The following is a 72,089-nucleotide window of genomic DNA, read 5'->3' as shown; positions in this document are numbered from 1 at the left end:
ACTATTGTGATACCTGCCATCTCCTCACCATAGAGATACATGCCATATCCTCACTATTGTGATACCTGCCATCTCCTCACCATAGAGATACATGCCATCTCCTCACTATTGTGATACCTGCCATCTTCCCACTATTGTGATACCTGCCATCTCCTCCCCATGGAGATACCTGCCATCTCCTCACCATTGTGATACCTGCCATCTCCTCACCATGGAGATACCTGCCATCTCCTCAACATAGAGATACCTGCCATCTCCTCACCTTAGAGATACCTTCCATCTCCTCACTATTGTGATACCTTCCATCTCCTCACTATTGTGACACCTGCCATCTTCTCACCAAAGAGATACCTGCCATCTCCTCACCATTGTGATACCTGCCATCTCCTCACCATTGTTATACCTGCCATCTCCTCACCATTGTTATACCTGCCATCTCCTCACCATTGTGATACCTGCCATCTCCTCACCATAGAGAAACCTGCCATCTCCTCACCATAGAGATACCTGCCATCTCCTCACTATTGTGACACCTGCCATCTTCTCACCATAGAGATACCTGCCATCTCCTCACCATTGTGATACCTGCCATCTCCTCACCATAGAGATACCTGCCATCTCCTCACTATTGTGATACCTGCCATCTCCTCACTATTGTGATACATGCCATATCCTCACTATTGTCATACCTGCCATCTCCTCCCCATTGTGATACCTGCCATCTCCTTACCATAGAGATACCTGCCATCTCCTTACTATTGTGATACCTGCCATCTCCTAACTATTGTGATACCTGCCATCTCCTCACTATTGTGATACCTGCCATCTCCTCACTATTGTGATACCTGCCATTTTCTCACTATTGTGATACCTGCCATCTCCTCCCCATAGAGATACCTGCCATCTCCTCCCCATAGAGATACCTGCCGTCTTCTCATTATTGGTATACCTGCCATGTCCTCACCATTGTGATACATGCCATCTTCTCACCATAGAGATACCTGCCATCTCCTCGCTATTGTGATACCTGCCATCTCCTCGCTATTGTGATACCTGCCATCTCCTCACTATTGTGATACCTGCCATCTCCTCACCATAGAGATACATGCCATCTCCTCACCATAGAGATACCTGCCATCTTCTCACTATTGTGATACCTGCCATCTCCTCACTATTGTAATACCTGCCATCTCCTCACCATGGAGATACCTGCCATCTCCTCACCATAGAGATACCTGCCATCTCCTCACTATTGTGATACCTGCCATCTCCTCACCTTAGAGATACCTTCCATCTCCTCACTATTGTGATACCTTCCATCTCCTCACTATTGTGACACCTGCCATCTTCTCACCAAAGAGATACCTGCCATCTCCTCACCATTGTGATACCTGCCATCTCCTCACCATTGTTATACCTGCCATCTCCTCACCATAGAGATACCTGCCATCTCCTCACCATTGTTATACCTGCCATCTCCTCACCATAGAGATACCTGCCATCTCCTCACCATTGTGATACCTGCCATCTTCTCACCATAGAGATACCTGCCATCTCCTCACTATTGTGACACCTGCCATCTTCTCACCATAGAGATACCTGCCATCTCCTCACTATTGTGATACCTGCCATCTCCTAACTATTGTGATACATGCCATCTCCTCCCCATTGTGACACCTGCCATCTCCTCACCATTGTGATACCTGTCATCTCCTCACCATAGAGATAAATGCCATCTCCTCACCATTGTTATACCTGCCATCTCCTCACCATAGAGATACCTGCCATCTCCTCACCATTGTGATACCTGCCATCTTCTCACCATAGAGATACCTGCCATCTCCTCACTATTGTGACACCTGCCATCTTCTCACCATAGAGATACCTGCCATCTCCTCACTATTGTGATACCTGCCATCTCCTCACTATTGTGATACCTGCCATCTCCTAACTATTGTGATACATGCCATCTCCTCCCCATTGTGACACCTGCCATCTCCTCACCATTGTGATACCTGTCATCTCCTCACCATAGAGATAAATGCCATCTTCTCACCAAAGAGATACCTGCCATCTCCTCACCATTGTGATACCTGCCATCTCCTCACCATTGTTATACCTGCCATCTCCTCACCATAGAGATACCTGCCATCTCCTCACCATTGTTATACCTGCCATCTCCTCACCATAGAGATACCTGCCATCTCCTCACCATTGTGATACCTGCCATCTTCTCACCATAGAGATACCTGCCATCTCCTCACTATTGTGACACCTGCCATCTTCTCACCATAGAGATACCTGCCATCTCCTCACTATTGTGATACCTGCCATCTCCTAACTATTGTGATACATGCCATCTCCTCCCCATTGTGACACCTGCCATCTCCTCACCATTGTGATACCTGTCATCTCCTCACCATAGAGATAAATGCCATCTCCTCACCATAGAGATACCTGCCATCTCCTCACCATAGAGATGCCTGCCATCATCTCACCATAGAGTTTCCTGCCATCTCCTTACCATAGAGATGCCTGCCATCTCCTTACCATAGAGATACCTGCCATCTCCTCACCATAGAGTTTCCTGCCATCTCCTCACCATAGAGATACCTGCATTCTCCTCCCCATTGTGATACCTGCCATCTCCTCACCATTGTGATACCTGCCATCTCCTCACCATAGAGATACCTGCCATCTCCTTACCATAGAGATACCTGCCATCTCCTCACTATTGTGATACCTGCCATCTCCTCACTATTGTGATTCCTGCCATCTCCTCACTATTGTGATACCTGCCATCTCCTCACTATTGTGATACCTGCCATCTTCTCACTATTGTGATACCTGCCATCTCCTCCCCATAGAGATACCTGCCATCTCCTCCCCATAGAGATACCTGCCGTCTTCTCATTATTGGTATACCTGCCATGTCCTCACCATTGTGATACATGCCATCTTCTGACTATTGTGATACCTGCCATCTTCTCACTATTGTGATACCTGCCATCTCCTCACCATAGAGATACATGCCATCTCCTCACTATTGTGATACCTGCCATCTTCTCACTATTGTGATACCTGCCATCTCCTCCCCATGGAGATACCTGCCATCTCCTCACCATTGTGATACCTGCCATCTCCTCACCATGGAGATACCTGCCATCTCCTCACCATAGAGATACCTGCCATCTCCTCACTATTGTGATACCTGCCATCTCCTCACCTTAGAGATACCTTCCATCTCCTCACTATTGTGATATCTTCCATCTCCTCACTATTGTGACACCTACCATCTTCTCACCAAATAGATACCTGCCATCTCCTCACCATTGTGATACCTGCCATCTCCTCACTATTGTTATACCTGCCATCTCCTCACCATAGATATACCTGCCATCCCCTCACCATTGTTATACCTGCCATCTCCTCACCATAGAGATATCTGCCATCTCCTCACCATAGAGATACCTGCCATCTCCTCACCATAGAGATACCTGCCATCTCCTCACTATTGTGACACCTGCCATCTTCTCACCATAGAGATACCTGCCATCTCCTCACCATTGTGATACCTGCCATCTCCTCACCATAGAGATACCTGCCATCTCCTCACTATTGTGATACCTGCCATCTCCTAACTATTGTGATACATGCCATCTCCTCCCCATTGTGACACCTGCCATCTCCTCACCATTGTGATACCTGCCATCTCCTTACCATAGAGATACCTGCCATCTCCTCACTATTGTGATACCTGCCATCTCCTCACTATTGTGATACCTGCCATCTCCTCACTATTGTGATACCTGCCATCTTCTCACTATTGTGATACCTGCCATCTCCTCCCCATAGAGATACCTGCCGTCTTCTCATTATTGGTATACCTGCCATGTCCTCACCATTGTGATACATGCCATCTTCTCACCATAGAGATACCTGCCATCTCCTCGCTTTGTGATACCTGCCATCTCCTCACTATTGTGATACCTGCCATCTCCTTACCATAGAGATACCTGCCATCTCCTCCCCATTGTGATACCTGCCATCTCCTCACCATTGTGATACCTGCCATCTCCTCACCATTGTGATACCTGCCATCTCCTCACCATTGTGATACCTGCCATCTCCTCCCCATTGTGATACCTGCCATCTCCTTACCATAGAGATACCTGCCATCTCCTCACTATTGTGATACCTGCCATCTCCTCACTATTGTGATACCTGCCATCTCCTCACTATTGTGATACCTGCCATCTCCTCACTATTGTGATACCTGCCATCTTCTCACTATTGTGATACCTGCCATCTCATCCCCATTGAGATACCTGCCATCTCCTCCCCATAGAGATACCTGCCGTCTTCTCATTATTGGTATACCTGCCATCTTCTCACCATAGAGATACCTGCCATCTCCTCGCTATTGTGATACCTGCCATCTCCTCGCTATTGTGATACCTGCCATCTCCTCACTATTGTGATACCTGCCATCTGCTCACCATAGAGATACATGCCATCTCCTCACTATTGTGATACCTGCCATCTCCTCACCATAGAGATACATGCCATCTCCTCACCATAGAGATACCTGCCATCTTCTCACTATTGTGATACCTGCCATCTCCTCACTATTGTGATACCCGCCATCTCCTCACCATAGAGATACCTGCCATCTCCTCCCCATTGTGATACCTGCCATCTCCTCACTATTGTGATACCTGCCATCTCCTCACCATAGAGATACATGCCATATCCTCACTATTGTGATACCTGCCATCTCCTCACCATAGAGATACATGCCATCTCCTCACTATTGTGATACCTGCCATCTTCCCACTATTGTGATACCTGCCATCTCCTCCCCATGGAGATACCTGCCATCTCCTCACCATTGTGATACCTGCCATCTCCTCACCATGGAGATACCTGCCATCTCCTCAACATAGAGATACCTGCCATCTCCTCACCTTAGAGATACCTTCCATCTCCTCACTATTGTGATACCTTCCATCTCCTCACTATTGTGACACCTGCCATCTTCTCACCAAAGAGATACCTGCCATCTCCTCACCATTGTGATACCTGCCATCTCCTCACCATTGTTATACCTGCCATCTCCTCACCATTGTTATACCTGCCATCTCCTCACCATTGTGATACCTGCCATCTCCTCACCATAGAGAAACCTGCCATCTCCTCACCATAGAGATACCTGCCATCTCCTCACTATTGTGACACCTGCCATCTTCTCACCATAGAGATACCTGCCATCTCCTCACCATTGTGATACCTGCCATCTCCTCACCATAGAGATACCTGCCATCTCCTCACTATTGTGATACCTGCCATCTCCTCACTATTGTGATACATGCCATATCCTCACTATTGTCATACCTGCCATCTCCTCCCCATTGTGATACCTGCCATCTCCTTACCATAGAGATACCTGCCATCTCCTTACTATTGTGATACCTGCCATCTCCTAACTATTGTGATACCTGCCATCTCCTCACTATTGTGATACCTGCCATCTCCTCACTATTGTGATACCTGCCATTTTCTCACTATTGTGATACCTGCCATCTCCTCCCCATAGAGATACCTGCCATCTCCTCCCCATAGAGATACCTGCCGTCTTCTCATTATTGGTATACCTGCCATGTCCTCACCATTGTGATACATGCCATCTTCTCACCATAGAGATACCTGCCATCTCCTCGCTATTGTGATACCTGCCATCTCCTCGCTATTGTGATACCTGCCATCTCCTCACTATTGTGATACCTGCCATCTCCTCACCATAGAGATACATGCCATCTCCTCACCATAGAGATACCTGCCATCTTCTCACTATTGTGATACCTGCCATCTCCTCACTATTGTAATACCTGCCATCTCCTCACCATGGAGATACCTGCCATCTCCTCACCATAGAGATACCTGCCATCTCCTCACTATTGTGATACCTGCCATCTCCTCACCTTAGAGATACCTTCCATCTCCTCACTATTGTGATACCTTCCATCTCCTCACTATTGTGACACCTGCCATCTTCTCACCAAAGAGATACCTGCCATCTCCTCACCATTGTGATACCTGCCATCTCCTCACCATTGTTATACCTGCCATCTCCTCACCATAGAGATACCTGCCATCTCCTCACCATTGTTATACCTGCCATCTCCTCACCATAGAGATACCTGCCATCTCCTCACCATTGTGATACCTGCCATCTTCTCACCATAGAGATACCTGCCATCTCCTCACTATTGTGACACCTGCCATCTTCTCACCATAGAGATACCTGCCATCTCCTCACTATTGTGATACCTGCCATCTCCTAACTATTGTGATACATGCCATCTCCTCCCCATTGTGACACCTGCCATCTCCTCACCATTGTGATACCTGTCATCTCCTCACCATAGAGATAAATGCCATCTCCTCACCATTGTTATACCTGCCATCTCCTCACCATAGAGATACCTGCCATCTCCTCACCATTGTGATACCTGCCATCTTCTCACCATAGAGATACCTGCCATCTCCTCACTATTGTGACACCTGCCATCTTCTCACCATAGAGATACCTGCCATCTCCTCACTATTGTGATACCTGCCATCTCCTAACTATTGTGATACATGCCATCTCCTCCCCATTGTGACACCTGCCATCTCCTCACCATTGTGATACCTGTCATCTCCTCACCATAGAGATAAATGCCATCTTCTCACCAAAGAGATACCTGCCATCTCCTCACCATTGTGATACCTGCCATCTCCTCACCATTGTTATACCTGCCATCTCCTCACCATAGAGATACCTGCCATCTCCTCACCATTGTTATACCTGCCATCTCCTCACCATAGAGATACCTGCCATCTCCTCACCATTGTGATACCTGCCATCTTCTCACCATAGAGATACCTGCCATCTCCTCACTATTGTGACACCTGCCATCTTCTCACCATAGAGATACCTGCCATCTCCTCACTATTGTGATACCTGCCATCTCCTAACTATTGTGATACATGCCATCTCCTCCCCATTGTGACACCTGCCATCTCCTCACCATTGTGATACCTGTCATCTCCTCACCATAGAGATAAATGCCATCTCCTCACCATAGAGATACCTGCCATCTCCTCACCATAGAGATGCCTGCCATCATCTCACCATAGAGTTTCCTGCCATCTCCTTACCATAGAGATGCCTGCCATCTCCTTACCATAGAGATACCTGCCATCTCCTCACCATAGAGTTTCCTGCCATCTCCTCACCATAGAGATACCTGCATTCTCCTCCCCATTGTGATACCTGCCATCTCCTCACCATTGTGATACCTGCCATCTCCTCACCATAGAGATACCTGCCATCTCCTTACCATAGAGATACCTGCCATCTCCTCACTATTGTGATACCTGCCATCTCCTCACTATTGTGATTCCTGCCATCTCCTCACTATTGTGATACCTGCCATCTCCTCACTATTGTGATACCTGCCATCTTCTCACTATTGTGATACCTGCCATCTCCTCCCCATAGAGATACCTGCCATCTCCTCCCCATAGAGATACCTGCCGTCTTCTCATTATTGGTATACCTGCCATGTCCTCACCATTGTGATACATGCCATCTTCTGACTATTGTGATACCTGCCATCTTCTCACTATTGTGATACCTGCCATCTCCTCACCATAGAGATACATGCCATCTCCTCACTATTGTGATACCTGCCATCTTCTCACTATTGTGATACCTGCCATCTCCTCCCCATGGAGATACCTGCCATCTCCTCACCATTGTGATACCTGCCATCTCCTCACCATGGAGATACCTGCCATCTCCTCACCATAGAGATACCTGCCATCTCCTCACTATTGTGATACCTGCCATCTCCTCACCTTAGAGATACCTTCCATCTCCTCACTATTGTGATATCTTCCATCTCCTCACTATTGTGACACCTACCATCTTCTCACCAAATAGATACCTGCCATCTCCTCACCATTGTGATACCTGCCATCTCCTCACTATTGTTATACCTGCCATCTCCTCACCATAGATATACCTGCCATCCCCTCACCATTGTTATACCTGCCATCTCCTCACCATAGAGATATCTGCCATCTCCTCACCATAGAGATACCTGCCATCTCCTCACCATAGAGATACCTGCCATCTCCTCACTATTGTGACACCTGCCATCTTCTCACCATAGAGATACCTGCCATCTCCTCACCATTGTGATACCTGCCATCTCCTCACCATAGAGATACCTGCCATCTCCTCACTATTGTGATACCTGCCATCTCCTAACTATTGTGATACATGCCATCTCCTCCCCATTGTGACACCTGCCATCTCCTCACCATTGTGATACCTGCCATCTCCTTACCATAGAGATACCTGCCATCTCCTCACTATTGTGATACCTGCCATCTCCTCACTATTGTGATACCTGCCATCTCCTCACTATTGTGATACCTGCCATCTTCTCACTATTGTGATACCTGCCATCTCCTCCCCATAGAGATACCTGCCGTCTTCTCATTATTGGTATACCTGCCATGTCCTCACCATTGTGATACATGCCATCTTCTCACCATAGAGATACCTGCCATCTCCTCGCTTTGTGATACCTGCCATCTCCTCACTATTGTGATACCTGCCATCTCCTTACCATAGAGATACATGCCATCTCCTCACTATTGTGATACCTGCCATCTCCTCACCATAGAGATACATGCCATCTCCTCACCATAGAGATACCTGCCATCTTCTCACTATTGTGATACCTGCCATCTCCTCACTATTGTAATACCTGCCATCTCCTCACCATAGAGATACATGCCATCTCCTCACTATTGTGATACCTGCCATCTTCTCACTATTGTGATACCTGCCATCTCCTCACCATTGTGATACCTGCCATCTCCTCACCATTGTGATACCTGCCATCTCCTCACCATGGAGATACCTGCCATCTCCTCACCATAGAGATACCTGCCATCTCCTCACTATTGTGATACCTGCCATCTCCTCACCTTAGAGATACCTTCCATCTCCTCACTATTGTGATACCTTCCATCTCCTCACTATTGTGACACCTACCATCTTCTCGCCAAATAGATACCTGCCATCTCCTCACCATTGTGATACCTGCCATCTCCTCACTATTGTTATACCTGCCATCTCCTCACCATAGATATACCTGCCATCCCCTCACCATTGTTATACCTGCCATCTCCTCACCATAGAGATATCTGCCATCTCCTCACCATAGAGATACCTGCCATCTCCTCACCATAGAGATACCTGCCATCTCCTCACTATTGTGACACCTGCCATCTTCTCACCATAGAGATACCTGCCATCTCCTCACCATTGTGATACCTGCCATCTCCTCACCATATAGATACCTGCCATCTCCTCACTATTGTGATACCTGCCATCTCCTAACTATTGTGATACATGCCATCTCCTCCCCATTGTGACACCTGCCATCTCCTCACCATTGTGATACCTGCCATCTCCTTACCATAGAGATACCTGCCATCTCCTCACTATTGTGATACCTGCCATCTCCTCACTATTGTGATACCTGCCATCTCCTCACTATTGTGATACCTGCCATCTTCTCACTATTGTGATACCTGCCATCTCCTCCCCATAGAGATACCTGCCGTCTTCTCATTATTGGTATACCTGCCATGTCCTCACCATTGTGATACATGCCATCTTCTCACCATAGAGATACCTGCCATCTCCTCGCTTTGTGATACCTGCCATCTCCTCACTATTGTGATACCTGCCATCTCCTTACCATAGAGATACATGCCATCTCCTCACTATTGTGATACCTGCCATCTCCTCACCATAGAGATACATGCCATCTCCTCACCATAGAGATACCTGCCATCTTCTCACTATTGTGATACCTGCCATCTCCTCACTATTGTAATACCTGCCATCTCCTCACCATAGAGATACATGCCATCTCCTCACTATTGTGATACCTGCCATCTTCTCACTATTGTGATACCTGCCATCTCCTCACCATTGTGATACCTGCCATCTCCTCACCATTGTGATACCTGCCATCTCCTCTGTAGCGGAGTGCAATATTAGAATCCACGATCTCCGCTGGTATAACAGGTAAATCCACAGTCAGCGCTGAACAGTACGGCAATATTCCCAATCCTCCCAATAACCGGACGAAACACAGTCTGGGAGTCAACTACTCGCTTTATTCACAAGCTTGTATATTTATACAGTTCCCCAGCCATTGTACACAAACTCCCCTCCCCTCTGTCTGTAACACAATACACAAAACCAAGTGAGCCTTGTCTGAGACGTAATCCACAAAATACAATTACCAAACGTAATGGACTAACTGGAACCCTGGCATACACAGATACAATGTAACCGAACACACAATAACATACATAGTCTGTAAGACAGCCTGAATGCAATCTGCTACCCAGTCTAACAGGGGCAGTAGTAGCAATATACAATACCACATTCCCAAATATTGCATTCAAACGTACGGACAACCTTCTTACATTATAGTCCAGAAGTGGCTAGGTTTGCCACAATGCTCCCCCAGAACCAAGCCGGCATACACAGTCTGATCCCAACGGATCGGCTTGGGGATGTCCGGGAGAGTACTCACAGATCACTTTTCCAGTTCCGTTTGTCTGGATAACCCATCGGCGTTACCGTTTTGTTTCCCTGGGCGGTAGTGGATGGTAAAGTCATACGGCTGCAGCGCCAGACTCCAGCGCAGCAGCCGGGCATTGTCTCCAGCCACACAGTTTAGCCACACCAACGGGTTGTGATCTGTGAGTAAGGAAAAAGGTTGTCCATATAAGTACGGCTGTAACTTTTTGAGGGCCCACACCACGGCCAGGCACTCCTTCTCAATGGCGGCATAGCTTACTTCTCGTGGCAATAACTTTCGGCTCAAGTAAGCTACGGGGTGTTCTCCGCCATCGGCTCCAACTTGGCTCAGCACCGCTCCCAATCCAAACATTGAAGCATCTGTGTGAACAAGAAATCTTTTAGTTGGATTAGGAGCAGCAAGTACGGGAGCATTAGTTAGAGCAGTCTTCAGTTGTTGGAATGCCTGCTCACACTCTGGGGCCCAGACAACCTGTCGAGGAAGATTCTTACGCATCAAGTCAGTCAGGGGTTTGGCCAGGGCGCTATAATTGGGCACAAATTTTCTATAGTACCCTGCGGTACCCAGAAACGCTAGCACTTGGGTTTTTGTCCTAGGAGTGGGCCATTTAGCTACAGCTTCCACTTTAGCTGGTTCCGGTTTCTGTTGCCCGCTCCCCACCCGGTGGCCCAAGTACTGCACTTCGGCCATCCCTATATGACACTTGCTGGGTTTCAGCGTTAATCCTGCCTCTCCAATACGATCTAGGATGGCCCCTATGTGTTGTAGGTGCTCTGCCCAGGTCTGGCTGAATATAGCGATGTCATCTAAGTAGGCACAGGCGTATTCCTGGAATCCGTCCAGTAACCGATCGACCATCCGCTGAAAAGTTGCCGGAGCGTTTTTCATCCCGAATGGCATGACCCGAAATTGATACAGGCCAAATGGGGTGACAAACGCCGACTTGGGGATGGCATCCTCGGCTAGTGGAATCTGCCAGTATCCCTTACATAGATCTATGGTAGTGAGATACTGGCCCCGTGCCATCTTATCCAGCAGCTCGTCTATCCGAGGCATCGGATAGGCATCAGACACCGTTTTGTCATTTAGCCTCCGGTAGTCGACACAGAAACGTGTCGTGCCGTCCTTCTTGGGTACCAGCACTACCGGCGATGCCCAGGGGCTATCGGAAGGTTCGATAACCCCCAGCTGCAACATCTCGTCAATTTCAGTTTTCATATGGGTTCTGACTGCTTCAGGGACGCGATATGGAGTCTGCCGCATAGGTAGCTGTCCCGGGGTTTCGACTCGGTGGGTGGCCAGCGGAGTGTACCCAGGCAAATTGGAGAAGGTAGCCCCTTTAGCTACAATCAGCTCTTGTACCTGGGCACGCTCCTGAGGGCTTAGCCGCTCCCCCAGCCGAACCCCCTTGGAGGGCTCTGTCTGTTCTTCCTGTTCTAATAGGTCAGGTAGGGGCAGATTCTCCTGATCCTCAGAGGCTGAGGCGCATATCGCCGCCACGTCCTCTATCCTCTCATGGTAGGGTTTGAGCATGTTTATATGGAGCATGCGTCTCTTCCCTACCCCTGAGCAGGGGCCAATCACATAGGTGGTGTCACATCTCTGTTCCACCACCTGGTACGGGCCTTGCCAGATGGCCTGCAGCTTGTCTGTGCGGACGGGTTTTAAAATCAAAACCTTCTGCCCCACTTGAAAGCTGCGGTCTCTGGCTCCCCTATCGTACCATCGGCGCTGGCGCTGCTGGGCCGCCCGGAGGTTGGTGCGCACAGTCTGAGTCAGCGCCTCCAGACGGTCCCGGAACTCCAGTACGTAAGATACGATAGGGGTTCCATCTGGGCTACTCTCACCCTCCCAATGCTCCCTAATTAGGTCTAACGGCCCTCGTACCCTCCTTCCAAACAGTAATTCAAAAGGAGAAAACCCTGTCGATTCTTGGGGTACCTCCCTGTATGCGAAGAGCAGGTGTGGTAAAAACCGTTCCCAGTCTTTGTGCGCTTCTCCAAATGTACGGAGCATTTGTTTCAGCGTACCATTAAATCTTTCGCATAGCCCATTGGACTGGGGGTGGTAGGCAGAATTTATTATTGGCTTAATGCCACATATCTTCCACAGTTGTTGGGTGACCTCGGCAGTGAATTGGGTGCCCCTATCGGATATTATTTCTTGGGGAAACCCTACCCGGGAAAATATCTTCATTAAAGCCTCGGCCACCGTTTCAGCATGGATATTAGTGAGGGCTACGGCCTCAGGGTATCGTGTGGCATAGTCCACTACTGTTAAGATAAACCTTTTCCCAGAGGGGCTGGGTTTGGGTAGGGGCCCTACTATGTCGACGGCCACCCTACTGAAAGGTTCTGCAATAATAGGGAGGGGACATAATTTAGCTTTGGGGCGGTCACCTCGCTTGCCTACTCGCTGGCATATATCACAGGATGTGCAGTACTGCCTCACATCTTTAGAAATCCCTGGCCAGAAAAATGCATGGGTTAACCTATATCGGGTACGGGTCATCCCTAGATGCCCAGACAAGGGAATATCGTGCGCAATCCTAAGTAGCTCTTGCCGATATTTCTGGGGAACCACTAACTGTTTGGTGGTCACTGTGACTGACCCCCCCACTCCTCTTTCAGCAATACGGTACAGTAGCCCCTTCTCCCACGTGTACCGCTCCCCCTCTAACCCAGCCTGGTCGGTGAGTACTCTGTCCCTATATATCTGTAGTGTGGGGTCTGACTTTACCTCTGCCTCAAATGTAGTTGGGGTATCCCAGGACATACGTATCGTGTGGGGGTCATGGTCTTTTACCTGAGCCTCAGAGTGTGCTAGTGGAGCCGTGATGCGAGCCTGCTGCCGTGTGGTCACTGGATGAGCTTCCTGGTGTGGAGCCTGGGGTACAAAAGCAGAGGTCATCTGGCCCAAGTCATTCCCCAGTACAACATCTGCTGGTAGATTTTGCATGATGCCCACTTCCACAACCCCCTCTCCCGCACCCCAATCCAAATGTACTTTAGCAGTGGGTAGTCGGTACACTGCTCCCCCTGCCACCCTTACGGCCACTGATCCGCCAGTGTGAGCGGAACCTGGAACCAGGTGAGGTGCGATCAAGGTTAGCGTGGCTCCGGAATCTCGGAGCCCTTGTACTTCCTTCCCTTCCAGGGTCACCAGCTGGCGATGGTGCTGCCTGTTGTCGGTGGCTCGAATGGACATCACCTCGTGTAATACCCCTAGAGGTTCCTCGGCTTGCACACTCCACATCTCTTGGGCAGCTGGCTCCCGCTGATAATGGTGGGCAGCAGCCCTTGGTGCCGGATTCGGTTGAGCTTGGTTCCAGACGGGTCTGCCTCGATTTTGGGTGCACTCACGGGCCATATGCCCCCACTGTTTGCAGGTGTGGCACTGGATATTGACACGTCCATTATACCTGGAGGGTGGTGGTAGGTTCCCTGGGGACGGGCGAAGAGGAGATGCAGTGGGAGCGTGGGGGGGTGGAATGCTGGGTGACCCCGCGGGTCGCGGGTAACTCTTGGGGAGGGTTACCTGGTGCCTTCTCGCATCAAAATGCTGATCGGCTAAGCGTGCCGCTTCTGTTAGGGTGAGAGGCTTCCTGTCCCGCACCCATTCTTGTGTCTCTGGAGACAAACCGTTGAAGAATTGCTCCAACAGCATTAACTGTCGCAATTCTTCCATAGTAGTGGCTTGGCTGGCTTGTATCCACCCTTGTGATGCTTGGTCCAGCTTGTGTGCCCACTCAGCATGAGAATCTTTCTCTGGTTTTCGCAGGTTTCTAAATTTTCGCCGGTATGCTTCTGGGGTAATGGCATACCTCTCTAATATCGCTCGCTTCACTTTTTCATAATCTCTGCTGTCCTCGCTGGGTACAGCGCGATATGCTTCTGCTGCCCGCCCTGCTAGCTTGCCTGCCAGCAAGGGGACCCATACTGCCCGTTCCAAGTCATGTAAATCACACAGCCTTTCAAAATCCTGTAAAAACCCATCAATCTCATCCTTCTCCTCGCAAAATACTTTAAAGGCATGATAGGGAATTTTGGGTTTTACCTGGCTGTAGAGTGACCCAGTCGTGGACTCCGCTCGGGACGGTGCATGCTGTGGGCTGTGTGCCATCACGTACTCCTGCACATTTGCCATTACCATTTGCATCATGGCCTCTGATATAGGCTGTGGCAGAAATTCCAGCCTGGTTCTCATTTCCCTCTGGTAGAGTGTCTCCTCCATGGCTGCTGGGGGTGTAGCGCTGCGGGCTCTGTCTCCCTCCATCAGCTCGGCAATTAGTACAGCCTTGGGTTTGTTGCTGGCTACTTTACCCCTGGCTTCCAATAGCTCTTTCAATGTCTGCCGTTTCAAAGCAGCAGAATCAATCTCCATTCACCTCGCTGTTCGTTTCTTTGTTCCATACGAATTGTCCTTCACTTTCCTTGTTCGGTAGTTTCAATTTACACGAACACCGCTTTTCGGCTGTAAGGTTGGATCCCGTCGCTTGCCACCAATTGTAGCGGAGTGCAATATTAGAATCCACGATCTCCGCTGGTATAACAGGTAAATCCACAGTCAGCGCTGAACAGTACGGCAATATTCCCAATCCTCCCAATAACCGGACGAAACACAGTCTGGGAGTCAACTAACCGCTTTATTCACAAGCTTGTATATTTATACAGTTCCCCAGCCATTGTACACAAACTCCCCTCCCCTCTGTCTGTAACACAATACACAGAACCACATGAGCCTTGTCTGAGACGTAATTACCCAACACAATAAGCATTGTCTGAGACGTAATCCACAAAATACAATTACCAAACGTAATTGACTAACTGGAACCCTGGCATACACAGATACAATGTAACCGAACACATAATAACATACATAATCTGTAAGACAGCCTGAATGCAATCTGCTACCCAGTCTAACAGGGGCAGTAGTAGCAATATACAATACCACATTCCCAAATATTGCATTCAAACGTACGGACAACCTTCTTACAATATAGTCCAGAAGTGGCTAGGTTTGCCACATCCTCACCATGGAGATACCTGCCATCTCCTCACCATAGAGATACCTGCCATCTCCTCACTATTGTGATACCTGCCATCTCCTCACCTTAGAGATACCTTCCATCTCCTCACTATTGTGATACCTTCCATCTCCTCACTATTGTGACACCTGCCATCTTCTCACCAAAGAGATACCTGCCATCTCCTCACCATTGTGATACCTGCCATCTCCTCACCATTGTTATACCTGCCATCTCCTCACCATAGAGATACCTGCCATCTCCTCACCATTGTTATACCTGCCATCTCCTCGCCATAGAGATATCTGCCATCTCCTCACCATAGAGATACCTGCCATCTCCTCACCATAGAGATACCTGCCATCTCCTCACTATTGTGACACCTGCCATCTTCTCACTATTGTGACACCTGCCATCTTCTCACCATAGAGATACCTGCCATCTCCTCACCATTGTGATACCTGCCATCTCCTCACCATAGAGATACCTGCCATCTCCTCACTATTGTGATACCTGCCATCTCCTAACTATTGTGATACCTGCCATCTCCTCACCATTGTGACACCTGCCATCTCCTCACCATTGTGATACCTGTCATCTCCTCACCATAGAGATAAATGCCATCTCCTCACCATAGAGATACCTGCCATCTCCTCACCATAGAGATACCTGCCATCATCTCACCATAGAGTTTCCTGCCATCTCCTTACCATAGAGATGCCTGCCATCTCTTTACCATAGAGATACCTGCCATCTCCTCACCATTGTGATACCTGCCATCTCCTCACCATAGAGATACCTGCCATCTCCTCACTATTGTGATACCTGCCATCTCCTCCCCATTGTGATACCTGCCATCTCCTTACCATAGAGATACCTGCCATCTCCTCCCCATTGTGATACCTGCCATCTCCTCACCATTGTGATACCTGCCATCTCCTCACCATTGTGATACCTGCCATCTCCTCCCCATTGTGATACCTGCCATCTCCTTACCATAGAGATACCTGCCATCTCCTCACTATTGTGATACCTGCCATCTCCTCACTATTGTGATACCTGCCATCTCCTCACTATTGTGATACCTGCCATCTCCTCACTATTGTGATACCTGCCATCTTCTCACTATTGTGATACCTGCCATCTGCTCCCCATAGAGATACCTGCCATCTCCTCCCCATAGAGATACCTGCCGTCTTCTCATTATTGGTATACCTGCCATCTTCTCACCATAGAGATACCTGCCATCTCCTCGCTATTGTGATACCTGCCATCTCCTCACTATTGTGATACCTGCCATCTCCTCACCATAGAGATACATGCCATCTCCTCACTATTGTGATACCTGCCATCTCCTCACCATAGAGATACATGCCATCTCCTCACCATAGAGATACCTGCCATCTTCTCACTATTGTGATACCTGCCATCTCCTCACTATTGTGATACCTGCCATCTCCTCACTATTGTGATACCTGCCATCTTCTCACTATTGTGATACCTGCCATCTCCTCCCCATGGAGATACCTGCCATCTCCTCACCATTGTGATACCTGCCATCTCCTCACCATGGAGATACCTGCCATCTCCTCACCATAGAGATACCTGCCATCTCCTCACCATAAAGATACATGCCATCTCCTCACTATTGTGATACCTGCCATCTTCTCACTATTGTGATACCTGCCATCTCCTCCCCATGGAGATACCTGCCATCTCCTCACCATTGTGATACCTGCCATCTCCTCACCATGGAGATACCTGCCATCTCCTCACCATAGAGATACCTGCCATCTCCTCACTATTGTGATACCTGCCATCTCCTCACCTTAGAGATACCTTCCATCTCCTCACTATTGTGATACCTTCCATCTCCTCACTATTGCGACACCTGCCATCTTCTCACCAAATAGATACCTGCCATCTCCTCACCATTGTGATACCTGCCATCTCCTCACCATTGTTATACCTGCCATCTCCTCACCATAGAGATACCTGCCATCTCCTCACCATTGTTATACCTGCCATCTCCTCACCATAGAGATATCTGCCATCTCCTCACCGTAGAGATACCTGCCATCTCCTCACCATAGAGATTCCTGCCATCTCCTCACTATTGTGACACCTGCCATCTTCTCACCATGGAGATACCTGCCATCTCCTCACCATTGTGATACCTGCCATCTCCTCACCATAGAGATACCTGCCATCTCCTCACTATTGTGATACCTGCCATCTCCTAACTATTGTGATACATGCCATCTCCTCCCCATTGTGACACCTGCCATCTCCTCACCATTGTGATACCTGTCATCTCCTCACCATAGAGATAAATGCCATCTCCTCACCATAGAGATACCTGCCATCTCCTCACCATAGAGATACCTGCCATCATCTCACCATAGAGTTTCCTGCCATCTCCTTACCATAGAGATGCCTGCCATCTCCTTACCATAGAGATACCTGCCATCTCCTCACCATTGTGATACCTGCCATCTCCTCACCATAGAGATACCTGCCATCTCCTCACTATTGTGATACCTGCCATCTCCTCACTATTGTGATACCTGCCATCTCCTCACTATTGTGATACCTGCCATCTCCTCACTATTGTGATACCTGCCATCTTCTCACTATTGTGATACCTGCCATCTCCTCCCCATAGAGATACCTGCCATCTCCTCCCCATAGAGATACCTGCCATCTCCTCCCCATAGAGATACCTGCCGTCTTCTCATTATTGGTATACCTGCCATGTCCTCACCATTGTGATAAATGCCATCTTCTCACCATAGAGATACCTGCCATCTCCTCGCTATTGTGATACCTGCCATCTCCTCACTATTGTGATACCTGCCATCTCCTCACCATAGAGATACATGCCATCTCCTCACTATTGTGATACCTGCCATCTCCTCCCCATTGTGATACCTGCCATCTCCTCCCCATAGAGATACCTGCCGTCTTCTCATTATTGGTATACCTGCCATGTCCTCACCATTGTGATAAATGCCATCTTCTCACCATAGAGATACCTGCCATCTCCTCGCTATTGTGATACCTGCCATCTCCTCACTATTGTGATACCTGCCATCTCCTCACCATAGAGATACCTGCCATCTCCTCACCATAGAGATACCTGCCATCTCCTCCCCATAGAGATACCTGCCATCTCCTCACCATAGAGATACCTGCCATCTTCTCACCATAGAGATACCTGCCATCTTCTCACCATAGAGATACCTGACATCTCCTCACCATAGAGATACATGCCATCTCCTCACTATTGTGATACCTGCCATCTTCTCACCATAGAGATACATGCCATCTCCTCACTATTGTGATACCTGCCATCTTCTCACCATAGAGATACATGCCATCTCCTCACTATTGTGATACCTGCCATCTCCTCACCATAGAGATACACAGGGCCGTCTTTACCAAGGGGCAAAAGGGGCAGCTGCCTCTTGAGCCCTGCTAGCTACTGCCCCGGGTGTCAGGCTGTCGGTTACACAGGCATCATGATCGTACTGTGCTAATGATCTTAATTCTAGGACCTTAAAGGGTTTCTACCACTTAGGTGTCACATATTTGGCTGTCAGACACTAGCGATCCGCTAGTGTCTGCTCTGGCCAACCATCCTAATATAATTGCTTTTGGGGCGGTGGTTTGGCTAAAAAAACTACTTTTATTAATATGCTAATGTGTCTCTAGGTGCTATGGGGGCGTCATTAGCACCTAGAGGCTCCGTCTACCTTCAGAAACTGCCGCCCCCAGCGCGTCCCTCCAGCCCGCCCATCTCCTCCTGAATGCGATCCTCGTATGTATTCTGCGCATGCGCAGTAAATGTCTGGCAGCTTCCCTGCTTAGACATCTCCACTGCGCCTGTTCCTCGGAGCACTATGGCGTCATCGCGCAGGCGCAGTGGAGATGTCTGAGCAAGGAAGCGGTCAGACATTCACTGCGCATGCGCAGAATACATACGAGGATCGCATTCAGGAGGAGATGGGCGGGCTGGAGGGACGCGCTCGGCGGCGGCAGTTTCTGAAGGTAGACGGAGCCTCTAGGTGCTAATGACGCCCCCATAGCACCTAGAGGCTCATTAGCATATTAATAAAAGTAGTTTTTTTAGCCAAACCACCGCCCCAAAAGCAATTATATTAGAATGGTTGGCCAGAGCAGACACTAGCGGATCGCTAGTGTCTGACAGCCAAATATGTGACACCTAAGTGGTAGAAACCCTTTAATGAGTTTTGCTTTAGTACCTTAATGACATCATTACCATGTGACCAGTAACCTAGCAATTACTGGTCACATGGCTATGAGGTCATCACAGGTCCTACAGAAGTTAACTGTGGAGCTTTTTTGTGTAAAGATTACATCAGAAAAAGGTGACAGGGCTGTTATGTTAATATACTGTAAACTACTGTATAGTGGGGTGCTGTATACTGTGTGGTGGGCTGTATATTGTGTGGTGGGCTGTATATTGTGTGGTGGGCTGTATACTGTGTGGCGGGCTGTATATTGTGTGGTGGGCTGTATATTGTGTAATGGGCTGTATATTGTGTGGTGGCCTGTTTACTGTGTAGGGGCCTGTATACTGTGTGGGGGGGGGGGGGGCCTGTATAGGGGGGGGAGTGCTATACTGCTGTATTGTATAGTGTGGGGGGCTGTATCGTGTATAGTTTGGGGTGCTGTATACAGTGAGGTGTTGTATACTGTGAGGTGTTGTATACTGTGGGCTGCTATACTGCTCTACTATATACTGTGGGGTACTGTATAGTGTGGGGTGCTAAACTGAATACTGTGTGGTGCTGTATACTATAGGGTGCTATACTGCATACTGTGGGGTGCTGGGGTGCACTGTAACGCTAGGGTGAGCCGAGCCCAGGTCTCCTTCCTGCAGAGCGGTGCCCACTTCCAGCCTGAGCCCAGAGCACTGATCCTGAGCCGCTGGAGTCTTCAGAACTGGAAGTATTTACAGTCATTCACTGGACTCTACCAGATGTGTGGATTTTTTGTGTGTGTTGTGGTGGAGGCGTGATTGCCTGCTAAGGTGTGGCAGGGCGGGATCCAGGGGGCCCAAGTAAATTTTTGCCCGGGGTCCAATCACTATTAAAGACGGCCCTGGAGATACATGCCATCTCCTCACTATTGTGATACCTGCCATCTTCTCACTATTGTGATACCTGCCATCTCCTCCCCATGGAGATACCTGCCATCTCCTCCCCATAGAGATACCTGCCGTCTTCTCATTATTGGTATACCTGCCATGTCCTCACCATTGTGATACATGCCATCTTCTCACCATAGAGATACCTGCCATCTCCTCGCTATTGTGATACCTGCCATCTCCTCACCATAGAGATACCTGCCATCTCCTCACTATTGTGATACCTGCCATCTCCTCACCATAGAGATACCTGCCATCTCCTCACTATTGTGATACCTGCCATCTCCTCACCTTAGAGATACCTTCCATCTCCTCACTATTGTGATACCTTCCATCTCCTCACTATTGTGACACCTGCCATCTTCTCACCAAAGAGATACCTGCCATCTCCTCACCATTGTGATACCTGCCATCTCCTCACCATAGAGATACCTGCCATCTCCTCGCCATAGAGATACCTGCCATCTCCTCACCATTGTTATACCTGCCATCTCCTCACCATAGAGATACCTGCCATCTCCTCACCATTGTTATACCTGCCATCTCCTCACCATAGAGATATCTGCCATCTCCTCACCATAGAGATATCTGCCATCTCCTCACCATAGAGATACCTGCCATCTCCTCACCATAGAGATACCTGCCATCTCCTCACCATAGAGATACCTGCCATCTCCTCACTATTGTGACACCTGCCATCTTCTCACCATAGAGATACCTGCCATCTCCTCACCATAGAGATACCTGCCATCTCCTCACTATTGTGATACCTGCCATCTCCTCACTATTGTGATACATGCCATATCCTCACTATTGTAATACCTGCCATCTCCTCTCCATAGAGATACCTGCCATCTCCTCACTATTGTGATACCTGCCATCTCCTCCCCATTGTGACACCTGCCATCTCCTCACCATAGAGATACCTGCCATCTTCTCACCATAGAGTTTCCTGCCATCTCCTTACCATAGAGATCCCTGCCATCTCCTCACTATTGTGATACCTGCCATCTCCTCACTATTGTGACACCTGCCATCTCCTCACTATTGTGATACCTGCCATCTCTTCACTATTGTGATACCTGCCATCTTCTCACTATTGTGATACCTGCCATCTCCTCCCCATAGAGATACCTGCCATCTCCTCCCCATAGAGATACCTGCCGTCTTCTCATTATTGGTATACCTGCCATGTCCTCACCATTGTGATACCTGCCATCCCCTCACCATTGTGATACCTGCCATCTCCTCACCATTGATACCTGCCATCTCCTTAACATAGAGATACCTGCCATCTCCTCACTATTGTGATACCTGCCATCTCCTCACTATTGTGATACCTGCCATCTCCTCACCATAGAGATACATGCCATCTCCTCACTATTGTGATACCTACCATCTCCTCACCATAGAGATACATGCCATCTCCTCACTATTGTGATACCTGCCATGTCCTCACCATAGAGATACCTGCCATCTCCTCTGCATTGTGATACCTGCCATCTCCTCACTAATGTGATACCTGCCACCTGCTTACTACTGTAACACCTTCACATCCAAGGCTGCGGAATATGGATGTTACGTCCTCCTAAGTTGCCCCATTGTATGCACCTTTTTATTACTCTTTTATTAGAGATTGACTTGAAATATCTTCTCTATTGTCATCTTGATTGAGGTTCTTTCCCTACATCTCCCCACAAAGATGTTGATGTAAGGGTTGAAAGCACAGTAAAGGGCAGTGCAGATGGACATGATTAAGTAGGATACTAGTGAGTTAGTCTAAAATCTAACCACCCGAAAATATAGAAGTAAATTCAGTATCCGGTTAGGTACTACTGCAATATAGAAAGAGAGGAGACTGAGGAGAATGACTACGTACAACTGCAATGGTCGGCAGGCTTCAGAGGTCTTCTGTATCTCAACCAGAAGTTTAACAGAAGACAAGACCATTAGAAGAAGCATTAATAGAAATATTACTGTAGTGAAAATAAGGATTGGAACCCAACGCCTGGCTCCGGGGCTGAGATAGTCGTCATCATTGTCAACACAGAAATATAGCCTTCTAGTGCCATGGTTAGGAGGGCCAGAGCCCATATCATAGCACACACTATGGTAGTTTGGTGTCTTGGACGCTGAATCTTGTTATATAGAGGACAAAGAACGGTCAGACATCTCTCCATACTCACTGCAGTTAGATGGAAAGTGCTGGAATTAAATCCTACATTGGTCAAGGTTTCTGATAAATATCCAATGATAACATCATTACTCTCTGGTATGGGTATCTTCTAAAAAAAACAAATCATGTAGACAGCATAAATCCCACATCCCAGGAGATACAGCAGATCGGCTATGGCAAGGTTCAGAAAGTAAACAGTGCAGTAATTATTTTTCATTTTCAAGGTGAAGAGTCAAACCATGAACAAATTTCTAATAAGTCCAACAAGACAGATGATGACGGAGATGTAGGAAGGAGGCTCACCAGCTGGTCATGCTATGATATTTGGCACACCTCATTTGTAGGTACAGTAAAAGGATGAGTGAACCACTTCGGGCCTTACCAAATTTGGCCAAATCTTTTATTTTTTTTATTTGCTTTGATCCAAGTTAATTTGTTACAAAGCGCATTTAATCAGGTCTATCCCGGCCTGCAGGTAAACTTTAGGGAGAATTTATCGGTGTACATCAATGTGCAGTGCAGCAACATGTATAGCTAATCCTTTCTGGTAGCGAAACAGTTACTGTGTGTCTGAATGACTGGCAGGTCACATATATGGACATATACATCATCGTGCAGGCCACCAACAGTCCTAGCTAACCCCGAGATAAACCAAAAGAAAAGCATGCAGCAGCCTCCAGTAAAAAAAATATATATTGCTCGCCCTTGCAGGAGCTGTGTCCCAATGACTCTTTAGTGGAACCAAAAAATGACATGGAGGTAGCACCAATAAAGTAGTGGAGAAAAAAAAAGGTTCTTTTAATCCATGTTGTGGAAGCGCAAACCAATGTGTTTGAATCCCTTCTGTTAGCTGTAGAATGACTGAGCGCCACTATTAGGCTCAGTTCACACTTCACTTATTTGGTCAATTATTGTCAGCCTAAAGCAGGTGCTGGTTTAACACACAGAACGGGTGCAGATCTATTCATGATACCTAATCAGAGAGTAAGCTTGGCTCTGAATTTGCCTCAAGTGATGGAAATAACTGACCACTGTCCAAGTTTTAGACAAAATGTGGCCCTGGGCAAAATCTAAAGTTGGGCCCCAATTGTAGTAATAATGTACTAGCAACACAAATTCTGTCGATTCCAGCCCCCTCACAGATTTACACCCCATAAAGCACTTCACACAGATCTGCACCCTAATGGCCCCAGAATACACAAAATATCCCCCTTCCTTCACAAATAAACACCCCACAAAGCCCCACACACACAAATCTGCACCCTCATGGCCCCCAGTATATGCCAATTGCACCCCCCCAGTGGCGTAACTAGAAATGACTGGGCCACACAGCAAATGTTTGAATGGTGCCCTCCCAGCAACTTTTTTGCATCCCCCTACCCACACTCCTGTAATTAGTCAAGATTGCTCTCTCAGACTAGGCCCGGTAGCCTCTCCGTCCGTCTGTAATTTCACTGTATATACTCAGAAGGGGCCCACCCAGGAGGAGGACTAAAAGATGTTATTGTCAGGGCCCACTTAACAGTATTGTTCAATGACATTATATATTATAGGCAGTTAATTCCCCTGCTTCCCCTATAGTTACACCCGGCACCCTCCTCACAGATTTACCCCCCATAAAGCCCCCACACACAGATCTGCACCTCCATGGCCCCCAGAATACGCCCCCCCCTCACAAAAAACTACAGCAATGGAGCGGGTGGTCATACAGCATGGACCCCAGGACTGCGCTGCACACCACTAGACCCCCCTCACCAGGCCGCTCACCGGCATTCACAGCCCCTCTCTCCCAAAGAACCCCCACGAGCTCCAGTGTCCGTGCAGAAAGAAAGCTCTGTCCTATACACATCTGGTCATGTGACAATTAACCCCTTTCTGATATCCGTCGTAAATGTACAGCACATGTTGAGTCTTTAAAGATGGCGTCCACCATCTTTTTAAAAAATAAAATAAAATAAAAATATATATATATATGTAAAAATTTTAATCACCTCCCTTTCCTCAAAAAAGGGGAGTAAAAATAATGAAACAATAAAAAATAAATCATGGGCATTGCAAAACTCCCGTACTATTCAAAAATAAAAAAAAGTTAGCCCATACAGTGAATGGCGTAACAGGGAAAAAAAATAAAAATGGCGATGAACAAAAAAAAATTTTTTTTTTGTTCCAGTTATAAAACACAAGAAAAACTATACATTTTCAGTTTTCTAGTATTCAATAACCTTTCTGTACTGTTTTGTCATGTAAGCTCATTTGCATAAACTTGGGCATTTCGGAAAGACATGCAAATAGTGTTTCAGCTGAAAGACAAGGCAGATTCTGCTAATTTGCATGTCTTTACCATATGCCCAAGTTTATGCAAATTAGTTTAAGTGACAAAACAGTATAGAAAGGTTATTGAATATAATATTAGGACAATTAGAAAACTGAAAAATTGTATGCAGCCCTCCGCAGTGAGAGAAGAGTTAGTGGCATCCAAGAAAAATAAAAATTACAATTTTTATCACCCTAATGATAATGATCTAGGTGCGCAGGTCCCCCAAGTCATCCAACTCAGATCAGGCAACTTTGAGGCTTACTGGTTCTCAGTCAGATGAGAGCTGGTTTGGAATGTCTCAGTGCACACGGCTGCCATTGTAAGGTATGCCGACTGTTATCTGTCTCATGGATAGGTTGTTGGCTTACACATAGCTTTTGTGTGATTGTTTTTTTATAGATAATGAATTTGCGTGTGCATATAACATTGCCGATTTTTGCAATCTTTAACTTGCAAATTTATGGTGAATATTCGGTTAAAAACTTTCAAAATATTGCAATTTCAAAAATTGCCTACGCTGCTCATTACTACTGAACTCTGGCTTCAGTCTGGGATGCACAGCGATATACACCGAGATGCACTCTCCCTGCAGGCCGGGAAATACTGCAGCTGATTTATTATGTTTTGTGACTAATTCGTATTGAATTGAATTTTTTTGTTAAATTTGGCTAAGCATCCGAATCCAATTTTTGAAAACTTTGCTCATCTCTACACAGGACCTGTTCTGAGGGATCCAAAGAACAAAAAAATAAACAGTGATGTCAACACGGTCAAACAGAGACACTAGTGGCCCCATACCGCTGCGCTCCGTTTTTCCCCATGATGGTCATCCTTAGCTGTAGGGCAATTAGTGAAGCATTATGTGGGGGTCATAACAAACTGTGGGTACTGGAATTCAGTGAATGCCCGGGGGTCACATATACAAAGCGTGGGATGGACATGGAGTCCCAGAACTCATCCTCAGAAACTCCAGCTAAACAACCATAACTGTACACGGGGCAGAGGTCACCCACTGGACACCCCAAAACTGTACACGGGGCAGAGGTCACCCACTAGACACCCCATAACTGCACACAGGGCAGAGGTCACCCACTGGACACCCCATAACTGTACACGGGGCAGAGGTCACTAACTGGACACCCAATATCTGTACACGGGGCAGAGGTCACCCACTGGACACCCCATCACTGTACACGGGGCAGAGGTCACCCACTGGACACCCCATAACTGCACACAGGGCAGAGGTCACCCACTGGACGCCCAATAACTGTACACGGGGCAGAGGTCACCCACTGGACACCCCATAACTGTACACGGGGCCGAGGTCACCCACTGGACACCCCATAACTGTACACGGGGCAGAGGTCACCAGCTAGACACCCCATAACTGTACACGGGGCAGAGGTCACCAGCTACACACCATAACTGTACACGGGGCAGAGGTCACCAGCTAGGCACCCCATAACTGTACACGGGGCAGAGGTCACCCACTGGACACCCCATAACTGTACACGGGGCCGAGGTCACCCACTGGACACCCCATAACTGTACACGGGGCAGAGGTCACCAGCTAGACACCCCATAACTGTACACGGGGCAGAGGTCACCAGCTACACACCATAACTGTACACGGGGCAGAGGTCACCAGCTAGGCACCCCATAACTGTACACGGGGCAGAGGTCACCAGCTAGACACCCCATAACTGTACACGGGGCAGAGGTCATCAGCTAGACACCCTATAACTGTACATAAGGGAGAGGTCACCAGCTACACACCATAACTGTACACGGGGCAGAGGTCACCAGCTAGGCACCCCATAACTGTACACGGGGCAGAGGTCACCAGCTAGACACCCCATAACTGTACACGGGGCAGAGGTCATCAGCTAGACACCCTATAACTGTACATAAGGGAGAGGTCACCAGCTACACACCATAACTGTACACGGGGCAGAGGTCACCAGCTAGGCACCCCATAACTGTACACGGGGCAGAGGTCACCAGCTAGACACCCCATAACTGTACACAGGGCAGAGGTCATCAGCTAGACACCCTATAACTGTACACGGGGCAGAGGTCACCAGCTACACACCATAACTGTACACGGGGCAGAGGTCACCAGCTAGGCACCCCATAACTGTACACGGGGCAGAGGTCACCAGCTAGACACCCCATAACTGTACACAGGGCAGAGGTCATCAGCTAGACACCCTATAACTGTACACGGGGCAGAGGTCACCAGCTAGACACCCCATAACTGCACACAGGGCAGAGGTCACCAGCTAGACACCCATAACTGTGCACGGTGCAAGGGTCACCCACTGGACACCCCATAATTGTACACGGGGCAGAGGTCACCCACTGGACACCCCATAACTGTACACGGGGCAGAGGTCACCAGCTAGACACCCCATAACTTACACTGGGCAGAGGTCACCAGCTAGACACCCTATAACTGTACACGGGGCAGAGGTCACCAGCTAGACACAATATAACTGTACACGGGGCAGCGTTTACCAGCTAGACACCCCATAACTGTACATGGGGCAGAGGTCATCAGCTAGACACCCCATAACTGTACACGGGGCAGAGGTCACCAGCTAGACACAATATAACTGTACACGGGGCAGAGGTCACCAGCTAGACACCCCATAACTGTACACGGGGCAGAGGTCATCAGCTAGACACCCTATAAGTTTGAGGACTTTTCCCGCTGAGCCAATCACTGGCCTGTCACGTGACACAGCTGCGGCCACTGATTGGCTGAGCGGGAAAGGTCCTTAAACTTTTTGGGAGCCCAGAGAGAAGATACCAGGGCCACACAGAGGAGAAGGGGAGCTGCTGCAGGCAGGGCCAGGTGAGCAGAACGTTTTTTACACAACATTAATAGGAAGGGGGTGACATGGGAGGGGGGAAAATGTGACATGGGGGGTGATGTGACATGGGGGTGTGATGTGAAATGGGGGGATGAAATGTGACATTGAGGGGGAGAAATGTGACATGGAGGGGGAGAAATGTCACATCATTCCGCCCTTTATGTCACATTTCTCCCCCTCCATGTCACATCACCTTGTCCTTTTTACATCACCCCCACCGAGTTCTGGAAGCTTCGCTTGTGTTGCAAAAATACTTGCACCGGCCCTGACTACAGGTGCAATGAAACCCTGTGGAAACTATGGACGCCTGCGGACGGTGAAGCATCTGATGATTTCTCCTCAGTCTCTTGTCATGTATTTGGGAGGACACTAGGCTCATCTGCAGATTCCCGACACAAGCCGACAAGCAGGTAATTATCCTAATGATCGGGTAATTAGAAAGCTATATATATATAAATAGACATCAGCCCCATCCATAAACACAGCGCCACATACCATAGAGGCCGGCACCTGCTCCACCCAAATGTGTGATAGGTGCGGCTCCCACCTATCTATAGAACAGAGCCAGCAATGTGTAGAAGGGAGCACCACGGATGCTTGGCCGCCCTCCATTCATTGCTATTGGAATGCTGAAAACAGCCAGGTCCTGCTATAGAAGTGAATGGAGTGGTGGCCATGCTTGCTGAGTGTGTTTCCCGTTCCCAAGCGATTTTTAGCATTCCCATTGAAATGAATGGAGGGTGGCTGGTGCTGGTGCAGTCACTATGTACATACATTACTTATCCTGCACTGATCCTGAGTTACATCCTGTATTATACTCCAGAGCTGCGCTCACTATTCTGCTGGTGCAGTCACTGTGTACATACATTACTTATCCTGCACTGATCCTGAGTTACATCCTGTATTATACTCCAGAGCTGCGCTCACTATTCTGCTGGTGCAGTCACTGTGTACACACATTACTTATCCTGTACTGATCCTGAGTTACATCCTGTATTATACTCCAGAGCTGCACTCACTATTCTGCTGGTGCAGTCACTGTGTACATACATTACTTATCCTGTACTGATCCTGAGTTACATCCTGTATTATACTCCAGAGCTGCACTCACTATTCTGCTGGTGCAGTCACTGTGTACATACATTACTTATCCTGTACTGATCCTGAGTTACACCCTGTATTATACTCCAGAGCTGCACTCACTATTCTGCTGGTGCAGTCATTGTGTACATACATTACTTATCCTGTACTGATCCTGAGTTACATCCTGTATTATACTCCAGAGCTGCACTCACTATTCTGCTGGTGCAGTCACTGTGTACATACATTACTTATCCTGTACTGATCCTGAGTTACATCCTGTATTATACTCCAGAGCTGCACTCACTATTCTGCTGGTGCAGTCACTGTGTACATACATTACTTATCCTGTACTGATCCTGAGTTACATCCTGTATTATACTCCAGAGCTGCACTCACTATTCTGCTGGTGCAGTCACTGTGTACATACATTACTTATCCTGTACTGATCCTGTGTTACACCCTGTATTATACTCCAGAGCTGCACTCACTATTCTGCTGGTGCAGTCACTGTGTACATACATTACTTATCCTGTATTATACTCCAGAGCTGCACTCACTATTCTGCTGGTGCAGTCACTGTGTACATACATTACTTATCCTGTACTGATCCTGAGTTACATCCTGTATTATACTCCAGAGCTGCACTCACTATTCTGCTGGTGCAGTCACTGTGTACATACATTACTTATCCTGTACTGATCCTGAGGTACATCCTGTATTATACTCCAGAGCTGCACTCACTATTCTGCTGGTGCAGTCACTGTGTACATACATTACTTATCCTGTACTGATCCTGAGTTACATCCTGTATTATACTCCAGAGCTGCACTCACTATTCTGCTGGTGCAGTCACTGTGTACATACATTACTTATCCTGTACTGATCCTGTGTTACACCCTGTATTATACTCCAGAGCTGCACTCACTATTCTGCTGGTGCAGTCACTGTGTACATACATTACTTATCCTGTACTGATCCTGAGTTACATCCTGCATTATACTCCAGAGCTGCACTCACTATTCTGCTGGTACAGTCACTGTGTACATACATTACTTATCCTGTACTGATCCTGAGTTACATCCTGTATTATACTCCAGAGCTACACTCACTATTCTGCTGGTGCAGTCACTGTATACATACATTACTTATCCTGTACTGATCCTGAGTTACATCCTGTATTATACTCCAGAGCTGCACTCACTATTCTGCTGGTGCAGTCACTGTGTACATACATTACTGATCCTGTACTGATCCTGAGTTACATCCTGTATTATACTCCAGAGCTGCACTCACTATTCTGCTGGTGGAGTCACTGTGTACATACATTACTTGGCCTGTACTGATCCTGAGTTACATCCTGTATTATACTCCAGAGCTGCACTCACTATTCTGTTGGTGCAGTCACTGTGTATATACATTACTTATCCTGTACTGATCCTGAGTTACATCCTGTATTATACTCCAGAGCTGCACTCACTATTCTGCTGGTGCAGTCACTGTGTACATACATTACTTATCCTGTACTGATCCTGAGTTACATCCTGTATTATACTCCAGAGCTGCACTCACTATTCTGCTGGTGCAGTCGCTGTTTACATACATTACTTATCCTGTACTGATCCTGAGTTACATCCTGTATTATACTCCAGAGCTGCACTCACTATTCTGCTGGTGCAGTCACTGTGTACATACATTACTTATCCTGTACTGATCCTGGGCTACATCCTGTATTATACTCCAGAGCTGCACTCACTATTCTGCTGGTGCAGTCACTGTGTATATACATTACTTATCCTGTACTGATCCTGGGCTACATCCTGTATTATACTCCAGAGCTGCGCTCACTATTCTACTGGTGCAGTCACTGTGTACATACATTACCTATCCTGTACTGATCCTGAGTTACATCCTGTATTATACTCCAGAGCTGCACTCACTATTCTGCTGGTGCAGTCACTGTGTACATACATTACTTATCCTGTACTGATCCTGAGTTACATCCTGTATTATACTCCAGAGCTGCACTCGCTATTCTGTTGGTGCAGTCACTGTGTACATACATTACTTATCCTGTACTGATCCTGAGTTACATCCTGTATTATACTCCAGAGCTGCACTAAATTTTAAAAAAATGAACTATAATATTTTGTAGAAAGTAAGTCTTCAGTGGACGTGGTCTTTTCTGTGTAGCATTTTATTGGTTAGATGTTCTCCTTATTGCCATCTCATGTGTGTCTCCGGAATTTGAGGAAATTGATCATTCACCAGACTTGTGACTTGTCACCAAGTTGACAAAAAGGGGGCGTGCCGATGGCAGAATGAGGGCCCCAGGGCCCCGAGATATTGTATCCTTATTTACACCAGAAACAGGAATAGTGAGTGAATTCTATGGCAGCTCCGATCTGCGGCAGATTCATTCTAGTGCATGGAGTCCGAGGAGGCCTGTGCCTCGTCAGAAATAACCTGCCAGGCCCCATGCATCGGAGTAGCACACCTCGGTCTCGATAATTCAGACCTTTATCTTTGTAAATTACTGATCTGCAGATAAAATATTGAGGACATGTTGGTTACAAGTCTTTGGCACGGACGCCTTCATTCATAGGTGCTTGGCTAGTGCTCAATGTCAGTGTGCTGCGTCTCTCCCTGGTCACTTCCCTCAGAGGTCTTTCTATCTTCTTTGAAGACAGATTCAAGAGCTTGTGTTGTGGGGAGACTCTTCTTCCACCTCCCGACAATAATATAGATGTAGGGATTGACAGTCGAATTGATGGCAGAACACAAAGAAAAAGCCGTGTAGCTGAGGATCTTGGTCATCCCTGTAGGAATGAAGGCAAAGAAGAACAAGAGTCTCACGATGGTGGCTGGAACCAGAGAGATGAGGAAGGTGGTGACCGCTGCAACAACCACTATGTACAGTTTAATTGGCCGGTATGGTATGGAGGTCTTCCGGATCTCTATGAGAAGGACGGCACTGGCGCCAATCATGGCAAGAGTCACAATCAGGAACAGGATTGATATGACTATGTAAACAGTAGATCTGTATTGAGGGATGAGGAACCTCTCTAGAACAGTTATTAGGAATGACGCAATCCATATAATTACAGTCAATATGGCGGACAAGTGCTCCGGGCGGCGACATTTGTACCACATGGGAAAGCAAACAGAGAGAGAACGTTCAATGGAGAGAGTGGCCAGAAATAACAGGCTCGAGTTAAATCCAAAGCTGTTCAGGAAGTCGCCAAACACAGAGAATACCGTGTCTTGCCTCGGCGAGGTGCGCACTCCATTATACAAGCACAGGAAGAACAAAGTCACCATGCAGCAGCCAAACACGAAGATGAAATCCGCCACAGCCAAATTCAGGATATACACTGTTGACTGGTTCAGCTTGATGCGGAAACAGAAGAGATATATTGTGATCACATTGCCGATCAGTCCCACCAGGCAGATGAGGACAGTCAGGAGGCAAATGGTGATGGGGATGGTGAACTGCGAGTGGTCTGGTCGGGAGTCGTTGGCTGAAGGGTGCGTGCTGTTGATTGAGGAGTTGACGGACATTATGTTATGCAGTTACTGGAGGACAGGGACATCCATAAACCTGAGAAAGAGAAAAGCAATATTAGCAGAAGCAAAGAATATCCTAAAATAACAGCCCCAACATGATGAAGTCCTGGATTCCTTCTGTAAGGACTGAGTCCTGTTCAGGGACTACAGGCACAATAACATGGCCATCCAAGGTGGTACCCATCATTTTTCAACTCCAATTCCGATAGTCTTAAGCCACAGTGTAAAATGTGAATACAGTAAATAAAACCAGAAGGCAATCATCTGTAAACCTCATGACCCCTTCCATACTTTATCCACAATAGATCACAGAACATACATCAGATGATGAAAGGAGACATTTTACCATTTCATGAAAAAAAAATACTCATTTAGAACTTGACGGCAGCAAGGCTTCTAAAAAAAAAGTTGCACCAGAGACGCGTCTATAATTTAATGCAGCCTCCCCGCTTCTTCTGCATCTGGGAAGTGAGGAGACCATTGTAGGAGTTTTGGGAGAGGAATCTTGTTCTGTCTGATGTAGGATTCTCCTGCTCCACCCTCCGGGGTCTTTACTGGATTTTTCCTTTTCTATTGATAAAAGGTCTGGATGCAGGGGGCCGGTTCAGCCCCCGGAGTCTTCTTCTGGGAAGCCGCGCCATTGTGATGGATGCATTACGTGGATTAGCATTTTCTTGCTGAAATATGCAAGTCCTCTCCTGAAAGATCCTCAGCTGTGTGACCAGCACTCCGCTTCTCCAACTGACACAGGAAGTCAGTTATGTCTCCATTCATTCCTATAGGACGGACATTGAAGGTTCTATAGGAACACATAGAGAACCGGCTTCCTGTCTACACGTAAGATGATAAAAGTCTGAGGATCAGAAGGGAGGTTATAACTCACAAATACAGTCTCTGGTACGATCGCCTTCCCTACAGTTTACATCATTTACCTTTTTAGAGAATACATTTTTTGCAGGAGTGCTTCTTTAAGGGGTCATGCACACGAACGTATTTTCTTTCCATGTCCGTTCCGTTTTTTTTGCAGACCGTATACAGAACCATTCATTTCAATGGGTCCGCAAAAAAAATGGAAGGTATTCTGTGTGCATTCCATTTCCGTATGTCCACATTTCAGTTCGTCAAAAAATAGAAGATGTCCTATTATTGTCCGCATTACGGACAAGGATAGGACTGGTCTATTACGGGCCAGCTGACGTCATCCGTATTTTTTGCGCATCTGTTTTTTGCAGACTGCAAAATCCATACGGTCATGTGTATGCGCCCTGATGCAGTGCTGCCGGAGGGGCCATAGATCACGAGCATCCAGTACTGACCATTGCCTTGTCCCTCGGTCACACGGATCTCTTTGATGATATGTATTTGACACCGAAGAATATTTTTCTGAACTTATTCCACAATCTTTAGTTGCAGTTTTTTGCAGATTGGTGATCTTCTGCCCATCGTTGCTCCTGAGAGACTCCACCTCTCACATGCTTTTTATACCAGTATAGTGCTCCTCCAGCTGTTTGTTATTAGTAGGGATGTCCCGATACCAGTACCGATACTTTTATTTAAGTACTCACCGATACCAATTATGACGTGGTAATGTTTAACAGCAAATTTCAATTTAATTTAGTCATAGGGGAGATTTATCAAACCTCGTACAAAGAAACAGCGGAACAGTTGCTGATAGCAATGAAAAAAATTAAAGCTGGAATTTGGTTGCTATGGACAACTGCTTTACTTTTTCTGTGTACAAGGGTTAATACATTAATACATGGGCATATAACAGTGTTTCCCAACCAATGTGCTTCCAACTGTTGCAAAACTACAGCTCCCAGCATGCCCAAACAGCCTTTGGCTGTGCGGGCATGCTGGGAGTTGTAGTTTTGCAACAGCTGGAGGCACACTGGTTGGGAAACACTGGCATATAAGGAGGGGAATGGGCACATAACAGTGTTTCCCAACCAGCGTTCCTCCAGAAGACATCAGCCACGCATCACATCCAAAAACTGGAGACAACTTAAACCATAGGACAAAGAACCATGGAATAGTCTGCGCCCCCTGAGTACCTGCCACAAGGTGTTCTGTAGCAGAGCACCGGTTGGTAATCATGTGGTCGTGGATGTCTTTATTGAGGGATGATCGTCATTGTTCTTCTTTATGGTAAAGAATACTTAAAGTTTATTAGACGTGTAACTTCACCGGGATGGAGAATATTCTGTCCAGGCAGGAAGAGTAGATAAGAAATATTCTGTCTTCCCAAGAAAAGTAGATGACAGTGGAACAGACAGCACACATAGGAGATGAACCAGGGTCGGGGGCTTCATGCCTCAGCTGTGATGGAAGAAACACAAGGATCTGACCCCCTTCCCCCCCCTCCTCTTCTGTAGAGGACAAGAATTCTACAACAATGTCCTCTGAGACCAACGAGTCCCACCCTGCAGCATTCTAGCGGCTTTCAAATTACAACCTCTGGCGTGCTCCAGCCATATGCCTGTGCATAATGGGATTTGTGGTTGCTCAAGGGATGGAGTGGACAAGTCGCTGACCCCTGATCTACTTTCTCTTGTCCCTTCTGTCTTGAGAGGAAATCCTCTGGAATCTGATTCTATTTTGCGATCAGAAGTCCAGGTATGATCTGTACTGCAGAATCTCTGAAGGTGACCACAAGATTCTTCTCAATGTCTAGGGCAAAAACTCAACCCAAGCAACTGACCCCAGAGGTAAATGTAGGAATAGAGCAGATATGTATAAAGAGTAATGACCTGTAAGGGTTTACATTGCAATGCTGGCTGCTGGTGACATGAGATGTTACGTGGTTGTAGATGTTTGTGGGCAGATCTGATTGTAGTGAGATCTCCTGATTTCCTTCTACAACTGCTGGATCTACCACATAGTGTCAGTGTCCACCCTAACAGCTGTAGGTCCAGGTGTGATCTGCCCTGATGTATGTACAGTGCCAGGTTTGGGATGACCCCAATGCTACAATGAGCCCCCCAGACACCGTCAAGGTGTTACCATGTGTTCCGGCTCTCCGGAAGAGATTGGAAGGTGGGAAATAAGTCCAGAGAGTCAGGGTCTGCAGTAACCAGGGGGCTTCTTTACTGGAGGAATTCAGGTTCAAAACAATACAGGCGAGGTATAGGGCTGGCTTCTCCAGTCTCCTCCCTGGCAGAAGAAGGTTGTTTGGTGAGGAAAGGTCTTTGTCTCAGAAGGCTGGTACCTGTACAAAGGCCACGGGCTCTAACTAAAGCATAAGCATTTTTTCTAGAAATAAACCAGTCTTCTATCCCCTCAGGGGGAAAAAAATATAATATATATATATATATATATGAGAAAAAATATGGGTGAATAAAAAGAACTTTCTGTTTTACTGAAGAACCGTCTGGAGTGCAGTCCGATTTATTTGCATTATATATATATATTACAAATGTATTTTTATTCAGTTACAAAAACATACAAAATTACCCAGTAAAATGGAGAGATGACTAAAATCGAGACTTTAAGATTTTTATCTGGGTCTTGTTTCCTCCTTTTTGTTGAGGCAAATCGTGTTGTAAGTTATGTTAAAAGACTTGTTTATATCTAGAATAACTGCTTATACAGTCCCATAGACTTGCAGTGAAGCTCCATACAGTCTATAATAGACACTTTCTGTTTAGGCTGTGCTTCTCCGCTTCACCACTAGAACGGTTGTTGTAAATTTTGGGCAGAACCCTATGATTACTTTTCTTTTAGATGCGTTTTTGTAGATTTATAAAAAGTCTTCCAGACATAAACCACAGAGCTAAACCAGACGGTCAGAATGTCAGCAGGTCTGGGGGGTTTTCCAACCAAAACTTCACATAGGTAGAAAGTCTCTCAGCATTATCCGGCTGGGCATTAACCCTTTCAACAATGCAGCTATAGTGTAATAACAGCATGGATGAGCAGGATACATTACAAGTTAAGTTCCCACTTTAGTAATTTGATGATATTTCAATCAGTTATTGTGAGCCAAAATCGGGGGTGGCTCAAAACCACCGAACAGGTGCAGATCTTTCCATCATACCCGATCTCTGTGGAGGCTTCACTACTGGGTTTGGCTCACAATAACTGATGGAAATAACTGATTAAATAACATATACATGGTAACATAGTCTATAAGGCTGACAATAGACATCTGCCCATCCAGTTCAGCCTGTTATCCTGCATGTTGATCCAGAGGAAGGCAAAAAGAACTGTGAGGTAGAAGCCAATATTCCTCAATTTAGGGGGAAAAAATTCCTTCCCGAAGGTGCTGAATATAAATGCAGTTCAACACAATATGAAACAGTAGAAGAGCACACAACGGCATAAATCACAAGGTAACCATTCAGAGGACAATAAAGAAGGGTTTGCTTAGTAGCTATAGGGGAAATGTCCACAAATGTCCATAGTCCAAAGTGCCCCTGCTCCCCAGTACTGCACATGTATTACACATGGTATAGCGCTGACCTGCTGGTGACGTGAGATGTGATGAGCTTCTAGATGTATTTATGGTCAGATCTCCTGGTTTCTTCACTATAACTGCTGGTCGATCGCCTAATGTCCAGTGTCCGTGTCCACCCTGATTGCTGTAGGTTAATAGAGCTGCACTCACCATCTGCGTCCAGATCCCAGTGAGGTGACGTCTGTGTCACAGGGCACCGGTGCTGAGGATCTGTGCTCGGCTGCCAACCTCTCCACATTCGGAGATTTCCTCATCATCCATGCTCATCTCATTCCAGCATTCCTGGGCGTCTGTGGACTTGCCTATATGCTAATGTAACAGCTAATAAATTATGTAATCATCGCTCCAGATTCTCGGGGTCAGAAGAAGGTTCTGTCAATGGCATCATATTAAAGGATGTTTTCTGGATGTCACCTACATGGAATCTGACAGTGAGACCTACCATAGGACCCCCTGGAGGGTAGTATGGGGTGGGATCATCATCGGCTTATAGCCTGCACTGGAGAGCTCCAGTATCCATCCATGGAGGTGAAGGCGTCCTGTCTGATGGTCTGTTCACTTCAGAAAGCAGTTTTATATTCTCCTAACATACACATCTGAAAGTGCAAGCAGCTTTACTATAGGAGGGAATTTAACATTTTTTACTGGTTTGTTTCGACCTCTCCTCGGAGTATAAGGGGTTCCATTCAGTTTCCATCATTTTACTGTCCATTCTGCGCAGGTGTGACCACAGCCCAAAGATCTACCGCATGAGTTGTCACTTTAGATGTCAGCTGCGGGTAGGAGATGATCAGGTGAGGTCAGCATCATGTTCTAATGAACTTCATATTCCTGAAAAAGAACAGAAACAAGATCCATCCCATGATGGCTTCAGACACGAGAGAGTAATGAGGGCAGTGGTATGCAGCATAGAGAGGACAACCAAACCTATCAGGGTCTCACCAGACACTCACATATTGATAAGAGACCCCTGCTTTGTCACATCTGCAGAGCTTGAGTATTTTTACACAAGGGTCTTCCCCAGAAGCTTCTGATCAGGGCTGGGACTGGGATACACTGGCATTTTATCTGAAGGCACCCAACAATGTTCAGTCCTCAGGACATTATCAGCCTGGGCACCACATCTGATTCATTGTATGGGCAGAGTGCTGGGGCTTGACTAGATAAGTGGTTCCCTTTACTCAATGGTGCTCTAGGCAGCAGCCTATTCTGTCCAACCCTTGTCCCAGGACTCCTCAACCAGGGGACGAGCAGCTCTTGGCTCTTTCTCCTCCCTGACATTTAGGCGGTCACCACTAATTCCGGATCTTGTAGATGCTCCGATATAAAGAGCCAAGTTAAGCTCACAATAGATGGAGCGGTGTAGGTCTCCTCTTCTCACCAGGTCTGGGGTAGAGATGAGCGAATCGAAGCTGACAAAGCGGAATTTAATCCGAATTTCCCGGAAAAATTTGATTCGCAACGAAGCTGAATTTTCTCACACTTCGTGGTAGCGAATCACATTTTTTCCTAAAATGGCTGCTACACGTGTGAGGACATGGAGCAAGGAACTCTGGGAAGGCGGGGTCATCCACAATGCCGTGCATGCATGCAGCCAATCAGCAGCCAGCCAGCCCTGTGATGTCACAGCCCTATAAATAGCGGCAGCCATCTTGGATTCTGCCATTTTCCAGTGTACTTAGTGCAGGGAGAGACGTCAGCAGGCGCTAGGGACAGTGCGAGGAAAGACTTCATTGTGCTGAAAAAACATTTACAAGTGCAGGGAAAGATTATTCAAGGTGCAGGGAAAGGACAGGGAGGAATCATCCACAGCGTTTATGTAGAACAGGGTTCAGTAGGGGAGGTGACAGGCTGGCTAATAGGAGCAATCCTATTACACCTTGCTGCACTGACTGCGGAGCCACATTGCAGTATACAGCTCTGTAATTCCAGCAAACAGCTCTTGTTATTGGGGTGTAAGTGCTGTGTGATACCGCCATTACCAGGGTTATTACAGGGAAATGTTTCTACGTCTTTTTTGCCCTTGTGCAGTTATATGTTCTAAAGCATTTTTTGGCTTTTATTAATGGGAATAAAGGGCTTATTAGCCGTTGTGCGGTGAAGTGCGAAGATTACAGACTTTTTTGTTCTGTATTAGTGGCAAAAGTAAAATATATTTGCCAGTCAGCGGTGCAGTTACAGTGCCTTGCAAAAGTATTCACCCCCCTTGATTTTTTTTTTTTTTTTACATTACAGCCTACTAAGTTCAATGTTTAGTTAATCAGAATTTTATCTGATGGATCAGAACACAATAGTCTAAGGCTTATTGCACACGAACGTGTGCGCCCTGTGGCTTTATTGCGGACTGCATTTGCGGATCCGCATTCCGCAATACACAGCAACTGTTACAGTGTGCATTCCGCATCACGGATTCGGACTCATTCACTTCAATGGATCCGCAAATCTGGAGATGCGGAATAGTGCGGAACGGAAGCACTGAACGGAACCCTACGGAAGCACTGCGGAGTGCTTCCACGGGGTTTCGTCCCATACCTCCGTTCCACAAAAAGATAGAACATGTCCTATCTTTTTGTGGAACGGCCGGATTGCGGACCCATTAAGTGAATTGGTCTGCGATCTGCTGCGGCTGCCCCATGGTAGGTGTGGGAGCTGGTGTTGCGAGCGGTGAGGCTCCAGACCCAGAGACTGTTGAGGAGGACATCAGTGACTTGCAGACAGTACTAGATGATGATAATGTAGCTGATCGCACTTGAGAGCAGGGTGAGAAAGGGGCTTCATTTGTTTTACATTTTTTTTAAATATAATAATGCAATATAAAATCCGGTGTCTCCATGATAAATCTGCAGCGTAGGGGCCCCATGTGGCTTTTGCACACTTTCAAAATAATCCTTCAGCGGGGCGAATAGATGCCGGATGACCGGGATGCTTCATGACCTTCCCAGGAGCTTCTGTCAAGAGCAGCGGTTCATTTCTGAGACGTCCCTATAGTGCGGGCGGAATCCGAAGACCCTTTCCATCTCCGTGCACCATAGGATGTCCTCCTTCCTATCCATGATGACTGGGAACTCATGATGTTTTCCCTGACGAAGAGACCAGGGGCTGGTAGTTATGGTTTGAATCTTGATGAACTTTGCGACTCTTCCGGTCTCCAAACTATCTTTCAGCTTTGTCTTCTCGTTGTCTGTAGCTACTAGAGACCTGTTCATGCCAGGCAGGTTCACATAGAAGTATCTGGCTCGATGAGCAGCCGATACCGCACTTGCATCAATCTTGACAGTATTCGTCTCCAGGTGGAAAAAAAGTTGTTGTTTTTTATTCTTTCTTCAAAACTTGATAAAAATTATACTAAACTTAACTGAACTAAACTCGAAACTAAACTTAAATTTGCCAATATAGTATCCCAATCTTCGAGGGAAGTTTCTGGACAATCAATTTGCCAAGCCTTTTGTCCGGGAGAACGTGTATTATTAAGTCGTGTTTTAAGCAACACTTTATAAAGTTGAGAAATGTTAACCATCTGTCCCATATTCCCTATAAATGAATAGACAAAGCGGGGAGATCGAGAAAACTGATTACACAGGGCATGGGGTAGGAGGGGTCAAACATGGAGGCAGAGGAGGACACGAAGCAGCATATATTCGATACTTCAAACTTCAAACATGTAACCAGGTCCCAACCAACACCGAAGATCCAAGGAGGGCGAACAAGGCAGCAAGCAGACACCACCAGGACAAGGCGGACAAACGCAGGGGATCCAGCAGAGAGTCTGGTCCAGCAGAACGCAAATGGCCCAGAGGTGGGGGCGTCCCGCTGTTCAGATAGAGAGGCTCATGTCTTGCACAGTGCGTCGAGATAGAACGGTCGCACGGAGGAGCGACGTAGGCAAACCTACATCATCACGTCTTCCCCCACTCTGACAGAGGGGCTTCATAATCGGGAGAAGAGGGTGGCAGCTTGCCCGTCAGGCAGCGGTGAGGCCAGCAAGTCGCTAGAGTGGCTGGGAGTAAGCAGGGTGGCAGCAGTGGGAGGCCGGTAGCCAAACGTGCCCAGGGTAGACCACCTACTTGTCAGGAGCCTACCTGCCTGGGAAGTAGTGGTGCATGGGTTCAATGATGCAGTAGCAGTCAGTTAGTGCATAGTGTTGGGACTATTTTTGGGGGTTATTGTTCTGACGGATCTGTTTTTTGGGGATTATTGTTCTGATGTATCAGAGGAAGGGCAAAATAATCAATGACGTCAACACAAACTTACTGCTGACCCCCTCTCCGCTCTGTCGGGGGCTCTACTTGTATAAGCGTTTAATAGAACAGGTTCTGTAGACATCTACGTGGAATCAGCTGATGACGGTGTAAAAGGAGTGCGCTTCTTCTTGACGCTAACATCGACCTGTAGGGCTGAGGTCACACTTGAGTTATTTGGTCAGTTTTGGCCCCGTGACTGCTGTGCAGTGATTGTAAGAGCGACAGCCTGTCATCTGCACCTCATACGGACTCACAGTATTATTTCACTACCACAGCAGACTCCCTATTACTGCAGGGCAAAGTGTTCTACACCACTATAGAGGCTCTCTGCAGCCAGGAAATAGCCGTTTTGTAATACGATTCGCTGCAAATAAATTCTGATCAAACCAAATTTTTTCAAGAAATTCGGCGAACCAGGCCGAATCTAATTTTTCTAAATCTCGCTCATCTCTAGTCTGGAGATTCTGGATGATCGTCCTTCAAGATAAGTTTTACTTTTTTAAGCAGAGTCACATAAAGCAATGTTCTCCTCTCACATTATCTAATTCTCCAGTATGCAGATTGGTCCAGTTATAGAATGCACTGGGAGAACTGGTTGTATCAGTGTTTGTGCCAGTGACTGTAGCACATTTTCTTGCTCTACCAGTAGTCCCACATGGAAGAACCAAGCAGAGCTGACAAATTTAACCCACTTGTGGTTAAGTCACTCCGGAAAGAACAAACTTTTGTCCCTTCTACAGGGAAAGTTATATTGGCCAATGTCTGGTCAATTGAACCTACAAGCACCAGCCATCCATGAAGCCAGCATTGCAGTAGGGTACCATGGTCTGTCAAACAGTAATTACATAGGACCATTATCAGCAGTAAGCTGTAAATATCACTACGTACTGGTGGTTGTGTATGTCTTCTCCACATGGTTTACAATCTGAGTATGACAGGGTTGAAGGTTTATCTGGTTTAAGATTGTAGAAGAGCAAAAACCCATCCGTAGTTCTCATGTTATGGTTACTCTGGCCTGTACAATAGAGGGTACAGGGGGTAATTAGATGACGGTCACCAGGTGGATATGACACGCCATGCTTGTACTGAATACAGTGGAGCAGTGCAGGAAGCTCTTCTGTACTGGGCACCTTCACTACTGGAGCACAGTAGTACCGTCCATAGCCCAGTATACCGCACAGAAGTACCGTCCATAGCCCAGTATACCGCACAGAAGTACCGTCCATAGCCCAGTATACCACACAGAAATACCGTCCATAGCCCAGTATACCACACAGAAATACTGTCCATAGCCCAGTATACCACACAGAAATACCATGCATAGCCCAGTATACCGCACAGAAGTACCGTCCATAGCCCAGTATACCACACAGAAGTACCGTCCATAGCCCAGTATACCACACAGAAATACCGGCCATAGCCCAGTATACCGCACAGAAGTACCGTCCATAGCCCAGTATACCACACAGAAGTACCGTCCATAGCCCAGTATACCACACAGAAATACCGGCCATAGCCCAGTATACCACACAGAAATACCGTCCATAGCCCAGTATACCACACAGAAATACCGTCCATAGCCCGGTATACTACACAGAAATACCATGCATAGCCCAGTATACCGCACAGAAGTACCGTCCATAGCCCAGTATACCACACAGAAATACCGTCCATAGCCCAGTATACTACACAGAAATACCATGCATAGCCCAGTATACCGCACAGAAGTACCGTCCATAGCCCAGTATACAGCACAGAAATACCGTCCATAGCCCAGTATACCACACAGAAGTACCGTCCATAGCCCAGTATACCACACAGAAATACCGTCCATAGCCCATTATACTACACAGAAATGCCATCCATAGCCCAGTATACCACACAGAAATGTAGTATACTGGGCTATGGACGGTATTTCTGTGCTGTATACTGGGCTATGGACGGTATTTCTGTGTGGTATACTGGGCTATGGACGGTATTTCTGTGTGGTATACTGGGCTATGGACGGTATTTCTGTGTGGTATACTGGGCTATGGACGGTACTTCTGTGCGGTATACTGGGCTATGGACGGTATTTCTGTGTGGTATACTGGGCTATGGACGGTATTTCTGTGTAGTATACTGGGCTATGGACGGTATTTCTGTGTAGTATACTGGGCTATGGACGGTATTTCTGTGTAGTATACTGGGCTATGGACGGTATTTCTGTGTAGTATACTGGGCTATGTACGGTATTTCTGTGTAGTATTCTGGGCTATGGACGGTATTTCTGTGTAGTATACTGGGCTATGGACGGTATTTCTGTGTAGTATACTGGGCTATGGACGGTATTTCTGTGTAGTATACTGGGCTATGGACAGTATTTCTGTGTAGTATACTGGGCTATGGACGGTATTTCTGTGCGGTATACTGGGCTATGGACGGTATTTCTGTGTAGTATACTGGGCTATGGACGGTATTTCTGTGTAGTATACTGGGCTATGGACGGTATTTCTGTGTAGTATACTGGGCTATGGACGGTATTTCTGTGTAGTATACTGGGCTATGGACGGTATTTCTGTGTAGTATACTGGGCTATGGACGGTATTTCTGTGTAGTATACTGGGCTATGGACAGTATTTCTGTGTAGTATACTGGGCTATGGACGGTATTTCTGTGCGGTATACTGGGCTATGGACGGTATTTCTGTGTAGTATACTGGGCTATGGACGGTATTTCTGTGTAGTATACTGGGCTATGGACGGTATTTCTGTGTAGTATACTGGGCTATGGACGGTATTTCTGTGTAGTATACTGGGCTATGGACGGTATTTCTGTGTAGTATACTGGGCTATGGACGGTATTTCTGTGTAGTATACTGGGCTATGGACGGTATTTCTGTGTAGTATACAGGGCTATGGACGGTATTTCTGTGTAGTATACAGGGCTATGGACGGTATTTCTGTGTAGTATACTGGGCTATGGACGGTATTTCTGTGTAGTATACTGGGCTATGGACGGTATTTCTGTGTAGTATACTGGGCTATGGACGGTATTTCTGTGTAGTATACTGGGCTATGGACGGTATTTCTGTGTAGTATACTGGGCTATGGACGGTATTTCTGTGTAGTATGCTGGGCTATGCTTGGTGCTGATCCCAGGAGCGGTCCTAAAGCACACATTACTATTCCATGGGCCCCACACTCTTCAGGCTGCATGGTCTTCTGGTCTGTGCTTGGTGGCAATGTGGTGGGTCTGGTACACACAGCTGGTGGCCGCTATGCTCTCCACAGGTCCATCCAGAACATCATCCAGAGTTTTTGTGTCTCGAACATCATGAAGATGCATCTCACCACAGGCTCCATGAGTGAAAGTTCCCCGTACAGAGAAGCTTCCTGCACTGCTCCACTGTATTCAGTAGAAGCATCATATCCACCTGGTGACCATCATCTAACCACCCCTCTGTACCCTTTATTGTATAGCCAGGCCAGAGTGACCATAACATGAGAACTACGGATGGGTTTTTGCCCTTTAAGCTTTATCTGTTATTTTTTTATTGCAGTTTTTTGGGGGATTTTATTTCCTGAACACGATTATAGGGCGGCCATCTTGCCTGACCTGTCCTCAGCACTTAGAAAGCATTGTGCAGAGGTGATTGTCAAAGCTTATCTACACCCCCTCCCTGCACAATCACCTATTGTGAATGGTTGATCTTGTCTGCTATACAGAGGTGATGTGATTGCAGGCAGGATTAGAATTACAGATAAGAAGGTGTCTACAATAAGGTGATCTGTACAGACCAAGACGAGGTGCCCAATAGGCTTAGTGGCCAGTGTAAAATTGAAGTATTTTATGTTTTAAAAAAATTAAAAATGCCATAAAAAATTCTTCTAATTCTGTTTTTAATTTAACATTTAAACTTTAAAAGTTTAAACTTTTTGATGAAATTCCTTTTAAAATAAACTGTTAACCCCGTCATCCACAGATCCCTGAAAACCATACTCTATCATTATGGATAACGCCTGGAATGTGTATTGTGTGCGGAGTATTGTAGGTCGGCCAACTCCCCTCTGGGTTTCTAGGGAAGATATTCAGATTACCTTTCTGAAGCATATCTGATGCCAGCAGATGTAAGATGTGTGGATTTCCATATACTTTTCCCAGAAACCCAGAGGAGCGCTGCCTGGGTTCTGAGACTCCTTGTGCATATTCCACACACTTCATAAAGAAGGGAATTCACCCAGAAAGAGCTAGATTGCTGGTCTGAGACAGTTTTACTTTCCTTTTGGAAAAGAGACTAGCTTGGATGTCTCTTCCTGAGACGCGTAATGTAGAGATGCAAGCACAAGAATAGACAATCTTATTATCAAAAAGCACTGACTAAACAGTTGGAGGCTACCACCAAGCATAAGGAGGAGCAAATCCTTTTATCAATTAAAAATTCATCCCAAATCACTGTCAGTGGAGTACTGGCGCAAAAGATCACAGGAGCAGTGGATAACCAGTGATCCAGAGTTCCAGTGTCCAACTGTGACAGTGAGAGTAAAACTTAAGAAAAACGATATAAATGTGGTATCACTGTAATCGTACTGACCCGGAGAATGAAGAGAACAGGTCAGTTTTATCTCATAGGGAAAGCCGTAAAACACAACCCATAAAACGATATAAACTGTGGTATCACTGTAATCGTACTGACCCGGAGAATGAAGAGAACAGGTCAGTTTTATCTCATAGGGAACGCCGTAAAACAAAACCCATAAACTATATAAATGTGATATCACTGTAATCGTACTGACCTGGAGAATGAAGGGAACAGGTCAGTTTTATCTCATAGGGAACGCCGTGAAGACAAAACCCATAAACTATATAAATGTGGTATCACTGTAATCGTACTGACCGGAGAATGAAGAGAACAGGTCAGTTTTATCTCATAGGGAACGCTGTAAAACACAACCCATAAAACTATATAAATGTGGTATCACTGTAATCGTACTGACCCGGAGAATGAAGGGAACAGGTCAGTTTTATCTCATAGGGAACGCTGTAAAACAAAACCCATAAACTATATAAATGTGGTATCACTGTAATCGTACTGACCGGAGAATGAAGAGAACAGGTCAGTTTTATCTCATAGGGAACGCCGTGAAGACAAAACCCATAAACTATATAAATGTGGTATCACTGTAATCGTACTGACCGGAGAATGAAGGGAACAGGTCAGTTTTATCTCATAGGGAATGCTGTAAAACACAAACCCATAAAACTATATAAATGTGGGATCTCTGTAATCGTACTGACCGGAGAATGAAGAGAACAGGTCAGTTTTATCTCATAGGGAGCGCTGTAAAACACAACCCATAAAACTATATAAATGTGGTATCACTGTAATCGTACTGACCCAGAGAATGAAGAGAACAGGTCAGTTTTATCTTATAGGGAACGCTGTAAAACAAAACCCACAAACTATATAAATGTGATATCACTGTAATCGTACTGACACGGAGAATGAAGGGAACAGGTCAGATTTATCTCATAGGGAACGCTGTAAATACAAAACCCATAAAACTATATAAATGTGGTATCACTGTAATCATACTGACCGGAGAATGAAGGGAACAGGTCAGTTTTATCTCATAGGGAACGCTGTAAAACACAACCCATAAAACTATACAAATGTGGTATCTCTGTAATCGTACTGACCCAGAGAATGAAGAGAACAGGTCAGTTTTATCTCATAGGGAACGCCGTGAAGACAAAACCCATAAACTATATAAATGTGGTATCTCTGTAATCGTACTGACCGGAGAATGAAGAGAACAGGTCAGTTTTATCTTATAGGGTACATTGTAAAACACAACAAATAAAACTATATAAATGTGGTATCACTGTAATCGTACTGACCCGGAGAATGAAGGGAACAGGTCAGTTTTATCTCATAGGGAACGCTGTAAAAGCAAAACCGATAAAACTATATAAATGTGGTATCTCTGTAATCGTACTGACCGGAGAATGAAGAGAACAGGTCAGTTTTATCTCATAGGGAACGCTGTAAAAGCAAAACCGATAAAACTATATAAATGTGGTATCACTGTAATTGTACTGACCCGGAGAATGAAGAGAACACTGGTTATAACTGATACATCCTGCAGGTGGCAGCAGTCATTACATTGGTTAAGCTTATAACTAATACGTCCAGTAGATGGCAGAAGTCATTATACCTGTTATAACTGATGTGTCCAGCAGGTGGCAGCAGTCATTACATTGGTTATAACTGATGCGTCCAGCAGGTTACGACAATCATTACACTGGTTAAAACTATCACCGGTCCCTGGTGTATGATCACTGGTCACTGGTGTATTATCACTGTTGTATTATCACCGGTCCCTGGTGTATTGGTCCCTGGTGCATTATCACCGATCCCTGGTGTATTATCACCGATCCCTGGTATATTGATCCCTGGTGTAATATCACCGGTCCCTGGTGTATTGATCCCTGGTGTATTATCACCGATCCCTGGTGTATTATCACCGATCCCTGCTGTATTATCACCGGTCCCTGGTGTATTGATCCCTGGTGTATTATCACCGATCCCTGGTGTATTATCACCGATCCCTGGTGTATTATCACCGATCCCTGGTGTATTATCACGATCTCTGGTGTATTATCACCGATCCCTGGTGTATTATCACCGGTCCCTGGTGTATTGGTCCCTGGTGTATTATCACCGATCCCTGGTGTATTATCACCGGTCCCTGGTGTATTGGTCCCTGGTGTATTATCACCGATCCCTGGTGTATTATCACCGATCCCTGGTGTATTATCACCGATCCCTGGTGTATTATCACCGATCCCTGGTGTATTATCACGATCCTTGGTGTATTATCACCGATCCCTGGTGTATTATCACCGATCCCTGGTGTATTATCACCGGTCCCTGGTGTATTATCACCGGTCCCTGGTGTATTATCACCGGTCCCTGGTGTATTATCACCGATCCCTGGTGTATTATCACCGATCCCTGGTGTATTATAACGATCCCTGGTGTATTATAACGATCCCTGGTGTATTTTCACTGATCCCTGGTGTATTATCACCGGTCCCTGGTGTATTATCACCGGTCCCTGGTGTATTATCACCGATCCCTGGTGTATTATCACCGATCCCTGGTGTATTATCACTGATCCCTGGTAGCCTCACACAGAGATATTGGGTGCGGTGGCCCTTTAAGCTGTATGAGGCGCAGTATCAGGGTGAGAGGAGGAGGAGGCCACAGAGCGGGGCCTCGGGCAAAGTTCTGCAAAGACCAGACACTTTCATTTTCACTTTCCTCTAATAACTGAAAAGAAGAGACTGAGACAGAAAGACGAAGAAGAGCGAGAATCAAGGTGAGGGGGACGAAGGTGATTGACCCCAGAGAAAGGGGGGACACTGCCCAGGTCAAGACAGCAGAAAGAGGGTGCTTATCACCAGACGAAAAGAGGGGAACAATAAGGGTAAACAAGGTTCTGCAGCGGCTGAGGTGTGTATTAGGAGGTTCTGCAGCGGCTGAGGTGTGTATTAGTAGGTTCTGCAGCGGCTGAGGTGTGTATTAGGAGGGTCTGCAGCAACTGAGGTGTGTATTATGAGGTTCTGCAGCAGCTGAGGTGTGTATTAGGAGGTTCTGCAGCTGTGGTGTGTGCTATGAGGCTCTGCAGCAGCTCAGGTGTGTATTAGGATATTCTGCAGCGGCTGAGGTGTGTATTAGGATGTTCTGCAGCAGCTGAGGTGTGTATTAGGATGTTCTGCAGCAGCTGAGGTGTGTATTAGGAGGTTCTGCAGCAGCTGAGGTGTGTATTAGGAGGTTCTTCAGCTGAGGTGTGTATTAGGAGGTTCTGCAGCAGCTGAGGTGTGTATTAGGAGGTTCTGCAGCAGCTGAGGTGTGTATTAGGAGGTTCTGCAGCAGCTGAGGTGTGTATTAGGAGGTTCTGCAGCAGCTGAGGTGTGTATTAGGAGGTTCTTCAGCTGAGGTGTGTATTAGGAGGTTCTGCAGCAGCTGAGGTGTGTATTAGGAGGTTCTGCAGCAGCTGAGGTGTGTATTAGGAGGTTCTGCAGCAGCTGAGGTGTGTATTAGGAGGTTCTGCAGCAGCTGAGGTGTGTATTAGGAGGTTCTGCAGCAGCTGAGGTGTGTATTAGGAGGTTCTGCAGCAGCTGAGGTGTGTATTAGGAGGTTCTGCAGCCGCTGAGGTGTGTATTAGGAGGTTCTTCAGCTGAGGTGTGTATTAGGATGTTCTGCAGCAACTGAGGTGTGTATTATGAGGTTCTGCAGCAGCTGAGGTGTGTATTAGGATGTTATGCAGCAACTGAGGTGTGTATTATGAGGTTCTGCAGCAGCTGAGGTGTGTATTAGGAGGTTCTGCAGCTGTGGTGTGTGCTATGAGGCTCTGCAGCAGCTCAGGTGTGTATTAGGATGTTCTGCAGCAGCTGAGGTGTGTATTAGGATGTTCTGCAGCAGCTGAGGTGTGTATTAGGAGGTTCTGCAGCAGCTGAGGTGTGTATTAGGAGGTTCTGCAGCAGCTGAGGTGTGTATTAGGAGGGTCTGCAGCAGCTGAGGTGTGTATTAGGAGGTTCTGCAGCAGCTGAGGTGTGTATTAGGAGGTTCTGCAGCTGAGGAGTGTATTAGGAGGTTCTGCAGCAGCTGAGGTGTGTATTAGGAGGTTCTGCAGCTGAGGTGTGTATTAGGAGGTTCTGCAGCAGCTGAGGTGTGTATTAGGAGGTTCTGCAGCAGCTGAGGTGTGTATTAGGATGTTCTGCAGCAGCTGAGGTGTGTATTAGGAGGTTCTGCTGCCTCTGAGGTGTGTATAAGGAGGTTCTGCAGCGGCTGAGGTGTGTATTAGGAGGTTCTTCAGCTGAGGTGTGTATTAGGAGGTTCTGCTGCCTCTGAGGTGTGTATAAGGAGGTTCTGCAGCAGCTGAGGTGTGTATTAGGAGGTTCTGCAGCTGAGGTGTGTATTAGGAGGTTCTGCAGCAGCTGAGGTGTGTATTAGGATGTTCTGCAGCAGCTGAGGTGTGTATTAGGAGGTTCTGCTGCCTCTGAGGTGTGTATAAGGAGGTTCTGCTGCCTCTGAGGTGTGTATTAGGGGGTTCTGCAGCAGCTGAGGTGTGTATTAGGATATTCTGCAGCGGCTGAGGTGTGTATTAGGAGGTTCTGCAGCAGCTGAGGTGTGTATTAGGAGGTTCTGCAGCGGCTGAGGTGTGTATTAGGAGGTTCTGCAGCAGCTGAGGTGTGTATTAGGATGTTCTGCAGCAGCTGAAGTGTGTATTAGAAGGTTCTGCAGCAGCTGAGGTGTGTATTAGGATGTTCTGCAGCAGCTGTGGTGTGTATTAGGAGGTTCTGCAGCAGCTGTGGTGTGTATTAGGAGGTTCTGCAGCAGCTGAGGTGTGTATTAGGAGGTTCTGCAGCAGCTGAGGTGTGTATTAGGATGTTCTGCAGCAGCTGAGGTGTGTATTAGGATGTTCTGCAGCAGCTGAGGTGTGTATTAGGATGTTCTGCAGCGGCTGAGATGTGTATTAGGTGGTTCTGCAGCGGCTGAGGTGTGTATTAGGAGGTTCTGCAGCAGCTGAGGTGTGTATTATGAGGTTCTGCAGCGGCTGAGGTGTGTATTAGAATATTCTGCAGCAGCTGAGGTGTGTATTAGGTGGTTCTGCAGCGGCTGAGGTATGTATTAGGTGGTTCTGCAGCGGCTGAGGTGTGTATTAGGTGGTTCTGCAGCGGCTGAGGTGTGTATTAGGAGGTTCTGCAGCAGCTGAGGTGTGTATTAGGAGGTTCTGCAGCGGCTGAGGTGTGTATTAGAATATTCTGCAGCAGCTGAGGTGTGTATTAGGTGGTTCTGCAGCGGCTGAGGTGTGTATTAGGAGGTTCTGCAGCAGCTGAGGTGTGTATTAGGAGGTTCTGTAGCGGCTGAGGTGTGTATTAGGAGGTTCTGCAGCAGCTGAGGTGTGTATTAGGAGGTTCTGCAGCAGCTGAGGTGTGTATTAGGTGGTTCTGCAGCGGCTGAGGTGTGTATTAGGAGGTTCTGCAGCGGCTGAGGTGTGTATTAGGAGGTCCTTCAGCTGAGGTGTGTATTAGGAGGTTCTGCAGCAGCTGAGGTGTGTATTAGGATATTCTGCAGCGGCTGAGGTGTGTATTAGGATGTTCTGCAGCAGCTGAGGTGTGTATTAGGATGTTCTGCAGCAGCTGAGGTGTGTATTAGGAGGTTCTGCAGCGGCTGAGGTGTGTATTAGAATATTCTGCAGCAGCTGAGGTGTGTATTAGGAGGTTCTGCTGCCTCTGAGGTGTGTATTAGGATATTCTGCAGCGGCTGAGGTGTGTATTAGGAGGTTCTGCAGCAGCTGAGGTGTGTATTAGGATGTTCTGCAGCAGCTGTGGTGTGTATTAGGAGGTTCTGCAGCAGCTGTGGTGTGTATTAGGAGGTTCTGCAGCAGCTGAGGTGTGTATTAGGAGGTTCTGCAGTAGCTGAGGTGTGTATTAGGATGTTCTGCAGCAGCTGAGGTGTGTATTAAGATGTTCTGCAGCAGCTGAGGTGTGTATTAGGAGGTTCTGCAGCGGCTGAGGTGTGTATTAGGAGGTTCTGCAGCGGCTGAGGTGTGTATTAGGAGGTCCTTCAGCTGAGGTGTGTATTAGGAGGTTCTGCAGCAGCTGAGGTGTGTATTAGGATATTCTGCAGCGGCTCAGGTGTGTATTAGGATATTCTGCAGCGGCTGAGGTGTGTATTAGGAGGTTCTGCAGCGGCTGAGGTGTGTATTAGGAGGTTCTGCAGCAGCTGAGGTGTGTATTAGGAGGTTCTGCAGCAGCTGAGGTGTGTGTTAGGAGGTTCTGTAGCAGCTGAGGTGTGTATTAGGAGGTTCTGTAGCAGCTGAGGTGTGTATTAGGAGGTTCTGCAGCGGCTGAGGTGTGTATTAGGATATTCTGCAGCGGCTGAGGTGTGTATTAGGAGGTTCTGCAGCGGCTGAGGTGTGTATTAGGAGGTTCTGCAGCAGCTGAGGTGTGTATTAGGAGGTTCTGCAGCAGCTGAGGTGTGTATTAGGATATTCTGCAGCGGCTGAGGTGTGTATTAGGAGGTTCTGCAGCGGCTGAGGTGTGTATTAGGAGGTTCTGCAGCAGCTGAGGTGTGTATTAGGAGGTTCTGCAGCGGCTGAGGTGTGTATTAGGATATTCTGCAGCGGCTGAGGTGTGTATTAGGAGGTTCTGCAGCAGCTGAGGTGTGTATTAGGAGGTTCTGCAGCGGCTGAGGTGTGTATTAGGAGGTTCTGCAGCGGCTGAGGTGTGTATTAGGAGGTTCTGCAGCGGCTGAGGTGTGTATTAGGAGGTTCTGCAGCAGCTGAGGTGTGTATTAGGAGGTTCTGCAGCAGCTGAGGTGTGTATTAGGATATTCTGCAGCAGCTGAGGTGTGTATTATGATCTGCAGCAGCTGAGGTGTGTATTAGGAGGTTCTGCAGCAGCTGAGGTGTGTATTAGGAGGGTCTGCTGCAGCTGAGGTGTGTATAAGGATATTCTGCAGCGGCTGAGGTGTGTATTAGGAGGTTCTGCAGCAGCTGAGGTGTGTATTAGGAGGTTCTGCAGCGGCTGAGGTGTATATTAGGATGTTCTGCAGCAGCTGAGGTGTGTTATTAATTGTTGAATGTTTTCTTTAAAATTCCAGAACATTTTGACCATGAAGCGGGTGGTCGGGATCTTCTCCCGGGAAGATGACAACAGCTATAGGTTCCTCACTAAAGCCCTGAGGTCTGAGGACTTGTTCAGAGAGGTCAGAACTTTCATTATAACCAACAATGGCTTTCAGGATTTCATAGAAGAGGTTTCCCGCTGTCACTGCGCCATCCTCTATCACTCAAAGAACAGAGGACGGATGAATATCACTGATGTCACTGATTCTCTGTACGACGAGGAGGTCACACATCTGTCTAAATCGCTAGGTAAGAAAAGATGGCAATGTGAGGAACTCCCCCACCAAGGGGTCAGAATAGAATATCCCATTAGCTGAGGAATGAGAGCGGCACACAGGAGGGTATAGAGGGGGAGATCCCACACAAGAGGGGTGAGAATGGGAGATTCCACACAGGACGGTCAGAGGGGGAGATACCACACAAGAGGCATGAGAGCGGGAGATTCCACACATGATAGGTCAGAGGAGAAGAGTCTACACAGGATGAGTCAGAGGGGGAGATCCCACACAGGAGAGATGAGAGAGGGAGATTCCACACATGATAGGTCAGAGGAGAAGAGTCTACACAGGAGAGGTCAGAGGTGGAGATTTCACACAGGAGAGGTGAGAATGGGAGATTCCACACAGGACAGTCAGAGGGGGAGATTCCACACAGGAGAGGTAAGAATGGGAGATTCCACACAGGACGGTCAGAGGGGGAGATTCCACACAGGAGAGGTAAGAATGGGAGATTCCACACGGGAGAGATGAGAATGGGAGATTCCACACAGGACGGTCAGAGGGGGAGATTCCACACGGGAGAGATGAGAATGGGAGATTCCACACAGGACGGTCAGAGGGGGAGATTCCACACAGGAGAGGTAAGAATGGGAGATTCCACACGGGAGAGATGAGAATGGGAGATTCCACACAGGACGGTCAGAGGGGGAGATTCCACACAAGAGGGATGAGAGCGGGAGATTCCACACATGATAGGTCAGAGGAGAAGAGTCTACACAGAATGGGTCAGAGGGGAAGTCTACACAGGAGAGGTGTCACGGCCAGTGGTATGTTTTGTGACACTTTCCTTCACTTGGTTGCCCGTGGCAACGTGTGGTGTTGACTGCATGTGGTGGCAGTGTCTCAGCCCTATGGCTGATCCCCAGGACATGATTGCCACGCATGCCGTTGCTCGCGGCAACAGGTGAAGTGTGTTTGTTTATGTGTGTATTCCCCTTTAAGTGGCCGTCATCCCTTTCCTGGTGTTGGAAGGGTTAAATCCCTTCTGTGTGTGTGTGGCTACTTGGGCCTATAAAGCCTCAGTGAATATCACTTGTCTTAGGGGTACTCCAGCCTTGTAGTAAGCTGGAGGCTCCTGGCATTGACCATCCGCCTTCTGATACCGCACGGCTAAGGGTTTTCCCCATCCTCAGCCGTGACAAGAGGTCAGAGGTGGAGATTCCACACAAGAGGGGTGAGAGTGGGAGATTACACACATGATAGGTCAGAGGAGAAGAGTCTACACAGGAAAGGTCAGAGTGGGAGATTACACACATGATAGGTCAGAGGTGGAGATTACACACATGATAGGTCAGAGGTGGAGATTTCACACAAGAGGGGTGAGAGTGGGAGATTACACACATGATAGGTCAGAGGAGAAGAGTCTACACAGGAAAGGTCAGAGGTGGAGATTTCACACAGGAGGGGTCAGAGTGGGAGATTCCACACAGGAGAGGTCAGAGGCGGAGTAAGGGATGCAAATGAGCTCTTAACAAGCTCCGCCTCTAACACAACCAGATGTAAGGCAGCTTTCCTATAAGTCAATGTTCCCCCCTTTAAATAGGCCTTTAAACTCTCTCCAGAATTCCAGAGGAGCATGTGTGGCCTATAAGTCTTCTAATGCTGATTAAGGCGCTCCCTCCCCAAAATCCCGACCTATGCCCCTCACCCAGTTAAGCCAGTCCTCTCTGAACCGATGAGGGACAATCACCCTGAAACAGCTGTCTGCAGATGAGATGCTGGCTTATTTATTATCCAAGTCATGTCTCAAGGCCTCTGTAAAGGGTTGAACATTGACTTATAGGATAGCGGCCTTACATCTGGAGGCTTTAGAGGCGGAGCTTGTTAAGAGCTCATTTGCATCCCTTTCTTTGTATGATCCTGTAACATCTGTCTTATTATTGAAGGGAAGAAAAATGTGGTTGTGGTGGGCGATGACCTGGACAGCAGCTCCTCAGAGGTGAAGATGAAGATTCTCCAAGACCAGCCTCTTATTAAAGAAATGGCGGCTGACCTTGTCCTGTTCAGTAAAGCAGACAAAAATTCACAAGATGCTTTGACTGAGAATCTGCAAAAATTATCTCACATCCTAATAACAGGTAGCTCCTTCTCCCCTCTCCCAGCAGGAAGTCACAGCATGATCTCGGAGCACAGGAATTACTATTATGTTCCTGGTGCTCACATTGGGGGCGACTTCTATCGTGTGACCTCCCGTCTTATGTGTTTTTCTTTCTCACAGTTTCAGAGAGACCTGAGAGGATCCCGAGGGTCCAAGTAAGTCAGAAGACCTAGATGCTAATGCCTGTCCACCATGTCCTCCCCTGACCTGTCCACAGCCACGTCACTCATTTGTTATAGCTAATGATTTTTGGCCTCTTGTCTTTCCCACTAGGGGGCGCTCTTCTAGCAATGTCCCCTCTAGGCTCCGGTACTGCGTGTGATATTACTCCACATGGCAGGAGCAGCTGTCTGCATATTTAGCGTGGACATTGTATTTGGAGAGTGAAGCCTTCAGAATCTTGATCTAATACTGAATCTGACTTCATGTTTCTCTGTAGATGGTGGTGCATCCGGTTCAGCTCTTCTACCAGATGGTTCAGCTCTTATACCAGATGGTAGCTCCGTATATCCTGGTAGGTAATCATCAGACCTGACATTATTCCGGATAGCAATTAAAAGTCCAGAGATAAAAGAGGAAATGACAAACTGGAGGACATCTACTTATGGCTTTGTATTACAATTGTAGTATAAAAAGTTCACAAATTATGGAGCACACCATATGCACACTATAATTTGCAACTTTTTAGGCTTCTCACCACTTTTTTTATGTTTTGAGAAAAGGGGGTGGGGCTTCACAGGAGGGGTGGGCTTAGCATGGCCCGCTAGATTTACTAGAACTTTCGCCATAAATTGGCGTGGTACAGCTGGCGTAGTCTGGGTAGTATCTGGTGCACGGCAGAGATGCTCCTAATTTATTACTGGGCTCATCTCACACCAGCGCATGGTGGTGGCTTCATATGGGTTCCTCAGTCGTGATAAATCTCCTTCATTGCGTGTCCAAGGATGTTAAGCTTTAAAGGGGGATTCTAGTCACTGAGAATGTATGAGCCGCAGGGCGCATGATAAACGTCCAGTGTGTGGTCATATCCTGCATCAGGGCCATGTTTTCTTACCTCCACCTGAGTGAAGCTTCACAGCGACCATAGCGCCATTTCTGTAATAGGAAGAGCTTCTCCAGAGGCCTGCCAGGACCTTTCACACAGTAATATCACAGTTTATCAGTCATCTGCATTATAATAATAATTTACGGGGATATTCTAGTGATATTGGAATCTGAAACCTTGAAAATCTTGATCTAAAACTGAACCTGACTTTCTGTTTCTCTTTAGATGGTGGTGGGACCGGTTCTGCACATCTACAAGACTGTAATCCAGTGGGTCATGGTACGTAATAATGACATCATCTTCCAGATGTGTCCAGCTGGAGGATCACCGTCCTCTCTGCTCCGCCCACTTCCTTTCTCCTTCCTCTTCACTATTTCAGTTACTTCAAGAAAAATGTTGTGTTCTCTAGGGTCTCACAACGGCGCTCCATGTGGTCAGGATGGGTATTGCAGAAAATCAGGTCAATGCTTTTAATGTAGAATAAGTTGTGACTGTGATGACACCCTCTTATTGACCTCTCTCCAGCAGATGCCATCTTCTCCCTGTGGTTCTATGTAGGATTCATTCCAAATCCCTGATAAATAAGTGAAACCGTTTTCCATAAAATGCTCCAGTCTGAAATAGGTTTGGACAGCTAGAGACTGAAGAGACAGATGAGTACTGATGGGATAGACAGGGGATGGTGGGGTGGCGGAGGACTGGTGGGGCTACGGAGGACTGATGGGATAGATAGGGGATGGTGGGGCGGCAGAGGACTGGTGGGGCAGAGGAGGACTGATGGGATAGATAGGGGATGGTGGGGCGGCAGAGGACTGGTGGGGCAGAGGAGGACTGATGGGATAGATGGGGGATGGTGGGGCGGCAGAGGACTGGTGGGGCAGAGGAAGACTGATGGGATAGATAGGGGATGGTGGGGCGGCAGAGGACTGGTGGGGCAGAGGAGGCCTGATGGGATAGATAGGGGATGGTGGGGCGGCAGAGGACTGGTGGGGCAGAGGAGGACTGATGGGATAGATGGGGGATGGTGGGGCGGCAGAGGACTGGTGGGGCAGAGGAAGACTGATGGGATAGATAGGGGATGGTGGGGTGGCGGAGGACTGGTGGGGCAGAGGAGGACTGATGGGATAGATAGGGGATGGTGGGGCGGCAGAGGACTGGTGGGGCAGAGGAAGACTGATGGGATAGATAGGGGATAGTGGGGCGGCAGAGGACTGGTGGGGCAGAGGAGGACTGATGGGATAGATAGGGGATGGTGGGGCGGCAGAGGACTGGTGGGGCAGAGGAGGACTGATGGGATAGACAGGGGATGGTAGGGAAAATTAAGACTAATGGGATATACAGGGACTGATGGGGAAAATGAGGACTAATGGGACAGGCTGGGACTAATGGGGCAAATGAGAACTAATGGGACTGATAGGGCTGAAGAGGACTGATGGGACAGACAGGGACTGAATGAACAGATGAGGACTGATGCGATAGACAGGGACTAATGGGACAGAAATAAACTGATGGAGCAAATGAGGACTGAAGGGGCAGAAGACAACTAATGGGACAGATGAGGACTAATGGGATAGAGAGAGACTGATAGGGCAGAGGAAGACTGATGGGGCAAATAAGGACTAATGGGACAGATAGAGACTGATAGGGCAGATGAGGACTGATGGGGCAGAGGAGGACTAACGGGACAGACAGGGACTGATGGAGCAAATGAGGACTGAAGGGGCAGAGAAGGACTAATGGGATAGACATGTACTGATGAGGCTGAGGGGACAGAAGAGGACTGAGGGGACAGAAGAGGACTGAGGGGACATACAGGAATTGTGGTGGGTGACACAATGTGTTTTCCAAAATGCCGATAAACAGAAAACCTTACGACCTCAGGCGCTCTGTGTTTTTTTGGTAAAATCCTGCATCAGATCTATCTCCCAGACTAGAGCCCTGCCGGGACCTTTCACACCTTTTATCAGTTGTCAGTATTTTTCAGCTGTGATTTTCAGTTTTACTGTAGATGGTGGTGTTTCTCATCCAGCTCATCTACAATAGGGTCTTTCAGGTGGTCCTGGTAGAGTATGTCATATGTGTCTCAAGTGCTGATGTCCATATAACATGTCCTCCATTCACCTGCCCACAGCCCTTCGCACTCGTCTCATTCTTTATAGTGATTTTTAGCTCCTCCTTTGCATTGATTCTAGGGGGCGCTCTATGTCTCCATTCCATGCATGTAGCATGCCTTCCAGGCACCATGAATCCCCATGGCAGGTGCAGCTTTATTCTGAGGAGCAGGGTATTGTCCCTTCCTTCATTTTGTGCTCCAGATGGTGGTGAGAAACATCCAGATCATCTATTACACAGCAATCCAATGGCTATGTGATAAACTCAAAGGGTCCACTCTCTGCATTCATTCTCTGTGTTTAGAAGATGTTGAGAGTTATTGTTCTTGACATGTTTCACATATTTCATGGTTAAAGGGAATATTTCACTCCTGTTTTACTTTGATTACCTTCACTATTCTGAGCTGAACAAAAATCGAAAGCCTTAAAGGATAGGAAATCACCGTCTCAGCTCCATCAAGTAGGTCTATGAGATGTGAAACATCTGTGTGTATATCCTTTCCAGCGCACCTTGTGGTCAGAGGTGGTAGTACAACCAACTCTGCAGTACCACTGCTTCTCCTCATGGGGCAGCATCAAGTTTATCCTCCATGCTACAGGGGTATTCCAGAGTAGCCTGCACAAGGCTTGAAGTAAGTCCGGGGGCCACCAAGGCTGCTTCATTCTGGACGGTGACCTTTTTAACTGTGACCGACTCGGTCCATAGCTCTGGTCACAGTTCAGAAGTTCAGCACAGCCACCAGCTACGTAGCTTCATTCCAAGTCCATGTTTGTGTCACGGATGGTGTTGCAGAAAGTTGGAACTTATAAATAAACATCAGACTGGCTTTATCCCAAACTAAGGAGCATATGGGTGAGCCCTATAAAACCCCTAGAGCTCTCCCTGACTTCTATGCCCATGCAAAGGTCTTTATGGTAGTCGAGTTCATGCCCATGTACCTTATACTATGTGACACCTGAAAACCCTATAATAGTGAGGGGACACGACCATCGGCTCCCTGCACTTAATACGGACGGAGTCAGGGTCACTTTCAATCAAGCCAGCAAGGAAACACAAATAAAGGAAACAGACTTATCTGAGGAATCAGGAGAAGCAGCCTCCAGCAGTGAACACAATCCAGGAAGATGTATAAACCGCAAAGTGAGGCAGTATGGGAGGGAATATAAAGGGAGACAATCAGTGCAAATAGGTGACAGCTGGGAGAAGGAAAGGAGATGACAAAGTGAAACTAAAACAAAGAAAGTCATGCAAGAGGTAGCGAAGAACGTCTAACAGACCTTCTCACAGAGCTGGCAGTGACAGTACCCCTCCCTCTACGGGTGGACTCGGACACTCAGAACCCACCTTCTCAGGATGAGACCTATGGAAAGCCCTGATGAGACAAGTGGCCTTAATTTCCGTCACTGGGACCCACATCCTCTCCTCAGGACCATAACCCTCCCAATGAACGAGGTACTGGAGAGAACCGCGGATATTGCAAGAATCCACAATCCTAGAGACCTGAAATTCAGGATTACCATCAACAACAATCGCATGAGGAGGCAAAGAGGAGGGTACAGTGGGTTGAACATAAGGTTTTAATAGGGACCTGTGAAAAACATTATGGATCTTCCAAGTCTGAGGAAGATCAAGATGGAAGGCAACGGGATTGATGACGGACAAGATCTTGTAAGGCCCAATAAAACTAGGACCCAACTTCCAGGATGGAACCTTCAGTTAGATATTCTTTGTAGACAACCACACCAGATCCCCCACATTCAGGTCCAGACCAGGCACACGTCTCTTATCCGCCATACGCTTATATCTCTCACTCATCCTCTTCAGATTACCCTGAATCTTTTGCCAAATAAATGACAAAGACGAGGAAAATCTCTCCTCATCAGGTAAACCAGAAGACCCCTCTCCAGAGAATGTCCCAAACTGCGGATGAAACCCATATGCACCAAAAAATGGTGACTTATCAGAGGACTCCTGGCGACGGTTATTTAAAGCAAACTCAGCAATTGACAAAAAAGAATACCAATCCTCCTGATTCTGATTGGCGCATTCAGTCTGACCATTTGACTGCAGGTGAAAAGCAGAAGAGAACGACAATTGAACCCCGAGGCGAGAACAGAAGGCCCGTAATGAAGTTCATGGACAGATGCGTCAAAGGACGGGAAGGAATGGGTAACGGGAGGAGAGAGCCCGATGGTCGTGAATGAGGGACCTTGGCATGAGTGCAGGTCTCGCAGGCTGCCACAAAACCCTCAACCGTCTTACGAAGAGCCGGACACCAGAATCTCTGAGCAATGAGATCCACTGTGGCTCTGCTCCCCGGGTGCCCAGCAAAGACAGTATCGTGGTGCTCCTTAAAAACCTTCTGTGGTAAAGCAAGAGGCACAAACAACCTCCCAAGGGAACAAAGATCAGGAGCCTCTGACTGGGCTGCCTGAACCTCTGCCTCCAAATCAGGATAAAGAGCAGAGACGACCACCCCTTCAGCCAAAATGGGACCTGGGTCTTCAAAGTTCCCCGATCCCAGAAAACAACGTGACAGGGCATCCGCCTTCACATTTTTAACCCCAGGGCAGAACGTAACAACAAAATTAAACCTAGAAAAGAACAAAGACCATCTGGCCTGTCTCGGGTTCAGACGCTTGGTCGATTCCAAGTAGGCCAGATTCTTATGGTCTGTAAACACGGTAATAGGGTGTCTGGATCCCTGTAACCAATGGCGCCATTCCTCAAAAGCTAATTTGATGGTTAACAACTCCCTATCTCCCACATCGTAATTTCTCTCTGCAGAGGAGAGTTTCCTTGAGAAAAAGGCACACGGTCGCCATTTGGCAAGAGAGGGACCCTGAGATAAGACCGCACCCACACCCACCTCAGAAGCGTCCACCTCAACAATAAAAGGTAGAGAGTAGAGTTGAGCGAACACCTGGATGTTCGGGTTCGAGAAGTTCGGCCGAACATCCCGGAAATGTTCGGGTTCGGGATCCGAACCCGATCCGAACTTTGTCCCGAACCCGAACCCCATTGAAGTCAATGGGGACCCGAACTTTTCGGCACTAAAAAGGCTGTAAAACAGCCCAGGAAAGGGCTAGAGGGCTGAAAAAGGCAGCAACATGTAGGTAAATCCCCTGCAAACAAATGTGGATAGGGAAATGAATTAAAATAAAAATTAAATAAATAAAAATTAACCAAAATCAATTGGAGAGAGGTCCCATAGCAGAGAATCTGGCTTCACGTCACCCACCACTGGAACAGTCCATTTTCATAAATTTAGGCCCAGCACCCAGGCAGAGGAGAGAGGTCCCGTAACAGAGAATCTGGCTTCATGTCAGCAGAGAATTAGTCTGCATGTCATAGCAGAGAATGAGGCTTCACGTCAGCCACCACTGCAACAGTCCATTGGCATATATTTAGGCCTAGCACACAGGCAGAGGAGAGAGGTCCTGTAACACAGAATCTGGCTTCATGTCAGCAGAGAATCAGTCTGCATGTCATAGCAGAGAATCAGGCTTCACGTCACCCACCACTGCAACAGTCCATTGTCAGATATTTAGGCACCAGCACCCAGACAGAGGAGAGGTTCATTCAACTTTGGGTAGCCTCGCAATATAATGGTAAAATGAAAATAAAAATAGGATTGAATGAGGAAGTGCCCTGAAGTCCAATAATATATGGTTAAGGGGAGGTAGTTAATGTCTAATCTGGACAAGGAACGGACAGGTCCTGTGGGATCCATGCCTGGTTCATTTTTATGAACGTCAGCTTGTCCACATTGGCTGTAGACAGGCGGCTGCGTTTGTCTGTAATGACGCCCCCTGCCGTGCTGAATACACGTTCAGACAAAACGCTGGCTGCCGGGCAGGCCAGCACCTCCAAGGCATAAAAGGCTAGCTCTGGCCACGTGGACAATTTAGAGACCCAGAAGTTGAATGGGGCCGAACCATCAGTCAGTACGTGGAGGGGTGTGCACACGTACTGTTCCACCATGTTAGTGAAATGTTGCCTCCTGCTAACACGTTGCGTATCAGGTGGTGGCGCAGTTAGCTGTGGCGTGTTGACAAAAGTTTTCCACATCTCTGCCATGCTAACCCTGCCCTCAGAGGAGCTGGCCGTGACACAGCTGCCTTGGCGACCTCTTGCTCCTCCTCTGCCTTGGCCTTGGGCTTCCACTTGTTCCCCTGTGACATTTGGGAATGCTCTCAGTAGCGCGTCTACCAACGTGCGCTTGTACTCGCGCATCTTCCTATCACGCTCCAGTGCAGGAAGTAAGGTGGGCACATTGTCTTTGTAGCGTGGATCCAGCAGGGTGGCAACCCAGTAGTCCGCACAGGTTAAAATGTGGGCAACTCTGCTGTCGTTGCGCAGGCACTGCAGCATGTAGTCGCTCATGTGTGCCAGGCTGCCCAGGGGTAAGGACAAGCTGTCCTCTGTGGGAGGCGTATCGTCATCGTCCTGCCTTTCCCCCCAGCCATGCACCAGTGATGGACCCGAGCTGCGTTGGGTGCCACCCCGCTGTGACCATGCTTCATCCTCATCCTCCTCCACCTCCTCCTCATCCTCGTCCTCCTCGTCCTCCAGTAGTGGGCCCTGGCTGGCCACATTTGTACCTGGCCTCTGCTGTTGCCAAAAACCTCCCTCTGAGTCACTTCGAAGAGACTGGCCTGAAAGTGCTAAAAATGACCCCTCTTCCTCCTCCTCCTCCTCCTCCTCCTGGGCCACCTCCTCTTCCATCATCGCCCTAAGTGTTTTCTCAAGGAGACATAGAAGTGGTATTGTAACGCTGATAATGGCGTCATCGCCACTGGCCATGTTGGTGGAGTACTCGAAACAGCGCAACAGGGCACACAGGTCTCGCATGGAGGCCCAGTCATTGGTGGTGAAGTGGTGCTGTTCCGTAGTGCGACTGACCCGTGCGTGCTGCAGCTGAAACTCCACTATGGCCTGCTGCTGCTCGCACAGTCTGTCCAGCATGTGCAAGGTGGAGTTCCACCTGGTGGGCACGTCGCATATGAGGCGGTGAGCGGGAAGGCCGAAGTTACGCTGTAGCGCAGACAGGCGAGCAGCAGCAGGATGTGAACGCCGGAAGCGCGAACAGACGGCCCGCACTTTATGCAGCAGCTCTGACATGTCGGGGTAGTTGTGAATGAACTTCTGCACCACCAAATTCAGCACATGCGCCAAGCAAGGGATGTGCGTCAAATTGGCTAGTCCCAGAGCTGCAACGAGATTTCGCCCATTATCGCACACCACCAGGCCGGGCTTGAGGCTCACCGGCAGCAACCACTCGTCGGTCTGTTGTTCTATACCCCGCCACAACTCCTGTGCGGTGTGGGGCCTGTCCCCCAAACATATGAGTTTCAGAATGGCCTGCTGACGTTTACCCCGGGCTGTGCTGAAGTTGGTGGTGAAGGTGTGTGGCTGACTGGATGAGCAGGTGGAAGAAGAGGAGGAGGAAGCCGAGAAGGAGGAGGTGGCAACAGGAGGCAAAGAATGTTGCCCTGCGATCCTTGGCGGCGGAAGGACGTGCGCTAAACAGCTCTCCGCCTGGGGCCCAGCTGCCACTACATTTACCCAGTGTGCAGTTAGGGAGATATAGCGTCCCTGGCCGTGCTTACTGGTCCACGTATCTGTGGTTAGGTGGACCTTGCCACAGATGGCGTTGCGCAGTGCACACTTGATTTTATCGGATACTTGGTTGTGCAGGGAAGGCACGGCTCTCTTGGAGAAGTAGTGGCGGCTGGGAACAACATACTGTGGGACAGCAAGCGACATGAGCTGTTTGAAGCTGTCTGTGTCCACCAGCCTAAATGACAGCATTTCATAGGCCAGTAGTTTAGAAATGCTGGCATTCAGGGCCAGGGATCGAGGGTGGCTAGGTGGGAATTTACGCTTTCTCTCAAATGTTTATGAGATGGAGAGCTGAACGCTGCCGTGTGACATGGTTGAGACGCTTGGTGACGGAGGTGGTGGTGTTGGTGGTACATCCCCTGTTTGCTGGGCGGCAGGTGCCAACGTTCCTCCAGAGGCGGAGGAAGAGGCCGAGGCGGCAGCAGCAGAAGAGGCCGAGGCGGCAGCAGCAGAAGAGGCCGAGGCGGCAGCAGCAGAAGAGGCCGAGGCGGCAGCAGCAGAAGAGGTAGCAGGGGGAGCCTGAGTGACTTCCTTGGTTTTAAGGTGTTTACTCCACTGCAGTTCATGCTTCGCATGCAGGTGCCTGGTCATGCAGGTTGTGCTCAGGTTCAGAACGTTAATGCCTCGCTTCAGGCTCTGATGGCACAGCGTGCAAACCACTCGGGTCTTGTCGTCAGCACATTGTTTGAAGAAGTGCCATGCCAGGGAACTCCTTGAAGCTGCCTTTGGGGTGCTCGGTCCCAGATGGCGGCGGGCAGTAGCAGGCGGAGTCTCTTGGCGGCGGGTGTTCTGCTTTTGCCCACTGCTCCCTCTTTTGCTACGCTGTTGGCTCGGTCTCACCACTGCCTCTTCCTCCGAACTGTGAAAGTCAGTGGCACGACCTTCATTCCATGTGGGGTCTAGGACCTCATCGTCCCCTGCATCGTCTTCCACCCAGTCTTGATCCCTGACCTCCTGTTCAGTCTGCACACTGCAGAAAGACGCAGCAGTTGGCACCTGTGTTTCGTCATCATCAGAGACGTGCTGAGGTGGTATTCCCATGTCCTCATCATCAGGAAACATAAGTGGTTGTGCGTCAGTGCATTCTATGTCTTCCACCGCTGGGGAAGGGCTAGGTGGATGCCCTTGGGAAACCCTGCCAGCAGAGTCTTCAAACAGCATAAGAGACTGCTGCATGACTTGAGGCTCAGACAGTTTCCCTGGTATGCATGGGGGTGATGTGACAGACTGATGGGGTTGGTTTTCAGGCGCCATCTGTGCGCTTTCTGCAGAAGACTGGGTGGGAGATAATGTGAACGTGCTGGATCCACTGTCGGCCACCCAATTGACTAATGCCTGTACCTGCTCAGGCCTTACCATCCTTAGAACGGCATTGGGCCCCACCATATATCGCTGTAAATTCTGGCGGCTAGTGGGACCTGAGGTAGTTGGTACACTAGGACGTGTGGATGTGGCAGAACGGCCACGTCCTCTCCCAGCACCAGAGGGTCCACTAACACCACCACGACCATGTCCACGTCCGCGTCCCTTACTAGATGTTTTCCTCATTGTTATCGTTCACCACAACAACAAAAATATTATTTGGCCCAATGTATTGTATTCAAATTCAGCTGAATATAAATTTGAGGCCTAGTATTTAGGCGCTGGGTCACCGGTATGGATTTAGTGACAGAATTAGACTTGGAAATGCACAGAAGCGTGTGTGTGAAGTTATTCTGAATGACCCAATGTGCACCTTGAATATTATATACCCTTTTAGGGATAGATTTCAAATAGCTCTGATACAGCAGAAACCACTAAATTATGAAATTGCTAAATTGGGAATTGTATTTCAACCCAGAACAAAAAATGTGCTTTGACGGACACTAAATAACTTGCCCAGCCAGAACAGGACAGCGGTAACGAGAGATTTAGCGGGATATAAATTTGAGGCCTAGTATTTAGGCGCTGGGTGACAGGTATGGGTTTAGTGACAGAATTAGACTGGGATATGGCCAAAAAATAACCACACTATTGCTGGTTAAATGCACTTGGTGACAGGCGCAGCTTGCCCCTGATGTAGTATATGGCCAAAAAATAAACAGACTATTGCTGGTTAAATGCACTTGGTGTGACAGCTTCACCCTGATGTAGGCTTTAGCCAAAAAACAACCACACCATTGAGGGTTAAATGCACTTGGTCGCAGCTTGGATGCACTTGGTCGCAGCACCGCACAAGACACAAAATGGCCGCCGATCACCCCAGAAAAAAGTGACTGACAAACGGTCTGGGCAGCCTAAAAACAGTGAGTGAGCATTTGAATTTCAGCAGCTCAATGATGCACAGCTGCAGATCGATCGATTAATCAAGTCCTTTGGAGGAGTTAATCTGCCTAATCTCGCCGTACTGTCGCAGCCGCAACCTCTCCCTACGCTAATCAGAGCAGAGTGACGGGCGGCGCTATGTGACTCCAGCTTAAATAGAGGCTGGGTCACATGGTGCTCTGGCCAATCACAGCCATGCCAATAGTAGGCATGGCTGTGACGGCCTCTTGGGGCAAGTAGTATGACGCTTGTTGATTGGCTGCTTTGCAGCCTTTCAAAAAGCGCCAAGAAAGCGTCACAAAAGCGCCAAGAAAGCGACGAACACCGAACCCGAACCCGGACTTTTACGAAAATGTCCGGGTTCGGGTCCGTGTCACGGACACCCCAAAATTCGGTACGAACCCGAACTATACAGTTCGAGTTCGCTCATCCCTAGTAGAGAGACATCAGGTTGTACCAAAATGGGAGCAGAAGCAAAACTCTCTTTGATACTAGAAAAGGCTTTAAGGGTCACCTACAATCAAGCCAGCAAGTAAACACAAATAAAATATGTGTGTCATGAGATGAAGTGTCCATCCTTACCTCGTCTCCTCTTGGCTGGACATGTCCTGATATGTGTGCCGTGGCTGAGTTAGGGTTGACCCCAACGCTACGCTGGACCCCTGGACACCATAGAGGTGTCACCACATGTTGCTGCTCTCTGGAGGAGATGGTAAGGTGTGGTGCACCCCAATCGGAATTAAGTCCAGAAACTCAGGCTTAACAGTGTGCTTCTTTACTGGAGGAAATCGGGTGCAAAACAATACAGGCAAGGCATGGAGCTGGCTTCTCCATTCTCCTCCCTGGCAGAAGAAGGGTTTGATGCTAAGGAAAGGCCTGAGCTAGCTGTCCATCTCCCTCTCTTAGAAGGCTGGTACCCTGGAGTATTCCCATCTCAGTGTCTTCTTCTGGTCACTCAGCAGTCTGGCAGAGTCTCCCCTCCAAGCACTGGTCCCTAACTGCAGCACACTAGGGGCTCTGACTGCTCTCCTTATATACGGTTTCTGGCTGAACTAGAACCTTCTAGTGGGAGGGGTGGAGTGGAGAAGCTCAGCACAAACAGATACAATGTTACAACTCCTGTCTCTCATAGACTTACATTACAGCATCAATGATACTTAAGGGGAAAGACACAGTCTTCAGACAGACGTGCCAAGTGCCCCTCTTTTTGACCCAAGTTCCTCTTTGCTCCATGTGCACCATAATTTGCAACTTTTTAGGCTTCTCACCACTTTTTTGAGGTTTTGAGAAAAGGGGGTGGGGCTTCACAGGAGGGGTGGGCTCAGCATGGCCCGCTATATTTACTAGAACTTTTGCCAGAAACTGGCGTGTTACAGCTGGCGTAGACTGGGTAGTATCTGGTGCACGGCAGAGATGCACTTAATTTATTACTGGGCTCATCTCACACCAGCGCATGGTGGTGGCTTCATATGGGTTCCTCAGTCGTGATAAATCTCCTTCATTGCGTGTCCAAGGATGTTAAGCTTTAAAGGGGGATTCTAGTCACTGAGAATGTATGAGCCGCAGGGCGCATGATAAACGTCCAGTGTGTGGTCATATCCTGCATCAGGGCCATGTTTTCTTACCTCCACCTGAGTGAAGCTTCACAGCGACCATAGCGCCATTTCTGTAATAGGAAGAGCTTCTCCAGAGACCTGCCAGGACCTTTCACACAGTAATATCACAGTTTATCAGTCATCTGTATTATAATAATAATTTACGGGGATATTCTAGTGATATTGGAATCTGAAACCTTGAAAATCTTGATCTAAAACTAAACCTGACTTTCTGTTTCTCTTTAGATGGTGGTGGGACCGGTTCTGCACATCTACAAGACTGTAATCCAGTGGGTCATGGTACGTAATAATGACATCATCTTCCAGATGTGTCCAGCTGGAGGATCACCGTCCTCTCTGCTCCGCCCACTTCCTTTCTCCTTCCTCTTCACTATTTCAGTCACCACAAGAAAAATGTTGTGTTCTCTGGGGTCTCACAACGGCGCTCCATGTGGTCAGGATGGGTATTGCAGAAAATAAGGTCAATGCTTTTAACCACTACAGGACCGCCGCACGGGGGATGCGTCTTTGCGGCGGCCCTGTAATTCCTCCTGGACGCGCCGGCGCGTCATCTTGCGAGACGCGATCGTTCGCGAGCGGTGATCGTTCGCTGGCAGGCTGTAGATCCACTCGCTTACCGGCCGATCCTGTGAAGGAGGTTTTTTTAACCCCTAAAAGGTATATTAGACGCTGTTTTGATAACAGCGTCTGATATACCTGCTACCTGGTCCTCTGGTGTCCCTTTTGCTTGGATCAACCACCAGAGGACTCAGGCAGCTCAGTAATAAGTAGCCCCAGGCACCACTACACTACACCCCCCCCCCCTGTCACTTATTAGCCCCTTACTAACCCCTTGATCACCCCCCTGTCATTGATCACCCTCCTGTCATTGATTACATCCCTGGAAGGCTCTATTCAGATGTCTGGATGTGTTTTGCGGATCTGCGGTGTCCGTGTTTTGTGGATCCATGAATCCGCGGATCGCTAAAACACATACGGACATCTGAATGGAGCCTTACAGGGGGGTGATCAATGACAGGGGGGTGATCACCCCATATAGACTCCCTGATTACCCCCCTGTCATTCAGACGTCCGTATGTGTTTTGCGGATCCAATCCATGGATCCACGGATCCGCAAAACACATACAGATGTCTGAATGGAGCCTTACAGGGGGGTGATCAATGACAGGGGGTGATTCACTTCAATGGGAGAGGGGGGAGCTGTGCCTGGTGGTGGACGGACCCTGGGAAACCCGGGGTCCTCCAGCCACAACTCTCCCTGTCTCCGTTCTTGTTGTAGGTGGGACCCGCACCTCTCAGATAATGGGGGCATATCCTAGCGATATGCCCCCATTGTCTAAGATGGGATAACCTCTTTAGGTGGTTAATGTAGAATAAGTTGTGACTATGATGACACCCTCTTAGTGCCAGATGAGGACTGATGGGATAGACAGGGACTGATGGAGCAATTGAGGACTGGTGGGGCAGAGTAGGACTGATGGGATAGACAGGGACTGATGGAGCAATTGAGGACTGGTGGGGCAGAGTAGGACTGATGGGATAGACAGGGACTGATGGAGCAATTGAGGACTGGTGGGGCAGAGTAGGACTGATGGGATAGACATGGACTGATGGGACAGAAAGAAACTGATGGAACAAATGAGGACCGAAAGGGCAGACGAGGACTGATGGGATAGACAGGGACTGGTAGGGTAGAGGAGGAGTTCTGTTGGAATAGACATGGACTGATGAGGCTGATGGGACAGACAAACTGAGGGGACAGAAGAGGACTGAGGGGACATACAGGGATTGTGCTGGGTGACACAATGTGTGTTCCATGATGCTGATAAACAGAAAACCTTACGACCTCAGGCGCTCTGTGTTTGTTTGGTAAAATCTGCATCAGATCTATCTCCCAGACTAGAGCCCTGCCAGGACCTTTCACACCTTTTATCAGTTGTCAGTATTTTTCAGCTGTGATTTTCTGTTTCACTGTAGATGGTGGTGTTTCTCATCCAGCTCATCTACAATAGGCTCTTTCAGTTGGTCCAGGTACAGTATGTCATATGTGTCCCATGTGCTGATGTCCATATAACATGTCCATTCACCTGCCCACAGCCCTTCGCACTCGTCTCATTCTCAGTCTTTATAGTGATTTTTAGCTCCTCCTTTGCAAATATGTTATGTATTACTAGCAGAAGGACCCGGCTTCACACGGGTATATTTTAACAGTGACATCTACAATACCCTGCCCCTTTAACAGTGACATCTACAGTACCCTGCCCCTTTAACAGTGACCTCCACAGCAGCCGCCCCTTTATTAGTGACCTCCACAGTGCCCCGTCTCGTTAACAGTGATTTCCACAATAACCCGCCCCCTTAACAGTGACCTGTACAGAGCTCTGTTCCCTTAAAGGGTTTCTACCACCAGAATTACCGTTATGTAGCTGACTGATGTAGCGATGCGCTAATGTCCGCACTACATTACAGTGTGTTTTTTACTGTTCTCCCTGCAGCCGTTCTGGTAAAATAAGCACTTTTATAATATGCTAATGAGCCTCCAGGTGCTATGTGGGCGCAAAATCAGCACCTAGAGGCTCCGTCCACTCACGCTTTATCCCGCCCTGCTCCTCTTGATTGATGTCACGGTCCACCGCGTCATTGATGAAATCCCACGCCTGCGCTGTTCACTTCTGTATTCGGCGCAGGCGCAGTGAGTGAAGGCCGCGCTCCTGGTGCCGGCTTCCTCACTGTCCCCTGCACTGTCACCTCCACAGCACCATTAACAGTGTCATCCACAGCGCCCTGCCGCTTTAGAGCTGATCTGCAGCAGTGAAGAAAACTAGCTGGGTTGTTATGGAAACCTGGTGTAAAACTGTGTGTATGTGGAGACTAAGGGCCTGCGAGCTTCTATTGGATGATAAGGGACATGTGACCGTGTGTATGGCAGTTGGATATATAGAGAAAGACTTGCAGGCTTCTATTGGCTAATGTAGGTCATGTGATATGCCATATTTGAATTTTTGGGGAATATCTCAGGAACGATATGTGCTAGAGAGCTGTCTTTCCAGGTAGCAAGGGATGTGTATACAAAGTTTCGTTTAAATCAATGGCTGCGTATTTGAGTGATTGCAGAACATACATACACACATACATACTGTATATACGTCCTTTATATATATAGATAGATAGTATAGCCTTTTAATATGGTTTTAAATAAATAAATAGAAAGACAATGGGTTTCTACTGGCATTTGAGCCAGGGATGTTTACATACAGGGTAGACCACTGCACCATCAAACTACAGCCTTACCACATAGACATGCATGCCTTTCTATACTTATAAGATAACACATATTATTGGTGTCTATATGATCATATATTGTGTCTGTGAATAAAGCAGTGAGATGTAGATGAGCTTTCTGAGCAGATCTCAGTGTGGTGAAGCTATAGTACATAGTGTGTATGATATGGAGATGCTAGGACACAGCTCTGCCCTCAGCATGTCTTTCCTATACTTATAAGATAACACATATTATTGGTGTCTATATGATCATATATTGTGTCTGTGAATAAAGCAGTGAGATGTAGATGAGCTTTCTGAGCAGATCTCAGTGTGGTGAAGCTATAGTACATAGTGTGTATGATATGGAGATGCTAGGACACAGCTCTGCCCTCAGCATGTCTTTCCTATACTTATAAGATAACACTAATTACTGGTGTCTATATGATCATATATTGTGTCTGTGAATAAA

General features: G+C 47.6%; 2 protein-coding genes across 3 annotated transcripts; one reads left to right on the top strand and one right to left on the bottom strand.

Moving 5' to 3' along the window:
- Positions 1-31,476: 31,476 nt before the first annotated feature.
- On the bottom strand, positions 31,477-37,585 carry LOC122924135 (mas-related G-protein coupled receptor member H-like). Of its 2 annotated transcripts, none has more exons than XM_044275067.1 (2): positions 37,507-37,585; positions 31,477-32,934 (listed from the first exon to the last, which is right to left on the bottom strand). In XM_044275067.1, the coding sequence occupies exon 2, from the start codon at positions 32,892-32,894 to the stop codon at positions 31,947-31,949; it is 948 nt and encodes a 315-aa protein (XP_044131002.1). In that variant the 5' UTR covers positions 32,895-32,934; positions 37,507-37,585; the 3' UTR covers positions 31,477-31,946. The 2 variants fall into 2 exon arrangements, with proteins under 2 accessions (XP_044131002.1, XP_044131001.1); XM_044275066.1 differs by having other exon boundaries at positions 31,478-32,934; positions 37,362-37,575.
- Positions 37,586-48,835: 11,250 nt separating this feature from the next.
- On the top strand, positions 48,836-70,579 carry LOC122924134. Its single transcript, XM_044275065.1, has 8 exons — positions 48,836-48,961; positions 53,254-53,527; positions 55,443-55,634; positions 55,775-55,809; positions 56,094-56,168; positions 56,925-56,978; positions 68,582-68,635; positions 70,334-70,579. The coding sequence occupies exons 2-8, from the start codon at positions 53,266-53,268 to the stop codon at positions 70,562-70,564; spliced, it is 903 nt and encodes a 300-aa protein (XP_044131000.1). The 5' UTR covers positions 48,836-48,961; positions 53,254-53,265; the 3' UTR covers positions 70,565-70,579.
- The last annotated feature ends 1,510 nt before the right edge of the window (positions 70,580-72,089 follow it).

This window comes from Bufo gargarizans, unplaced genomic scaffold (genome assembly GCF_014858855.1).
Source record: "Bufo gargarizans isolate SCDJY-AF-19 unplaced genomic scaffold, ASM1485885v1 original_scaffold_841_pilon, whole genome shotgun sequence".
Lineage (NCBI taxonomy): Eukaryota > Metazoa > Chordata > Amphibia > Anura > Bufonidae > Bufo > Bufo gargarizans.
Note: the sequence above shows the minus strand (reverse complement) of the source record. Positions and strands in the feature narration are given on the sequence as shown.

What these genes read in the sequence shown, in the direction of transcription:
- LOC122924135 (XM_044275067.1), bottom strand. Translation starts at nt 32,894, where the DNA reads ATGTCCGTCAACTCCTCAATCAACAGCACGCACCCTTCAGCCAACGAC.
- LOC122924134 (XM_044275065.1), top strand. Translation starts at nt 53,266, where the DNA reads ATGAAGCGGGTGGTCGGGATCTTCTCCCGGGAAGATGACAACAGCTAT. An exon ending in TGGTAGCTCCGTATATCCTG is followed by an intron (nt 56,169 to 56,924) that starts GTAGGTAATCAT and finishes GTTTCTCTTTAG; the next exon opens with ATGGTGGTGGGACCGGTTCT. An exon ending in CTGTAATCCAGTGGGTCATG is followed by an intron (nt 68,636 to 70,333) that starts GTACGTAATAAT and finishes GTTTCACTGTAG; the next exon opens with ATGGTGGTGTTTCTCATCCA.